General features: G+C 42.8%; 1 protein-coding gene across 2 annotated transcripts; it reads left to right on the plus strand.

Annotated features, from left to right (window-relative positions):
* The first annotated feature begins 5004 nt into the window (after nucleotides 1–5004).
* Nucleotides 5005–51841, plus strand: LOC147014740 (mRNA-decapping enzyme 1B-like). Of its 2 annotated transcripts, XM_085852918.1 has the most exons (10): nucleotides 5005–5162; nucleotides 5631–5671; nucleotides 11462–11595; nucleotides 11905–11971; nucleotides 17167–17293; nucleotides 17459–17590; nucleotides 19725–20327; nucleotides 24887–24949; nucleotides 34643–34882; nucleotides 36927–51300. In XM_085852918.1, exons 1-10 carry the CDS (start codon nucleotides 5034–5036, stop codon nucleotides 37005–37007), a joined length of 1617 nt encoding a protein of 538 aa, XP_085709044.1. In that variant the 5' UTR covers nucleotides 5005–5033; the 3' UTR covers nucleotides 37008–51300. The 2 variants fall into 2 exon arrangements, with proteins under 2 accessions (XP_085709044.1, XP_085709045.1); XM_085852919.1 differs by lacking the exon at nucleotides 34643–34882 and having other exon boundaries at nucleotides 36927–51841.
* The last annotated feature ends 9908 nt before the right edge of the window (nucleotides 51842–61749 follow it).

A 61749-nucleotide genomic window follows, 5' to 3' on the forward strand; every position in this document is an offset into this window, starting at 1 on the left:
AATGGAGATTATATCGAACTCCGTGCTTACGCGGATTTATTCTGCGATGATTAATTGCACATGTATACGTTACTGCTTATGTACTCCTAGCTGAACCTGTATTCCCCGGTGTGCCCGTAGAAGCGGCTCCAATCAAATGGAATAAAGCCTAAACTCTGAAGGTTCTTCTCTCGCTCTCACTTCAATTTATTCCATTTGGTTTTCTCGGCTCTCTCAACCAACGATGGACAAGATCTACAAACCAGAGAGGTTCGACGCAGACCCAAACGCGACTGACGCAGAAATGAAATGGTCGCATTGGTGCTGTTCCTTCTCACACTATCTGACCATCATCGAGGAGGGAACTGACAAATTTGCCGCTCTCGTGAATCATGTCTCGCTCAGCGTGTACAGGCTCTTCTCGGAGTGCGACACTTACGAAGCAGCGATCGACGTGCTGCAGGCGCTCTACGTGAAGCCCAAGAACGAGGTATACATACGACATCTTCTCAACACACGCAAGCAAGCAGCCGGGGAGACAATCGATCAGTTCCTGCAAGCTCTGAATCAGCTGGGAAAAGACGGCAGCTTCCGGGCCGTAAGCGCCGAGGAACACCGAAAGGAAGCGACACGGGAGGCATTCATCCAAGGACTCAGATCAGCCCACATACGGCAACGCTTACTAGAGAAAGCGCCACCCACTCTTGACAAGGTAGTCGATCAGGCACGAGCGATGGATACGGCTCAGCAGCAATCTGAGTCATTTGGGACACCGATGCTGCTAATGAACGCTGCTACGATGGGAACCCAAGGAACCCCACTGGCACAGACACAGCCAGACATAGGGGATGGAGAAACACCCGAGGAGCCGGATACCCAGGCCACGTCAAACTCCTCAGCAACTGCTCCGGTTGGTAAATGCTTCTTTTGTGGGTACAAAAGGCACCCTCGTCAAAAATGCCCCGCCAGAGATGCCACATGCATGAATTGCGACAAGAAAGGGCATTATGCCAGGGTATGTAAATCCACTCTAAGGAGAAATAAACCCACTTCTGCGGCTCTCTAATCGCAAAATAAATTAACTGCAGCCTTCCCGGGGAATCTATCCAAGGCTATCATCAACGTACGAATTAATGGGCATATGGCTGAGGCACTGATTGATACAGGTAGCTCTGAAAGTTTCGTCAACAGCTCGCTAGTGAAGGGCAGGAAATGGATAATCCACCCGACTGACAATACGGTATGCATGGCCGCCACCTCACTACAATCCCGCGTACGAGGGTACTGCAATGTTGAATTGGACGTAAAAGGGTACACGCATCGGGATGTAAGGGTACTGGTGCTTCGTGATTTGTGCACAGACGTAATTCTGGGTCATAATGTCCTCAAGCAGCACACGAGCGTCAAAATACCCTTTGGAGGAAGCAAGCCTCGTCTAATTTTAAATGCGTTGACCACCGCGGAGGTGACGTCCCCCCAGCTGTTCGCTAACCTGTCGCCGGTCTGCAAACCGATAGCGATCAAATCGCGGCGATATACCACTGCTGACATGAATTTCATCACTTCGGAAACCAAGCGATTACTGGAAGAAGGAATTATAGAACCGAGCGATTCGCCATGGCGCGCACAGGTGTTAGTAACCAGCAGTCAGAACCATAAGAAACGAATGGTTGTCGATTATTCCCAAACGGTCAATCGCTTTACCCAACTCGATGCCTACCCCCTGCCGCGCATAGATGAGATGGTCGAACGCGTGGCCAATTATAAGGTATTCAGCACCATCGACTTGCGAAGCGCCTATCACCAAATTCCCATCCGAGAGGAAGACAAACCTTACACCGCATTCCAGGCAGGGAGGCGCCTCTACCAGTTCAGAATGATACCATTCGGTGTCACGAATGAAGTGGCTTGCTTCCAACGAGTTATGGACGACATCATTTCAGATGAAAACCTCAAAGACACTTTTGTTTACGTGGACAATGTCACAGTGTGCGGTAGGGATCAGGGGGAACATGAAATGAATCTGGACAGATTCTTGGGCATTGCTAGAAAATATAATCTGACTCTCAACTATGAGAAATGCGTATTCTTGGCAAGGTCAATTGACCTTCTCGGCTACACAATAGCCGACGGCACAATTAAGCCTGATCCTGAACGATTGCGCCCGCTCCGTGAGCTACCACCACCTCAGGACCTGCAGACGATGCGCCGGGTGATCGGCATGTTTGCTTACTATGCGAGATGGATTTCGCAATACTCCGAGAAAATACATCCCCTAGTGCATTGCAAAAACTTTCCACCAGATGCCGCTGTTGTGACAGCTTTCCACAACCTCAAAGATGATATCAGTAATGCCGTGGTTTTATCGATCGATAGCTCGGTGCCCTTCGTGGTGGAAACCGACGCTTCAAATCACGCCATAGCGACGGGAGACCCGTCGCGTTCTTCTCGAGAACTCTCTCTGGAAGTGAGCAGAGACACTCAGCGATAGAGAAGGAAGCGTACGCCATCGTCGAAGCGCTGCGGAAATGGAGACATTATTTACTGGGAAACCACTTCACGCTCGTTACGGACCAACGATCCGTGGCATTCATGTTTGATGGGAAAAATAACGGGAAAATTAAGAATGAAAAAATTATGAGATGGCGGATAGACCTAGCTTGCTACAGTTACGACATTGTTTACCGGCCCGGGAAGGAAAACCCTGCTGCAGATACCTTCTCTCGGGTCTACAGTTCGGCAACAATCAGTCAGGCTTTGCAAGACCTACACGTGTCTCTCTGCCACCCAGGGGTAACCAGAATGGCACATTTCGTGCACAGACAAAATCTTCCCTATTCTGTTGAAGATATTAAACAAATGAATGCTTCATGCCCTGTTTGTGCTGAACTAAAACCCCGATTCTATGGCGTGGCATCTGGCAGACTGATCAAGGCCACTTCCCCCTTCGAGAGACTAAACATCGACTTCAAAGGGCCCCTGCCGACCGAGACAGACAACAGATACATATTCACCGTTGTTGATGAATATTCAAGGTTCCCTTTCGCATTTCCGTGCTCGGATATGACCTCGGGCACTGTTGTGAGATGTCTCTCTGACCTCTTCGCTATGTTTGGGAAACCTTCGTACATACATTCAGACAGAGGGCCGTGTTTCATGTCGGCCGGGCTAAAACAATTCCTACTAGAGCTCGGCATAGCAACTAGTCGAACGACGGGTTACAACCCACAGGGAAACGGGCATGTGGAAAGGTATAATGGAGTTATTTGGAAAGCCATAACTCTGGCGTTGAAATCAAGAGGACTGGGCCCCGAGCGGTGGGAGGTTACCCTTCCCGACGCTCTGAATTCCATACGCTCTTTGCTCTGCACGTCCACCAATGCAACTCCTCACGAACGAATGTTTACTCACCAGCGACGTTATGTTGACGGTCAAACGGTGCCCAACTGGCTAACCCATCCCAGAACAGTGTTCATGAAATGCCCGGTACGACAAAGCAAGTATGAACCCCTGGTGGAGGGGGTCGAACTCATTGACACTAATCCAGAGTATGCTCATGTCAGGCTCCCGGATGGCAGGGAGACCACTGTGTCGGTTCGCCATTTGGCTCCCTCAGGTATTCCTCCCACAGGTACACCACCATCTGGCACACCTCCCTCTGACATCCCCTCCCCAGGTGTTCCCCCCCCCAGGAACTCCACCGGGCAACGGGGCTGCCGCGTTCCACCCGAGAGCGATCGAGGAGTCATCCCCGGCACAAGTCGAGGCTCACCAAGAGGATCGGGAGTCTCCCTCAAGTGAAACTGCCATTTACTCCCGGAGAGGTCGACGAATAAGGCCCCCTCGACGACTCAATCTGTAAAGGGGATTATCGGCATTCTCGCTGCTCATGCTCCCATATGCTCATTATATCATATATCGATGCTCATTTCCATGCTCCTACAACTCAAAATAATCACTGCTTGGCATGTATGCTTCTGTAGATCTATTAGTCCGCGTTGCTTGAAATGTATACTCCTATAGTGCTAAAACAATCATGGTGTGTAAGATGGGCCCCTAGTTACATTTTAAAGGTGAGGAGAATGTGGTGAATTAACGTGAATCGAGGGACATGACGCGGGATCACATGTTGTGCGTCTCGCGTATAAGGGGAGGTCTCTCTGCGGCACGAGTGGTTGTCCCCGGGGCATTGCCATTTACATCGGCTGTTCACTTGATGCTCGTTAACTGAAGGTGCTCATTGACTGGTGAGAATGGAGATTATATCGAACTCCGTGCTTACGCGGATTTAGTCTGCGATGATTAACTGCACATGTATACGTTACTGCTTATGTACTCCTAGCTGAACCTGTATTCCCCGGTGTGCCCACAGAAGCGGCTCCAATCAAATGGAATAAAGCCTAAACTCTGAAGGTTCATCTCTCGCTCTCATTTCAACAGCACTCCCTCTCGTGGGGCTTTTGCACAAACTCGGTTAAAAGAGCAATCCTGGACTCGGTGGAGAAAAATCCTCATCCGCTTTGCTCTTTCCCTGTTCCTCGACCCAATCTATTATATCTATCCTAGGCAAGTGGAATTTCCCCATAATCAATACTCTTCCCTGATCAGTTATCACATGCCCTTGTGAATTCTTCACGTATATCCTTCTTTCCTGCTCTTTGTTAACATCAGGACAGGAAGGATGCTTATAAAATTTGTATTGCAATTCTTAGAATTTACTTAAAAGGTAATAATTGCACTATCGTTTTGTTGAAATTAATGTAATAGACTATTTATATTTGTTTTAGAAGCGGCGCTTGTATTTTCTTTTCTTTTCATTGAGTGGTGTTTGTCGATGTTTTGTCCAGCTACGTCGGCCGTCCACCTTTTCACGTCGCGTTGGTTGTATGATTATTATTTTTTGAAAAATCACTTTGAAATGATTTCAATTATACAGAGGAATTAATATTCCAGGCGCATAATCACATCTTAGTGAAAAATGAAAAAAAAAAACGACAAAAATAAAATACCCTTTGCTAAAATTACGTCACAACGCGTCGGCAACCTGCGTGAAGATGGCAGTCGAGCAAGTGTTGCACATCAGCTTGGCCGCGCTTCAGCAACTCGATCCATACATCAAAAAGATAATGGACGTGGCCAGCCAGGTGGCTCTGTATAACTTCAACACGAACACGAACCAGTGGGTGAGTTTGTCTGCCTTGTACGTGCACACCTTTCAAAAGGAGCCTGCGGCCCGCCAACGCCATGAACCCAATAGATTTCATGTTTTTGTTCCTGCTGATGATTTTTCTGTGGAGATTTGTGCTCATCAGGGGGTTCTCCGTTAAAAAAAATGCCGATCCGTGCGTTTTGTGAATCTCGTGCCCCCTCCGTGCCCCCCTCTCCGTGCGTTTTGTGAATCTCGTGCCCCCTCCGTGCCCCCCTCTCCGTGCCCCCCTCTCCGTGCCCCCCTCTCCGTGCCCCCCTCTCCGTGCCCCCCTCTCCGTGCCCCCTCCGACTCGTGGACATGATCCTCCCGGAGGAGGTTACCTGGATGGATGGATCCCCCCACATGCTCTCGAGTCGATCGATGAATTTGTGCTTTGATGTAAATGTAAGTTCGTTTACCTTTCTCTCGTCTCATCCTTGGATTTACTGTTGTCTTGACTCAGGAAAAAACCGAAGTTGAAGGAACCCTCTTTGTTTACGCCAGGTAAGCCCGAAGTACGGAGAGTATTTATTATTTAATTATGCATTGGTGAAAGTTTATTTATTTTTTTGTCATCCTTTTTTTTTTATTCACTTGTGGCTAGTGTGCGCATTAACAATCATGCTGCTTGATGTGTCGGCCACCCGAGGTGGACAGACTGACAGGTTATTTTTCATCCCTGTGTGTCTGTCTGTCTGTGGGCAGGATATGTCGGAAAAATTATGGACTGATTTGGACTAAGTTTTGCAGACAGGTTGAGTGTGTGAGAAGGAATAAATGATTCGATTTTGGTGAAGATTCGAATGTGGATCTGAAAATGAGAATTAAAAAGAATTAAAAATAATAGTGATTCTTCACTCTCCGAGAGATGGGGATAAAAACGATAATACCGCATTGCATGATATTTCCAAAATTTGTGGACAAGTTTTGCCAAAACTTGATGGAAGAGTTGGTTACGTGGCGATGACAAGCTGATTCGATTTCAGTTCAGGTTTGAATCCAGATCCGGCCTATCACATTGTATGGTTACATAATCTGTAAAAAAAATTTGTTGGTTTTTCTCCTCCTCCCTCCTCTCCCTCCCCACCCCCCTCCCCCCCCACACTCGTGCCCCCCCATCTGAGATATTGAATATGAGCTTGCATTAAATGGTAGGTGAATTTCAAGTTTTTGGCAAATAGTGGAGGATCTGAAGAAGGTAAGGGGGATGAAGCAGTGGCCGTGCAGATGCTGTTAAAAGCACCGCATCAAGTTGGGGGATAGACCAAACTCTTCCCATTAACTCGGTTCTGCAGAAACGTTTCTTGATTAAGGGTCATGCTGTATTGTTTGCTGCTGCCTTCCCAGTCGTTAGTCGGGCAGGAATTTGTAATTTATTCAGTGTCCGCGATGATTTTCCTACTCTTCGCAAAAGACACCTTGGGATCTTTAATGGTGCATACGTTAATACCTCACCCTGCAGGCGAAATGCCAGAATGTCGGTTGGTCAGGTTAATATCTGGGTTGGGATGCCAACCCATGCTCGACGTCCCAAAAGCGAGGGTTCACACCTCTTCGCAATCCTGCCAATCCAGATGCGCATATACATGTCATAATTAAAAAAAATTCTCCGTCACATAATCCATGATGATGTACCAAGCTAAAATTGTGTCCGCATGTAAAGTTGTGTGATATTTTGCACAACCAATTCAAGTTACTGAATTCTCTTAACTACAGGCCTATTCAATTCCTTTCAATTTTAAGCAAGGTCATGGAATATATCATTGCAGTTGACATTAAATCCTTCCTTTTCTCCAACAGTCAGATTATCAGTTCAGTTTTGGACCCGGTCATTCTACCCGAGGCGTGCTGCTTCTGTTCTCCCAACAATAGGTGGAAGCGCTCCATCTCAGACATGATCAGGGTCGTCTCTCTGGACACGTATCGAGAATTTGATAGTCTGACCCCTTGCCTTGATCTCCAAACTCTGCTTACGGCATCCAAGGCCTCTCGTGGATCGCTGACTTCCTCAACTCCTGTATTCAGTGTGTGGTTCTGCACGGGATCCCCTCATCTCATCTCCTCTCCCTTTCAAGGCTGGAGTACCCCAGGGCAGTGTCTTGGCCCTAGTCTTGTTCCTCATCTTCATCAATAATCTTTCTGATTCCCTGGAAATGCCTGCTCATGTCTTTACTGATTATTCCACCCTCTGCCCTATCATGACTCATCCTTCAGACAGGCAGACAGCAGCCTCTTCTCTCTGCAGACCTTGATAGAATCAGGCACTGGACCAACACTTGGAATATGTATTTTAATCTGGGCAAATCCCAAACACTCACCCTGTCTCTCTGAAAGGACCCTCTGGCAAACCCTCCCATCTATTTCTTAAACAAACTACTTTGAGATAAAGTCACTCAAATGTTTGGGCCTCACTCAAACCATGTTTCTTAGCAGACCATATTTCCAAGAAGGGGGTTGTTGACGGACCTCCAAAATCAGTTGCTGACTGGGCATCCCTGATCGTACAAGGTCTTTCTCAATCTGAACTTTTGACGACCTCCAAGACCTTCATTTGCAACTTAATGGAGTACCGTGTTTTCGGTGTTTACGTTGTTGTGGCATACAAGTCGAAATGGCAAATTTTCCCATTTTTTTCTTTCCTCGATTCATAGACAACTCTATTTTTAGTACAAGACGAAGTGAAATCAACTATGGTAGTTAGCAAAACTGACAGTTCGTCAGAACAATGGAGGTATTAATTCCTCCCTGACACTCTCATAACTAATTGTTTTCAAGATGGTGCAAGTTATGGTACTGTGGAAGAAATTATTATTTCCTTCTGTAAATTTGAGTCATTTATTGAAACAAAACTTGTGCAAACAAACACGAACATATCGATATGGAGAATTCAGAGAAGTTTCAAGAAGCAACGTAGTCTTCCTCTGTTTCTGCAGTACATGGAAACGTTGAATTATTGTATAGTATTCAGTGAGACTATATCTTTTCATCCTTCAGACATCCTGGCACCACAGCTGACGTTTTGGGGTTCAGGGGGAAAAATCACTCACAGCTTTGTGGCAGCAGCCATCTGTAGGTCAGCTTAATTTTGAAGGGCTATTTATGACCAGAAGATTAATAGGAGTTCTGGTCATTATTTTCATGCACATTCCATTTAAGCTAGACTCTTGTTTCTAGCCAGACTTTCAGGCACCAAAATATAATTATTTATAGAAAAGAATCCCTTAATAATGAAATAATAGGTGATTCTATTATACTGAATAAAGATTAAAGATTATTTGGACTGCCAGTCTGTTTTGGGGAATAAGGGGCATTTTTACGAGGCAGATTGATTATCTTCCAATACAGAAAAGAGATGTAAGCTCTTAATGAAATGATATCTGCCATGATCTTTCCTGGGAAAGCCCCATCTCAAATATTCTGCAACCGGTCCAGACGGCATCAGCACACGTGTCCTAAATGCCGCCCTGCATTAAAAAGGTCTCCACTCAAAAATAGATCCCTGTAACTACAGACCAATCGGCCTTTTTTTTTTTTTGTATACCTTGGTCGAGGCTCGTATGAGAGCTAACACACAACTCACAGCAAGGAGGCATGAGACAAGAGGGGCGGGAGTGGAAGGGACAAAACAGTGGGGAACAGACACATTAGGTGAACTGTGGAAGGGAGAGGGATGGGGATGGGACGGGGAACATGGCGAAGAGAAGATGGACATTTCAGGGACTTTCAGGAAGGAAAGCAGGAGAAATGAAGGAAGTGGGCTTGGGTGGATTATCGGGGGTAGAAAAGATCGAGGATTTGGATGGGGGAAGATAAGAGGTGGTGGTGAACAGCTGTTTTGAAAGCCTGGAGGGAAGAATGGGAAAGAATAGAGTGAGGAAGTTTATTCCAAAGGCGGGAAAAAAGAGGAATGAAAGAGTGAAGATGAGCAGTGATTCGTGATTTTGGTAGTTTTACCAGAAGGGGGTTGTTGACGGACCTTGAGCGCCCTGTGGAAATGTGGTGGGGACAAATAGCAGATAGAGCAGGGGGGCAAGGCTGGAGAGGAGTCGGTAGAAGACAGAAAGACCACCGACCAACCTGCGGTGATTGAGTGAGAGGCCCAAAGACTCAGCTTCATTGCGGGAGATGCCGATGATCTTAAATGCCCTGGTTTCGACAGCGTGAAGCCGAGAAAGGTGGGAGGCAGGAGCACCAGCCCAGAGGGGAGAGCAGTATTCCATCAGGCTACGGACAAAAGCTTTGTAAGTGGTCCGGAGCTCAAGAGGGCCGAGGAAGGACTTAGCACGACGGAGGATTCCCAGTCGGCGACTGGCTTTTGAGGCGAGGTTGGAAATGTGACTTTCCCAGGAAAGGTCATGGCAGATAGTGAGACCTAGAAGCTTGAAAGAAAAGACTTCTTCCAGAGGATTGTTGAGAAAGTGGATGGGGGGGTTTTGTAAACGGTCCTTTCGAAGAGACATAGTGAGAGTGTGAGATTTGTCTGGATTGAAAGACATGTTCCACGTGTTGGACCAGTTTGTGATTTTATCCAGATCTGCAGTGAGTGAAGAAGCTGCTGCTTGCCGATTATCTGCTGCTGCTGCTGCTTGCCTTCTTCCAATTATCAGCAAGGTGATGGAATCCATCATCGCTTCAGACATTAAATCTTTCCTCTTCTCCAATGGCTTGATTTCCGATCATCAATTTGGTTTCTGACCAGGTCACACTACCCTGGATATGCTGCTTCTGCTCTCCCATCAATGGATGGAGGTACTCGATGCCAGACATGAAATCAGAGCCATATCCCTAGATATATTGCGAGCTTTCGATACGATTTGGCATCCCACACTGCTCACCAAAAACTCTTCTTATGGTATCCTCGGCCATCTCCACTCATAGCTCACAGACTTCCTCTCCTGTCACAGTGAATGTGTGGCTCTTAATGGAATTTTCTCATTGTCTCTTCCTGTGCAGGCTGTAGTTCCTCAAGGCAGTGTTCTTGGCCTTGTGCTTTTTCTGGTTTTCATCAATGATCTCTCCTATTCCCTGGAAAATCCTCTTTATCTCTTTGCTGATGACTCCACCATCTGCCATACCACCTGTCATCCCTCCAATCGGCAGGCAGCAGCCTCTTCGCTCTCTGCAGAACTCGATAATTTCACAAGTTGGTCAAATACTTAAAATATGTCTTTCAATCCTGACAAATCTCACACTCTCACTATGTCTTTTCGAAAGGACCGTTTAGAACCCCCCCTCCCCCCCATCCACTTTCTCAACAATCCTCTGGAAGAAGTCCTCTCATTCAAGCTTCTGGATCTCACTATCTGCCATGATATTTCCTGGGAAAGCCCCATCTCAAAGCTGGCCTCCAAAGCTTGTTGCCGACTGGGCATCCTACGTCGTGCAAAGTCCTTCCTTGGCACTCCTGAGCTTCTAACCACTTAAAAAGCTTTCATTGACAGCCTGGAGGAGTACTGCTCTCCCCTCTGAGCTGGTGCTCCTGCCTCATACCGAGCTCGACTTCACGCTGTGGAAACCAATGCATTTAGGATCATTGGTATCTCCTGCGATGAAGCTGAGTCTTTGGGTCTCTCACTCTCACTGGAGGCAGGTCGGTGGTCTTTTTGTCTTCTGCTATCTCCTCTCCTTCCTTGCTTGCCCCCCTGCTCTGTTTGTGATCTGCCCCCCCTATATTTCCTCAGGGTGCTCAATGTCTGTCAAAAAACACCTTCCAGTAAAACTGCCAAAATCAAGACTCACTGCTCAACTTCACTCTTTCATTCCTCTTTTTTTTTCCCTGCCTCTGGAACAAACTCCCACACTCTTTTCAATCCCACTCCTCCCTCCACGTCTTCAAAACAGCTGTTCACCACTATCTCATATATTCCCTCGTCCAAAATATTGATCTTTACTACCCCCCTCCCTCCCCCTCCGTTAATCCACCTCAAAACTCACCTTCAAATTCCCTGTTTTCCTTCCTGAAAGTCCCTGTAGTAACATATTCTTTCCCCCGTGTACACCACCCCATCCCTCTCCCTTCTACAGATCTCCTCATGTGTCTATTCCCCACTGTTTTGTGCATCCCTCTGCCATCCCTCTTGTCTCCTGCTTTGTTTTACATTTCTGTGTATTGGCTCTGACATGAACCTCGACTTGGTATTAAAAATAAAAATTGTAAGCCCTTTCAGGAAGCGTGATCAATCATATTTATTTTGTGTTGAGTTGATGTCTAAATAATTTATCCATGTTCCGGCAAAGTAGCTGCATTCCAAAATCCTAACTTTGGGAGTTATTTGTATTTTCTCTTATTTGTAGGACTGTTGCTCCATTCCATGGCTTCACAATTATGAATCGCCTCAGTATGAATAACCTGATGCAGCCGATCACCAAGGAGTTGGACTTCAAACTGCAGGAACCTTTTCTGCTGTACCGTATTGCAGACCATGATGGTGTGTTTCACACTGACACCTTCTGCACTCTTCTCATGGTGAAAATGTATTGTGATTCACATTGTGAAACTTCTTGCAAAGAAGCAAGTGCAATAATCTCTGTTCAGGTTTTACGATTATGCATTATGTAACCGAACGTTTCAAACATTCTTTATGCTTGTGAACAAGAAAGTGTTGCATTTATGTTGGCTACAAGTGGTGGTTTTGATGGTACTGTTTGTTTTTGGGGTTTTTTTTGGTCTAAATATGAATTGCTGAATTTGTGATTTTTTTTTTTTTCTTTTGATTTGTATACCTCCATCCTTCCAGTTTCCATCCACAGCATCTGGTTCTACGATAAGAAGGAGTTTTTGCGAGTTTCTGGCCTCATGGCAGAGTAAGTGGATAAATTAATACTACCAGCATAATTTTTTTGGGGGGGTTTCAAGAGAGACTGGTTTTTTTACAATGGAATGCTCGTCTTCATGTCGGCTATTGGCGGTCGGTATTCATCAACAGATCAATTAAAATGATGGATTTTATTTGAAAGCAGAGAAGTTTTTGTTTACTGCCATAAGAGTTATGTACAGCTGACTTATCAAGCGTCAGCCCTTCATCAGAGTGATTGATGGATGTAAAGCTTCTTTGATTGTGACGAAGGGTAAATGCTCAATGTTGGTCACACCTCGCCTCCCACAGCGATATTTGCACTCCTCTTGGCTTCCAACGGATTAACTCAATTATTTTCTTTATATTGCTGGGTTACTCCACAAGTAGCGTTGTTGATGTATAATTTTTTTAATATTTTTTTCCTTTTGAAAATTTTTTTAACCTCTTCATTGCAGTAATTTTGTAAGAATGCGAACAAATAATTATCGGTGGTTTTTGTATCTTTTTCAATTGGTTGCTATTGTAAACTAAATTTGATTATATTACTTTGAGACTTGCACAATTACTTTCTTGATGTGCAGTCATCCACAAAAACTAAAACTGAAATTTCAAGATTGAATCGACTTGTCCGACATTTGTTGTTTGGCGGTTCTATTACTTGACATTTATAGTATTTCAATAATACATCTGAGAGTAATTTATAGCTGTTCACAACTGCCTCGTCTCATTGGGTAATCCAATGCCATTTCCCTCATTTTGTGAAACTCTTCACCCCACCCCATTCCTCCCAACTTTCTCTTGAAGAGCAAATTATTCATGTAGCCAATTATCAACTTTACAAGCATTGCTAAGGTCAAACTTCAGAAAAGTTAATATAATGAAAGGACAGTAAATAAAAATTGATTTTTTTTTTATTATTATTATTATTTTTTTAATAGAACCAACATTACCATAATGTTATCCAATCAGCTTTTTGTCAATTCTGTTGTCTCTAATAAAGTTTCAAGGTTCCAAATGCTGATAGAATCTCAAAATTGGCCAAAATGAGCCAGTTGGGAATTAAGATGTCCTCAGAAGTTTCATAATCACAATCTTAATTATTTGAGCTACATAAGCAGTACGCATGTTTTTACTTCGTGTACGCAAGGCGGAGGTTTTTTTTGGGGGGGAGGGGTGGGGGGAGTGATTAAGGCAGTGGTTTGGCCACAACATTGCAAAATTAATGGATGAGTAATTTGTGTAATAAATTCAGGTTTTTGTCAATAATTGGTCTGAGTTGTCAAGGATGAATGGTGTGAATGTATCGTGAGGCGCTATTCCTGGTGGTCGTGGCTATTACAAGTCATAATGTAATAAAATGCTTCTCTGCATGAAAACCAGACATTCGAAATGATCATGATCATTCGAGGTGTTTAAATCATTGCTGCTTATTGTTATTCATCCAGTCAAATTAAAACGAGAAAAGTTTTTTTTTATTGAAAAAAACTGGAATTGCAAGTCGGTAAAGCTGACGTTTAAGTAAAGAAGAAGCTTTAACATTGCCACTTGACCTTGGCTTTTAGTCAGTTGAGTTTGTCTGTCGACCAGTCCCGCCATCACGTAACGATTGCAGATGGCATGGAAGAGATGTTGAAGCTTTGTCCCACGTATGTGATGGATGAAATCACAAACCGCCATTTTTGTTGAGAGATCATAATTCAACTCTCCTAAATGGATTCCTTTACACCTCGAGCCAACCACTTTTTAACCTCCGCCATCGAAGATCGGAGGTTACTGTTTTCACCCCTTTCTGTTTGTTTGTTTGTTTGTTTGTGAACAGTATTACAGAAAAATTCCTCGACGGATTTCGACGAAACTTGGTGGAGGGGGGGGGGGGGTTAGGTATGGTCCAAGGATCATGCCATTAGATTTTGGACTTTGTCCCCCCCCCCCCCCAAAAAATTTTTTTTTGCATTTCTTCATGTTTTAAGTGATTTCCACCCCCCCAAAAAGAAAATGTTAGAGAATTTTTTTTTTTGCATTTCTACATGGTTTAAGTGATTTCCAACCCCCCCCCCAAAAAAAATTTAGAGAAAAAAAAATTTTGCAACTTTTTTTTCAACAAAATTTCAATTTCTTTTTTTTGCATTTCTACATGTTTGAAGTGATTTCCACCCTCCCCCCCGAAAAAAAAATGTTGGAGAAAAGAACTATAACTGTCAGCACTGTTGACATCATATTTAATGAATAAGATATAAGGTTCACTTGAGTGACCCAGCAGTATTGGAGGCGGAGGTTTTGCACTCTCCCGAGTGCTCCCCTCAAGTTTCTGTCTGAGATGATTACTTGAGTGTTATTAAAGCTGTGACCATGCAGGTTCAAGTGTGTTATGTATACACAACAGAGTTCAAAGCCTCTTTATAAGCAGGACGATGATGTTGGTTCACAGGGGCAGAAAGGGTTTGCCGAGAAACTCGACTTAGTGTATGGCATCAGATGTGGCAACCCATCATGCCCTTAGACCTACATAAGAGAAACTCGTGAAAGTTAGGACTGTTTTTTGAACATATGTTAGGACATCATGGGTGTTGAAGATTGTGGTCAAGTGTAGTTTGGGAGAAGAAAGAAAATACCACTTTTGGAGGGGGTTCAAAACCACCCCCTTTATACACCCCCCCGAGACCCTGATTTTTTTTTTTCTTTATTTTTACCTTTTTTATGGTATGAACAAATGTTGGTACATTACGCGCAATTTAGGTTGTGGTAAAGTTGCATTGACATCGTGTGCGTATTTCAGAGATGAAAGCAAATGCATATTTTGGGGGCAATCTCCCCCTCCCCCCCCGGAGACCATGACACGTGTGTATATATATATATATATATATATATATATATATATATATATATATATATATATATATATATATATTTAACCTCCGCCATCAAAGATCAGAGGTTACTGTTTTCACCCCTTTCTGTTTCGTTTTTGCAAGATATGGTAGTCAGCTTGTATGGTTTTTTTTATTATTATTATTTTTTTTTTTTGTCTGTAATCACGTATAAAAAATTCTGCAGAGCACAGTTATCATTGGAAATTTTTGTAACTTCGCATATCAGAGGCCTATAGAGGTTCCCTTTCAGTGCACAAAATTTTGAAGGTCAAAGGTCAAGGTGACTGTCGCAAATCAGGGGAGTCGACGAAACCCTTATTTTTTGAGTAATTTTGATCGGACCGTCTTCAAACTTCATGGGAATATAGTTCATGGTCTGGCGCTCAGCTGATTAATTTTTGGTGGCGATTGGCCTTGACCTTCATGGTTAGCGCCTCAGGTCAAACATATTTGACCCCAGGGTCAAATTTTCAAGTTTTAGGAACCGTATCGTGTAGTACCTCAAATTGAACACCTCGATGAGTGCTTTCTAGATGTGTCAAGCTTGAGACATTATGACGTCATTTGGTGATGTTATGAAGCAAACGCATATTTTTCATGGTTACTCTGTTGAACGATTCTCATCGGAATCTCTCGGAGGCAGATATTCCTCAAGGAGTCGCTCCTGGTGGATAGCAGCTCTGTTCACCTCAGTGTGACCTTAAAGAAGTCACACGTGGTCACCTTTTGGCAAGACGGTTTATTTGTTTGTTTGTTTGTGAACAGTATTACGGAAAAACTCCTCGACGGATTTCGACGAAACTTGGTGGGGGTGGGGGGGGTTAGGTATGGTCCAAGGATCATGCCATTAGATTTTGGACTTGGTCCCCCCCCCAAAAAAAATTTAGAGAAATTTTATTTTTTGCATTTCTACATGTTTTAAGTGATTTCCAACCCCCCCCCCCCCCGCCCAAAAAAAAATTGTTAGAGAATTTTTTTTTTTTTTTGCATTTCTACATGTTTTCAGTGATTTCCAACCCCCCTCTCCCCAAAAAAAATGTTGGAGAAAAGAACTATAACTCTGTCAGCACTGTTGACATATTTAATGAATAAGATATAATGTTCACTTGAGTGACCCAGCAGTATTGGCGGCGGAGGTTTTGCACTCTCCCGAGTGCTCCCTCTCTAGCTCTAGTTATATATATGTATATTTTAATTTCATGAACAAATGTGAGTACATCAGATGATTAAGGTTGTTTCAGAGAAGAAAGCAAATACCTATTTTGAGAGGTCAAACCTGGACCCACAGTCAACCTCCTTCGACCCTGATTTATTTATTTATTAACTTCCGCCATCGAAGATCAGAGGTTACTGTTTTCACCCCTTTCTGTTTGTTTTTGAACAGTATTACGGAAAAACTCCGTGACGGATTTCAACAAAACTTGGTGGGGGGATTAGGTATGGTCCAAGGATCATGCCATTAGATTTTGGACTTGGGTAAAGTCAATATGGCTGCTATGGTGGCCATTTTGAAAAAATATTTTAATTTTTTTTTTTTGCATTTCTACATGGTTTAAGTGATTTCCAACCCCCCCCCCCCAAAAAAAAAAATTTATAGAAAAAAAATTTTTTGCAACTTTTTTATTTTCCATTTCTACATGTTATGTGATTTCCAACAAAAAACATGCCAAAATTATAATTGCGGTTGATTTTGGAACTTCAGGTGGATATACCCACGTAAAATCAATTTCTGTCTCAAGGAATCCAGTTATGACGAATGAATTGAGAATGTAAAAGGGAAAGTTGCAAACTATAACTCTGAGCACTGTTGACGTCAAATTGAATGAATAGGATATCAGGTTCACTTGAGTGACCTCGCAGTATTGGCGGCGGAGGTTTTGCACTCTACCGAGTGCTCCCCCTCGAGTTTATTTACGTATTTATTTACATGCTGTGACAAACTTTGCAACATCACAGGTGATGAAGGTTGTGGTTAAGTTTCATCACAATCTTTGTATAGTTTTGGAGAAGAATTTCCAAGTTTACACACAGACTGACTCATTGACTGACAGATACTGCACGATGCTAATACCTCACCTGAATATATATATATATATATATATATATATATATATATATATATATATATATATATATATATATATATATATATATATATTCCAAATTAGCTGAAAATGAATTTGTTTTGTTTTAGTTGATACAAAAGCACCATCATGACTTCAGAATACTGTGGTGTTAAAGTTGAGGAGGTTGTGAAATCTAGGAAATTGGATTCTATTTGTCTGGAATGAATATTTTTCACTACCCCTAATGGAGATGGAATGTCTTGTAGGCTGACACGCAATCAGCTCCTGCATACTGAAGCTTTGTCTTCAAATGGAGATTTCCGTGATCCAGGTGGAGGGAAGCAGGTGAACATTATGGATATGTTGGTGCGGGCACGGGAAGCATTCCACCAGGCAAGCTCAATGGTTCATTGTGTTGCTTTTATTTGTTTGGTTGATATTTCCAAGAAGGCAAAGTTAATGCATGGAAAATGTCATTGCCAGTTTTCATTGGTTAATTGGGAAGTTGAATGAAGGCAACTTGTCATTTCAATTTTTTTTTTTATTTTGCGTGTGCAGACAAAGCCAGAACATGTTCCAACCATCAATGGTAATGGCACAATCAATGCCAAGGGATTACTGAGTGGGACCGTGGCCTCAGAAACCCCGCATTCAATGTTGCATGTCACCACAGCCTGTCCTATTACCATGGTAAGACTTTGGATAGTTAGACAGGTAAAGAGATAGATATATCGATAATTTTGCTCCAAATGTCACTCGATTGTCCAATATGATGGTGCAGTGGTCGCATACTTACCTTTGAACTTAAGCTTGGTGGTTGGCTTAATGGTTAAGGTGGCTAACGTAAGATCTTGGGGTCTTGAGTTTGAGCCCCTGTCGTACCGTTAAATAACACCAGGTGGCTTGACTCAGCCTGTCATCCTTCCGATGTCTGCAAAATGAGTACCAGCATACTGAAAACAGAGGGCACTGCATCAGTGTTACCCATTAAATAACACCACGTGGGTTGACAGCCTGTCATCCTTTCAATGTCTGCAATGTGAGTACCAAAACGGGGCACTGCATCAGCGCTCAGCGACAGTGCAACCAGCCACCCTAGGCTGTATACAAAATTATTCTTATTCCTTTGAGCTGTCGAGCTTGGGTTTGATTCTTGTCCAAGTTATGAACTGTTAGATTTGTGCTTTGCTGGCAGGACATTGCATCATTGAGTCCACTGTCCTTTGGATGGACATTAATAGTTGGGTGTGCCCTCTGTTAGCATTAGTTAGTGGATGTTGAGATCCCACATTGGTGAAGAGGAGCTGAGTTATCACCAACACCCTGACAACATTCCTGTCCTGCTGCCAGGAGGCACCGCATCAGCGGCATAGTCGTGCTCCAAGCAATGGTGCAAACCAGGAGCCATGTGCTGTGCAAGAATGAATGAATTTATTAATTTTTCAATCTTATTGTTTGTTGATTTTTTTTTTTTTTCACTCTCAACACGTCACAAATTAGACAAGAAGCGAATACTTTGATATCGTGCGGCTGGGGGCAGTAAAAGTCGAGGTTAAGAATGATGAAACAATTTTGCAGTTATAAAATGTAAATGTAGACACTGAATTAGCATGCATGATGGGAAGAGTTGTGATGTTGGACAAATTTCTATTTATAGCTCTCAGATCAAAGGGACATACGCTGCCATAAGTGTGACAGAAGACACAGGACAGAATAGCCAATTTTATTACAGCGCGATGTCGCCGCGCTGTAAAAATACTAACATCAGTCACTCAACTACTTGACTTTCAAAAATCCATGGTCCAATGCATTAAATCACTGGCTGAAGAAATCACCTTGTGTTCCTTTATCATGATTAATGAAGTGTTCTGATGTTCAACTACTCCGTGACGAATACTCTAATGTTCTTTGTCGTCAATAAAGTTTTAAATTGGGCTGAAACTATTTTACACAGACTGTCGACATCACGAGCCAATCAATTTGTTATTGCTGCTCAGAATAAGATATTGTCATGTCAATGGGTCTGACTTGTCACCCATCATAACAGGAGCTTTTTCTACTCCTGAAGATTGCCGAGCTTACCAAATTCACACTTTGTTCAGTTTACTGTTCTTTACCATTTACAAAACCCCAAGGATTGCTGCAATCCGAGGCTGAACTTGGCAGTGCGCCGCATGGGAGGCAAAAGTCAGGAAAACATCTCGTAATAAAAAGGTTTACTATAATGAAATATGATATGGGGATAAACAAGACAACATAACCTGGACAGATCTGACACACGAGGACAACAAATTGGGTAGGTGGGGCATGAAAAACTGAACTCATGTACAATCAGTAATAAATAAAGCTGAACCCCCTAATGGATCCATTTACCATACTCGACAACAAACCAACCCTACACTGTGTTAAAGTTAACACGCACTACCTCCTAAATGCAGTTTTTACAATACGACTTTTCCCTGTTACAAGAGTAATCTATCAAACATGGACATAAGGCCAATGCAGTACTTAATCCAGCTCTGGACCTTGCCCCCCTCCCTCCATGTAACAATTTCTAATCATTGTTCACTTGCGAACAACCTCTGAAACATACACTTTCATCGCGACTCTTTATATTGTGATGTTGACATGATATATCGCAATTGCATATTGCTTTTCTTTAAGTGTTGAAATGCATTGCATGTTTCTGCTTATGCACCTTGAAGATAACAAAGATCAACAGAATATTCAACATGCATTAATAAGAACATTTTAGGAGGATATATTTTGTGTGCAGGCAGCATGCTTGTTTTTGTAATAATTTTAACATGTCGTCATTATTCAGGAGGAGCCTTATGGACGCCGACTCAGCGTCTCTGCCCTGTTTGGCTTGTGTGAGAGAGCACCAAGTCCTCCAAAAAAAGGAGTTGAAGGTGGCAATAAACCTGCGGTTGCCCGTACTCTGACTTATGAACGAGCTCGCGATTCCAACAACTTGGCAGGAAAAGCACAGACGCAGACACCTCTTGGAGCCAACTATGGAATTATGAGAACTATTGAACGGGAAGGAATGCCTGAGGGTAACCTGCTTCACGCACTCAAGGTGGCAAGCGGACCTTTGCCGGCACCGGCTTCTTTGGCTCAGCCTGGTGGGCCCTCAATTTCTTTCTTCCAGCCCTCAGCCTTATTGCCAGCTGGTGGGAGGGAGAGCCAACCCAGTAGTCAGGCAAATTTTGTGGCCTCGGAAGCAGCTTCTCCCACCGACAACTCATCTCTTTATCGTTTGCTCCAGAAACTGCATATTGTTGGTTCTCCACTTTCTTCTGTTGGTTCATTGCATTCTCCTGCTTCGTCACCTGCTTCAGGCCCGCTATGTCATTCCAGCTCGCTTCCTCCTCCGGGTGCCTTTGAAGTGCGGCAAGATCCCTTGAGCTTGCTTCTACCGCAGGTGAGCTGAAAACTTCTGAGATTTTGTATGGACTGCCTCTGTGCATATATTTATATATATATATATATATATATATATATATATATATATATATATATATATATATATATATATATATATATATATATATATATTTTCATATATGTATTGTTACGGCTGTGGAAATTCGCAGAGCACCATATAGGTCCTTAGATCAGTTATGTTGATAAGTCTGTGTTCAGATAGATTTCCCCACCAATGTCTAAGGGAATTATTCGTGTAACCGGGCTGTGAATCTTCAGTAAGCCGTTTTTCTTTTGCTATCGTTATTTTGGACCAACCGTTTACAACAACCACCTCCACCACCAACATCGCTCTCATCAACCGTTCACAACTACCTCCACCACCAACATCGCTCTCATCAACTGCTCCACATCAACCACGATCACCACAACCACCTTCTCGTCAACCGCCAACATCCCCACAGACAACGAACAGCCTCCTGCAGAACAACCACCTTAACCACAAAATGCCAGCCATGCCACCATTACAACAACCACCGTAACCACCTCAGCACACGGTTGCGAGAAGCCTGGCATTCATCGGGGGAAAGCAGACGACGGCTCCACCCCCCAACGAATAACATCTGTGCCGGCCAACGCAACAGGAGAATAACCCAACATCAAGAGCTATGAAGAAAATAAAAGAATGAGAAAGCCCCGATTCGGCGGGGAAAACGCCCTTCTTCTGGAAGTTTCCGGCGTGTGCTGGAAGAGGGGGGGGCGAAAGGGAGGGGCGAGGCGCCGTGGAGATAAAAGGGCGCGCTGAACGCAAGTCAGAGAGTCGGTCGCTGGAGGTTGTGAGGTGTGTGGAGGAGAGAAAAGAGTGTCATGTCGGAGTTGTGGGCAGTGTGTGGAGCCGCGGTAGGGACTGGAGAGAGCGGAGTGCAGCGGAGCCGAGGCGCGCGGCCTGCCGTACCGTCCCTTACCGTGGGACACTGAAGAGGGGACGTCGAGGGTCGCCCTCGCAAATCACCATGAGGGTGAAGGTGGCCAGCTCGGTCTCTCGGAGCCTTTGCGGTCTACACGGCTCCGTGCCTATAAAGACCCCAAGAGGTCCAATATACCCCTCATCTGTCCTGGGGTTTTTCCTTTGTTTCTTTTGCATGAACGTTGTGGCGCCATGTCTTTAAGTAGAACTGTCGATAAGTGACTGTACATATTAAATAGACGGTGGTAGCTCTGTCTTGCTCGCGTCTTGTCCCTACCCCCATTCATTGCATGATTGAATACGTGCATTGTTTGCATGCATGGCTGCATAACCGCATCTTTGATCGTATACGTGCATGTTTTGTTGTGGAATAAATGTGCTTGTTTAAATGTCACCCGTTCATTGCGTCCTTTTCCTTAATTGAGCTGCCGTTCTGCGTTCGGAATATAGTTGGTTTTTAAATAGCCGATAAAGTGATCGGGTCCAACGGGGCTGCGCGATAATACCCCGCTCGGTTATCCCAAAACGAAGCGAGCTGCTTAAGCGGCTCGTTTCCAAGCGGCCCCGTTGAGGTACAGTCTCTCGGTAGTCTGCCCGCGCGATTAATTAGGTATATCGGCGATTGACCCTGTAGCGTGGGTAGAGTGTTGACTCGGCTGTGTGTGCTTAAAACACACCCGTGGCTGGTTTTCGGCGTTCATCCGGAAAGCCGCGACTGGATTGTCCGTTCGGTGGGCGAAGCGGCCGCTATTGGTAAAACGTGGTCGTTCGCACGCCGGCGGGCGGAGATCCACAACAATATATTCCTTGAAAAGTAAGTGTGAATTTTCCTTTCCATCTATTGAGAGCCATGCAACATGTGAAATTTAACACTCTGAGAATGATGATGTCACAGACTGCCATGATGATGAATAACTCTCAAAGAGGGGCAAAAAGGAAGAGTTTTTTTTTTTTTCAGATAGTTGGGCAGGTTATAAATGTGTACAATAAGCTAAATTTGACTTTGGATATTTACCATGGAGATTCTTTTTCAACTTGTCATTAGTTTCACCAGCATTCGCAGCATCGAGAACCAAAGATCTTTTAACAAATCAAATTGTTAATTTTGTTTTGCCTGTGATTTACTTTTTCTTTAAATTATATCCATACATCAGAGTAATGTTAAAGTAAATAAATTTCGGCGTTCATCCGGAAAGCCGCGACTGGATTGTCCGTTCGGTGGGCGAAGCGGCCGCTATTGGTAAAACGTGGTCGTTCGCACGCCGGCGGGCGGAGATCCACAACAATATATTCCTTGAAAATTAAGTGTGAATTTTCCTTTCCATCTATTGAGAGCCATGCAACATGTGAAATTTAACACTCTGAGAATGATGATGTCACAGACTGCCATGATGATGAATAACTCTCAAAGAGGGGCAAAAAGGAAGAGTTTTTTTTTTTTCAGATAGTTGGGCAGGTTATAAATGTGTACAATAAGCTAAATTTGACTTTGGATATTTACCATGGAGATTCTTTTTCAACTTGTCATTAGTTTCACCAGCATTCGCAGCATCGAGAACCAAAGATCTTTTAACAAATCAAATTGTTAATTTTGTTTTGCCTGTGATTTACTTTTTCTTTAAATTATATCCATACATCAGAGTAATGTTAAAGTAAATAAATTTCTGCTTATGTTGGAGTTCAAGCATCATGTTGAAGTATTTTGGCAATGAGAAATGGATTCATGATGAGATCATGTCAAAAGGATGTCAATGTGATGCAAAGTCTCAAATTAGTTTTCTGGAAGACAGCTGGACCTTTGTCTCAGCTGGACTTGGAATTGTGTCGCTTGAGAATCATCCAGAATTGAATATCTATTTTAAAATGGATACCTTTCTTGCATATTTTGGAATATTGCTGAAAATTCTATGCAGTGTTTGGCAGCAGCTTCAGTGACGTGTGGCATTATTCCATCATGAGAAAGTCGATCAAATTCATACCTGTTTGATGGAGGTGGAAAATGCTGTCTCGGGCGTCGTTCCAGAATCTAGTATATAAAGAAGAAAGTTTGTTTGTGTGCTTGTTTGTTCATTTATGCATTCAGATCCTGCATGAACCAGTGCAACAAAACTTTGCATGCCCTCCTGTTTCATCCAGAGGAAGGTTGAGGGCTATATTTGGGTAAAATTTTTTTTTTTTTTAATTTAAATCAGATATTTGGCCTTCAGGCTGAGATTGGGTCCTGTGCTTATACACTGCCTGCCCGCCCCCCCCCCCTTGGAGTGATCGAGTAATGTTTTGTGAAGACTACTTTCAGGTGATGTTGCGGGGGGGGGGGGGTTTGAACTGGTATTTAAAAAAAATAAAATTAATAAAAAGGAGGTAAAATGGTCCAAGCACATTTTGCAACGCCCAAGATTGATACAAAACTATAGCACCAACATTCCCAAATTTGTCATGCAGGAAATATTTAAATACAGATTTAATTAAATTTCCCAGGGCAACGCCGAGTACTTCAGCTGGTGTCCATACATTCTCGATTGGGTTCAGATCTAGTGATTGAGAAGGCCATGACATATTGATAACGTTCATGTCATGCTCATCAATCCACTGGGCAACCACACATGCTCTGGTAATGGGGGCATTGTCATCCTGGATAACAACTCTCCTGACAGGAAAGAAATGCTGCAACATTGGGTGAAGATGACTACTCAGTACCTGAAAGCAGTGATTGGCATTGACCTTGCCTTCTAAAGAAATGACTGCACCCAAACCATGCCAAGAAAATCTGCCCCACAACATTACAGAACCACCAGAACCCTTCACTGTTGGAACCAAGCACTCAGGCTTTTACCGTTCTTTCGGTTGGCACCACACATGCACTCATCCGTTTGTGGAGAACATGGTGAAAGATGATTCATCTGACCATATCACATTTCTCCAATGCTCACTAGTCCATTGCCTGTGCTCTTTGCACCACTGGACTCGCAAATGTTCATTGCCAAGTGTGATGAGCAGTTTGTACACTGCAACCTGACTATTGTATCCTGCTCTGTGGAGTTCTTGGCGGACCGTTTTTTATGAAACTGGCTGCTCGTGCCCCAGGTTGGAATTTTCAGTCGATCGATCTGCAGTTGCTTACCTGCTTTGCCTTGCACTTCAAATTAATGCACAGGTATCATGATCCTGGAGTGTGTGCTTCCATCCACCATTGCCCTTTGCTAATGTCTTTCCCTCAGAGTTCCATCCCGGCATCACCCAATACACCGTTGCTCGAGAAACCTTATCAAGTTGAGCTGTCTTTGTCACTGAAACTCCTGCCAAACATGCCCCAACAATCACCTCTCTTTCAAAGTCATCGAGGTCTCCTCTTGCAGCCATGCTAGTCATAATTACAGGCAACCAGCCCTGTGCAGCATTTTTATACATGACCCAAAGCATGCTGGGATGTTAGATGCTTAATTAACACATGGGTCACATCTGTGTGGAAGCCATTGCTTTCAATATAGTTGGTGTCCCTCTTATTTTTACCGAGTTGTTTCCAATTTTTTTCCACTACCTGTATATATGTATTTGTTTGTATGTATAACTCCTCTTCTTTGCTTTCACAGGATTCCAAATCTTTGCACAAAGAAGAAAAAAATGGGGCTGCAGAGGCTTCGTTGTCTATACCAGTGAGTGATTTTGATCCAAAATATAAACTAATTATCGAAACATGCACATTGATAATTTTCTTAATTATTTTCTGGATTTGTCCATGAGGTACAGAAAGAAATGCATCAGACCACCTCAGAAGGCATATATCAACCCAACTGTCTTTTTCACTTTTGAAAACCTACTCTTGCTTCATTTACTATTTGGTGAAACTTTGTGGGGATAGGAGGAGGGGAGTGAGTGTCCAAATCTTGTGAAATATTTAAGGGGGATACTTCGCTATCTTCAAACTGAGTACCAATTATCTTATTTTTATTTTAAGAAAAAAGATAATTGACAAACTGAATACTTATGTATTACACTTGCTTTTTAACCACCCTGTAGTGGGGTTACCTTTCTGGGACCCCATGACTATTTTATGCAAAACTAAGTTTGAAGGTGGATTTACGTACCTTGGGACATTACCTATATGATGAGCTCCAACCCACTTTGCCTTACGATGGGGAACAGCCGCTGGGAGGCGTTTTCTAAAATGGCCACCATGAAAATATTACATATTTCAGATTTCTACCTATTTCACGCAGTCACTCAGTGTGACAACTCTGCGGTCATTAATGGTTTTAAAATCACCTGTCATAACACCCATTCAGAAATACTGAATTAATTTATTGGTGTCTCAAAGGACATGATAAAGAAAATGGTTGTGATGGATATGCTACTTTTATCCCATTTTTGCACAGATCTTGCTGCATATTATGAATACGATATTCTTGAGTAATAATACAACCAGTATGAGTCACACGATGGAGCCTTAATCTGTCAGTAACTATAATATAATCGAAGTGTTCACTGTTCAGACGTCACTGTTCACTCGTCGGTTTCCGTCACGTCGCTATTGTCTGAATGAGCATCTGTTCCGCTGTTATCTCAATCGAAGCATATTCCTGTTATGTAATTCGTATTGCAGTGTGTCAGAGTTGGGGATTGGAGGTACACATGCACATTTGAGGTTTCCTTCCCTTTGGTGGACGTATGACTGCCCTCATCCACAGCAGGTCCCTCTCATTGGCTACCCATTAGTATGGGCGGTGCCTTCCTATCTTGTGGGATGGACCCATTAAATGCTTTCTGCCCCTCTCCTGGGCTTCACATCTCACTTTACCACCATGGCTTGCAGTCCATTGGCCAAACGGGTCATGATTCTGCCTTTTAAACGAGTGTAGAGCTTTCCCATGCCTTGGTGGCCCAAGTCCTCCACCTGGCCTCGTCCCAGCAAAACCTTACCTCATTCTGCTCTATTATTTATCATTACTGCCCCCTCTGTGTGCACATATTACGTACGACGTACCCCTGCCAGATCCCGAACACGAGTATTTCTAACCAATTTCAGCACTCGGTCCATTTTTACCACATTCCATTAATGGCCCATTTCCCCCCTTTCTTTCTGCATAACAATATTAACTGGAAGTGTGTGTGTGTGTGTGTGTGTGTGTGTGTGTGTGTGTGTGTGTGTGTGTGTGTGTGTGTGTGTGTGTGTGTGTGTGTGTGTGTGTGTGTGTCAGTCAGTGCACATGCGCTGTGGTGTCACTTCAGCCGAGTTTCGCTTGCCAGAGAAGAGGATATTGCATTCGGGTCTGCTTGTCTGTTTATCCGCACATATCCTTAGTATGCTTATTGATTACATAGCACTGGAACGTGAGTACGTCTACTAATTCCATACAAGTGAAATGCGAGTGCTCGCCTCTAAGCCATCGAGCTTGGGTTTGAATCCCGACCCAGCTATAAACTGTCATCCCGGTGTTTTATAGGCAGGGTGATTCATCAATGTGTGCTGTCCATCAAAGATGGATGTTAAATTGGGTTCCCATCTCCTGGCATTAGTTGTTGGACATGTAAGATCTCGCGGTGTCCTTCGCGAAGTGTAGGTGACTTATTGCCGGCACCATGAACAAATTCCGAATTCCTGCCGTAACTACTGCTGGGAGAGGGATGGCAAATCACCCAGCATGACCTTTGCCAATTAACTGCTTCGGCAGAGCCAACACTCAGCCACACAGAGTATGGTACATCGAATCTGAAATGTGAGTATGTGTATTAATTGCGAACCATTGGAACGTGAGTCGTTCGATTAATTGCGTGCAATTAAAATGCGAGTACGTCTCAATTATTTCCACCACTGAAGCTGGGCGGAGGTTATGTCTTCACTCCTATTTGTTAGCCCAGCCAGAGAAGAGGGTATTGTATGTGGGTCCGTTTGTTACTTGGCGAAATCTTCAATTTTGTCAAGTATGTTGGTCTGTTCCATTTGTTGGTTTGTTTGTTTGTCCAGTCATCTGCAGCCCAAACGGCTGGACCAGTCGTTCTTAAATTTTTACACCTGATAGGCAATCCACCTGAGACGTCCGCGTCTCAACCCCGTCTTAATCGGACTAAACGTCGCGACGTCACACAACGTGAAAACACATTTTTGGACATAACTCGGTGACCGGAAGTCGTAGCGACTTCCTGTTGACGCCAAAACAAACTTAAATGGAATATCTAAATGTTTTAAAATGCATGTTAAGGCCCGGTCACACCTTGACGTTTTAGCCAGCGATGGCAACGTATTAAAATGTATGTAAAACGCTGGCTGACGTTGAACTTTTGATGTTTTTTTTTAAGATTCGGATGTATTCATAACGAGTTGGTCGTATGCATAACATATTAGTAATGGACACAGAACGTTTCGTTGTGTTATAGATAGCTTATACCAACGAATGCTGAACCTGTTGTCGGCCTACACAACCGATGCCCAACGATAGTCTAACTTCGGCATAGCGCGTTGCACGCATCGCCGACGATGTCGTGACGTAGCCTATTAAAAGGCTGACGCACAACGATTCAAATCATAACTGCCGTAGAAATGGAAGTGTCAACATCGCGGTCACACCTTGGCGATCTTGCCAGCGTATGCCGACCTAAGAAAAATGTGTCTAAAACGTTGGGGCATGTCAAATACGGTATGAGTAAGTTTGGTATACGTGAGTACAACGCTAAAATACGCTATCATACGTCGTAGTAAGTAGAGTACGTCAAGAAATTTTGAACATGTTCAAAATTTTACGACGTACTTGGCGTATGACACACGTTCCGCATGCGATGGGGATAAGTTTTACACACGATATGTGGACGCTTGCACACGTCCAAAAACGCTACTTATAAGCTACTCATAAGTCGAAACACGTCGCGGTAATGTCTTTTTTACGCGAAACGTATTTCTAACTTATGTTTGACGTGCTTTGAACCAATTCTTTACGTAGTCCCAACGCACATCGACGTATGTAGACGTATTCCAATGACTTCTTCCGGTCGACAAAAAAAAAATAAATGAACGTGTTTCTAGGTTACAACTGCCATATAAAGACGTGTTCCCAGCGGTTTTGGGAATTGGTATATAAAAATGGTGTTCATAAAAGGGGAACCCAACAGTGTTTTTGAGTCGATGTCCATGTCAGCAGTATTAGTATTAGTATTAGTATTAGTAGTAGTTTGTTCATGTTGGCAGTAGTAGGTGAGTGTGAGGGGGAGGGTGTGGGTTATGATGGATCCTCCTTGCGTCCGCGTGTCCACGGGTAGGTTCATAGGCTGCCACTCAACGATTTAAATGGCTGCATCTCCACTATTGAAAGTAGACGCTTGCGCTCAACAATTGGATTTTTTTTACACGCAACGACTTTTAAACGGTACCACTCAGCCATTTTCATTGTTTACAATGAACGATTTAAATTGCTGTCACTCGCCTTTGTTTTTTGACGCTGGCCTCGGAAATTTTAATCGTTTCTATTGAACGTGTTAAATCGCTCAAACCCCACTATTGAAAGTAGACGCTTGCGCTCAACAATTGGATTTTTTTTACACTCAACGACTTTTAAACGGTACCACTCAACTATTTTCATTGTTTACAATGAACGATTTAAATTGCTGTCACTCGCCTTTGTTTTTTGACGCTGAGGTTTTGAAATTTGAAGCGTTTCTTCTGAACGTGTTAAAACGCTCAAACTTGACTATTTTAAATAGACGCTGCCGATGGACAATTGGAATCATAGCCAAGCTAGACATCGAAGTGTGAACATCCTCGTCATGCCGAAGAAAAGTTTGAAGAATGCTGCAAATAAGTGTCCTGGCCGTGGCCGTGGACGCTGACGCAAGGACGATCCATTATACCGACGTCTTTCAGCCTATGAGTAACTTAAAAGTAACGTCTGTCGATGTGTGGCAACGATCGCGTAACGTACCAACAACACGTTAATCATAGGTTAGAAATAAGTTTCGGGTACGCTAAACATTACCTCGGCGTGTCTCAACTTATGATTAACTTACAAGTAGCATGTGTTGACGTCTGTCAACGATCGCAGACCGTGCATACAACTTGTGGCCAGCGTAGCGGAACGTGTGAGTCATACGCTGGCATACGTCGTGAAATTTCAAGCATGAAAAAATTTGAGGACAACCGAAAAGTACAACGTTTAAAGCCAACGTACAACGACGTATGGCAGTGTTTTTCAGCGTGCTCTCAATGTTATCAAAACTTACCCATAACGTATTCAACGTGTGCCAGCGTTTTAGAAAAAAAATTCAAAAATCGGCATACGTTGGCTAAAACGTCAAGGTGTGACCGGGCCTTTAGTACAAATTCTGCACAGTTTTCGCAAGCGTATGACGTCAAAGTTTTTAGCTATTGGCATGATTAAAAAAAAATTATATTCGTTCGACAGGTCACAATTCTTAACTGATTTGGATGAAATTTTAACAGCTGATAGAAATCCACAGTGCAAAAAGATATGTGACTTTTGGTGATGTTCAAGATCAGGATCTGGATTCTGCATCACTTTATATTATTGTCCATGAAAACCAATGGGGAATTTTGTGAATTACACATGGCAATTTCTCAAACAGTTTTGCACTTATTATATTGAAACATACTGTCTATTTATGCATGTAATATTAACATGTGTACAAAGTTTGATCGAAATTGACACAAGGTCAAGGTCAGGGTCACCCAAAACATGAAAAACACACATGTAAAACAAAAATATGTATTTTATGACATATTTCAAACCTGATAACGGGATCGTAAAGCTTGTTGAAAAGCAATGTTCCGAGATATTTTCAAATATTTTCTGTGATCAGAATGAAGGCAACAAGCACCGATGATAAGTTGTTGAATGTCACATGGTGGCTTTAAATGAGTTGTGAAAATTTTCAATCTGCTGTCGTTACCATGACAACGCGCACCTGATAATTGTTATTTGTGACGACGCATCATTTTATTAATGTACAAACAAATAAACACCACACATTCCATGACATGACAGCTTGGACCACCACACGGAAAGGTCAACTAATTCGCCAAGTGTCGTGCTAAGCATGATTTTTCATTTGTTTGTTTGTCCACACAGATATTTCGTGTTTTTCTCTGCAACCGCTTGTCGGATTGAGATAAAATTTTCACCATTGATGTGATAACTCATGGAGAATGTTTTTAATGATAATTATGACATCATCGGTCACGTGGTGTGGCAGCCATCTTGGAAAAAAGGAAAAACCTTGGACCTCTATCTCTGAAACCACACCAAGGAAAAAAAATCTTCTCTGAACTGGTTGAACAGATTGAGGCGAAACTTTACGACCGCCTGCCCACGAGGAACAAAAGGTTCACACATGTGATATCATAGGTCACATGGTTTGGCAGCCATATTGGATTTACCCTAAAACCAATACATATACACCACTCAAAAGAAGTCCTGGCGAGGGTCTGCAATCTCTGATTGCTCTCTTTCTTGTTTGTATTGGAACGTATTAATTATGTAACGCGCCGGCACACACGCCAGCACAGAAACGCCACACAAAATACACCACACAAAATAAGTCCTGCCGAGGATCTGTGATCTCTGATTGCTCTTTGCAGTCTGGTATTGTATTTCCATTTTGTATTATCACTTGTAATATACCTGAGCCTGGTGTTGGCGCAGTGGTTAGGGCAGTGGCTTGGGACCCAAAAGGTCCTGGGTTCAAGCCCCGTTGGGACACTGAATTAATATATTTATGTATATATATATATATATATATATATATATATATATATATATATATATATATATATTTATGTATATATATATATATATATATATATATATATATATATATATATACATACCAAGTCGAAAACATCAGGGGGTTGACTCAGCCTGCCATCCTTCCGAGGTCGGCGAAATGAGTACCAGTTGTACTGGGCCCGGTGTATGCCCCAGTGAGAATAGGTGTACCATATCCCTGTGTGTCGTCAGAGGTGACCAGGGTTGCGTCAGGAAGGGCATCCGGCGTAAAAACCTATGCCAAATCATTATGCGGACAATAAAACGAATTTCCATACCGGATCGGTCGAGGCCCGGGTTACCAATGACCGCCACCGGTACCGGTGGTCAGCAAGGTACCAGTGGAAATTGTGCTACTGCTGGGCGAAGGAGGAGGAGGAGGAGAAGGAGACTGGGAAGGCGAGTCCGAAGGCAGTGGGAGAGGGGGAAGGGTAGAAGTGTGGAGGTGAGAGTTGGAACTCTGAATGTTGGGACGATGACTGGCAAAGGGCGAGAGTTGGCTGATATGATGGAGAGAAGAAAGGTGGTCATACTGTGTGTACAAGAGACCAAGTGGATGGGGAGTAAGGCTAGGAGCATTGGAGGTGGTTTCAAACTGTTCTACCATGGTGTGGATGGGAGGAGAAATGGTGTCGGGATAATCCTGAAGGAAGATTATGTCAAGAGGGTGTTGGAGGTGAGGAGAGTGTCTGACCGAGTGATGAGTGTGAAGTTGGAAATTGAAGGGGTGATGATGAATGTCATCAGTGCATATGCCCCACATATGGGGTGTGAGATGGAGTATAAAGAAGATTTCTGGAGTGAGTTAGATGAAGTGGTGGAGAGTGTATCCAAGGATGAAAGAGTGGTGATTGGAGCAGATTTCAATGGGCATGTTGGGGAAGGGAATAAAGAGGATGAGGAGGTGATGGGTAGGTACGGTCTCAACAAGAGAAATGTGGACGGGCAAATGGTGGTAGAGTTTGCAAAAAGAATGCAAATGGCAGTGGTAAACACGTATTTCAAGAAGAAGGAGGAACACAGGGTGACATACAAGAGTGGAGGAAAGTGCACACAGGTGGATTACATCTTAAGCAGGAGATGCAACCTGAAAGAGAGTAGTGACTGTAAGGTGGTGGCGGGGGAGAGTGTAGCTCGACAGCATCGATTGGTGGTCTGTAGGATGACTTTAGAGGTGAGGTTGAGGAAGAGAGTGAGGGCTGAACCAAGGACCAGATGGTGGAAGCTGAAGGAGGAAGACTGTTGCGTGAAATTCAGGGAGGAGGTGAGACGGGCATTGGATATTGGTAAAGATGGGTGGGATGATTGAGCAACAACAGCAGAAGGTGTGAGGGAGATAGCTTGGAAGGTACTTGGTGTGACATCTGGACAGAGGAAGGAAGATAAGGAGACTTGGTTGTGGAATGAGGAAGTACAGGAAAGTATAAGGAAGAAGGGGTTGGCGAAAAAGAAGTGGGATGGTCAGAGAGATGAAGAAAGTAGGCAGGAGTACAAGGAGTGGCGGCGAAAGGCAAAAAGAGAGGTGGAAAAGGCATATGACGAGCTGTATGAGAAGTTGGATACAAAAGAAGGGGAAAAGGATTTATACCGATTGGCAAGACAGATGGACCGAGCTGGGAAGGATGTGCTGCAGGTTAGGGTGATAAAGGACGTAAATGGGAATGTGCTGACGAGCGAGGAGAGTGTGTTGAGAAGGTGGATGGAGTACTTTGAGGAGCTGATGAATGAAGAAAATGAGAGAGAGAGAAGGTTGGAAGAGGTGGAGATAGTGAATCAGGAAGTGGAGTGGATCAGTAAGGATGAAGTGAGGACTGCTATGAAGAAGATGAAAAGTGGAAAGGCGGTTGGCCCAGATGGTATACCAGTGGAGGCATGGAAGTGCTTAGGAGAGATGGCAGTGGGGTTGTTAAGCAGATTGTTTAATCAAGTCTTGGAAAGTGAGAGGATGCCGGAGGAGTGGAGATTAAGTGCACTGGTTCCGATTTTCAAGAATAAGGGTGATGTGCAGAGCTGTGGAAATTACAGAGGGATAAAGTTGTTAAGCCACACCATGAAGTTGTGGGAAAGAGTAGTGGAAGCTCGGTTAAGAGGAGAGGTGACGATCTGTGAGCAGCAATATGGGTTTATGCCAGGAAAGAGCACCACTGATGCAATGTTTGCTTTGAGAATGTTGATGGAGAAGTATAGGGAAGGCCAGAAGGAGTTACATTGTGTGTTTGTGGATTTAGAGAAAGCTTATGATAGGGTGCCAAGAGAGGAGTTGTGGAATTGTATGAGGAAGTCGGGAGTGGTGGAGAAGTATGTGAGGATCGTGCAGGATATGTATGAGGACAGTGTGACAGCGGTGAGGTGTGCGGTAGGAATGACGGACCGGTTTAAGGTAAAAGTGGGATTGCACCAAGGATCGACTGAGCCCTTTCCTGTTTGCAATGGTGATGGACAGGTTGACGGACGAGATCAGATTGGAGTCCCCATGGACTATGATGTTCGCAGATGACATCATGATCTGTAGGGAGAGTAGGGAGCAGGCTGAATCGAGCCTTGAGAGGTGGAGGTACGCACTGGAGAGAAGGGGAATGATAGTCAGTCGGAGTAAGATGGAGTACATGTGCGTAAATGAGAGGGAGGGTGGTGGTATGGTGCGGTTGCAAGGAATTGAGGTGGGGAAGGTGGATTGGTTTAAATACTTGGGATCAACTGTCCAAAGTAACGGAGAGTGTGGGAGAGAAGTGAAAAAGAGAGTGCAGGATGGAGTGGGTAGAGAAGAGTTGCAGGTGTGATTTGTGACAGAAGGGTAGCTGCAAGAGTGAAGGGGAAAGTATATAAGACGGTAGTGAGACCAGCTATGTTGTATGGTTTGGAGGCGGTGGCACTAACAAAAAGACAGGAAGCGGAGCTGGAGGTGGCAGAGTTAAAGATGCTCCGATTGTCGTTGGGAGTGACGAGGATGGATAGGATAAGAAATGAGTATATTCGAGGGACAGTGCAGGTGGGATGGTTTGGAGACAAAGTGAGAGAGGCGAGATTGAGATGGTTTGGACATGTGCACAGGAGAGAAGCAGAGTATATCGGGAGAAGGATGTTGAAGATGGAGCCGCCATGCAGGAGGATAAGAGGAAGGCCAAAGAAGAGGTTCATGGATACGGTGAGGGCGGACATGCGGGTGGTTGGAGTGTCAATGGAAGATGTGGAGGATAGAGCGAAATGGAGACGGTTGATCCGCTGTGGCGACCCCGAACGGGAGCAAGCTGAAAGAGGAAGAAGAAGAAGACTTATAATATACCTGGTGTACATTTGGGTTGGATTGTATTTAAAGTCATCATTAGGTACCTTAAGACACAACTTGAAGACTGAATAGAGATGGCAAAGGTAAAATGAGCATGGAAGGTCATTTAAAATACATGTGAGATGGAAGAAGGCAGAGGATTTTTTTAATGCACCTGTCCAAGACAATTTCACCCCTCTCACCCTCCCCCCAATCTCTCGCTGTAATCCTTTCACCTTGATTAACTTCTACTAACCCAACCACCTTTCTGATGCTTTTTCTTGTTGCTCTTGCACCCATTCCTGCTTGTGCAGCTTATATCGCATGCTGGGCTGTCGACATCTGAGGTGCTCCTTGCCCCAGAGACTTTTCAGCAGCCGGCTACTCCACAACAGCGTGTTCCTGTGCTTTCTGGAACACGCATGCAAGGTTCTGCGTTGCACATCGGTGGGGACATACTCACAGCCCCTGGTGGTCCACGGTCTAGCCCATATGTACCCGACTCTGCGCTGACACGTGCACAGCTGCGAGATGCACTTCTGCATCTGTTGCAGGTGACCTTGAGCAACAGATACATCTCATTCCAAAGCAGAGTTTTTAGGAAGCATATCTGCATCGATACATTTCTTTGGTTTCCATTGTCGCTTTGCTTTAAACAGTTTAATTTATTTATCTTTAACGATCCTTTTTTATACGCCAGATATATAATATTAATATATATATATATATATATATATATATATATATATATATATATATATATATATATATATATATATATATATATATATATATATATATATATATATATATACACCGGTCGTCCGTCCGTCTGTCTGTCTGTCCATCCGTTCCTGTCCGCACTCTAACTCCCAAAGTTTTCAACTTTCACGTTTCATATTTGGTATATTGGTGCAGACTGTGGAGACGGTGTGTCGCGACATAAGTTCGTCATCTGAAGTGGTTGCCATGGCAACCAGGATGCTGTTTTCCATGTAGTAGCACAATTCTGTGTATACCTTCTTGTTCGGGCGTATATTGTGCTCACTTGCACTCTTGTTAAACATGGGACAGTTTGTTAGTTTTTATTTTATTTTCTTCTTCATACAAGTAGAAACTCATGGGAGATCTAAACGACAAGGTGGCAGATTAATAGATTTGGTATGGGAGTGTGCGTGCGCGCGCGCGCACACACACACACACACACACACACACACACACACACACACACACACACACACACACACACACACACACACACACACACACACACACACACACACACACACACACACACACACACACACACACACACACACACACACACACATCCATCTCCTCCATCTCTATATCGTCCTTTCTTTTTGCTGAACTGGGCTTGCTTCTCTCTCCCAAAGCCAGTGCTTGTGTACAGTCATCCCCCGTTTATTGTGGGGGGTACGTTCCAAACCCCCCCTCCCCCTGCGAGAAGTGAAAATCCACGATGAATGGATGCCTCCCAAAAAAATCGACTCGTCTGGTCTGGTCTACTTGGCAATGATCGGGTTTGAGGTGCCGGAGATCGACTTGTCTGGTCTGGTCGGTTTGGCTGTGCTCATCCAACCGCGGCAAACCTTTCTCCTTCCCGAAGCATATATCGAGCGTCAGGACCTTCCTCTGGCGCTTCGGTTCCTTGCCTGAAGCCTTAGAAAGTGCAGGGCGTTTGGGTGGCATCGTAGGGCTTGGAGAAAAAAAACGTAGAAAATATTCGAAGTTCACAAGCGAAACTTTGTCTCGTGCGTTGTGTAACTGGTCGAGCATCACACGTTATAATTTATTGCTTAAATAATTTATATTTTATATATTATTACCGCGGGAATCCGCAGAAAAAAATTGGTTAGGTTCCAAGGGAAAACCCGCGATGAACCGGGGGCACGATAGGTGAACCGCGATATAGCGGGGGATTACTGTATCCGCAAGGGAGAATTTCCAATCGATGGAATTACCAGGGGAAGGTGGAAGTGGAGGGTTCCATGCAATTGGGGAGCATTACCGAACATTTGTGGCATATGACAGATTGTACACCTGCTTCCAGGTGTCATTTTAAGTCCCCATCCAATTCAAATATGCACTTATTACACAAGATTCCATCGTTGATTTAACGTGCGAGATAAACCACACTTATCAATGCAGTATTATAATTAAGCCTGGTGTTGGCTTAGTGGTTAGGGTGGTGGCTTGGGATCCAAGGGTCCTGAGTTCAAGCCCCTTTTGGCCGCTGAATTAATACACCAGGAGGTTGACTCAGCCTGTCATCCTTCCGAGGTCGGCAAAATGAGTACCAGTGCACTGGGAAAGGGGACACTGCATCAGCGGCATAGCCGCATCCCAACCAATGATGCAACTTGCAGCCACAGGCTGCACTCGATAGAGAGTATTATAATTGCTGCGAAACATCAGGATATGAACACACATCGCGATGTATCACATCAGAGAGTGGACAAATCAACACTTATGTTGTGTTCAATTGGGAACGCCAGACTTGCCCAGCAAATGCTATGTTTATGCTGATTACACGATATTGGAAAGCCTTGTTTGCATGACCCTTTTGTCTTGCAGACTGACGAAGACTTTTTGAGCAAAATCTATGGTGCGTACTTGCAGGTGTTTGTGCGTTCTGCTGGAGGACTGCAGCTGTGATGGTGTCCACGATTGAGATTATTGTACTGTATTTGTTTTAGCTTTGAGAAAGTGGAAAGAACAAAGTTGGTATGTTTCTAAAACCCTTGAGGAAAGCAGGCCAGTGGATTTCAGGTTTTATCAAGTTTGATACAGTATGTGCAGTACTTTCTTACAACTCTGACCTCTAACCTTTTTCACAATCTTTGTAACTGCACATGCAAAATTGTCCATTGAAAAACAACTTCAAATGGATGTTTTGTGTATTTGAGTTACACGCACAAAGGTAAAATCCTAGCTTGCACTCTTTACCAACGTGTATACATCATGTACATTTACATTGAGTCTTTCATCAGCTCTTTGTTTTCCTTATGCAGCAGTCGAGTGAGGGAGACCCATAATGGCTGGCATTCCTTGCATTCACTTCCTGTGCAGTGAGTGAGTTGACATTGAGAATTTGTTCCGTCTCTGTACAAGCAAGAATGTCATGTTTTTTTTAGTTTTTTTTTTTTTTAAGTTACGTTTCTATGAGAGGCACTACATTGCCTGCAATGTCTTAACATCTGTTTGCAAGCTCTACCAAATTTTCACAGATGACATCGCATTTAAAATTGAAAGATGACCCATGCTGGCTTGGATGACCGTTTTGCAGCTGTGCTGCTCATCTTTATCAGCTGTCTGCATGTCTCACTTTTCCCATCTCCACGCAAAACTGGCTTTGTCTGCTGCACTGACTAATCGGCTTGCTGCGTGTTTGTATAGATATCAATACTTGATCTCTACCTCATGATTGTCCTGAAGGTCACTCTGAGATGTTGTATCTTTTATGTTAAATAAGAAAGTTTGTATAATTTTTTTTTATCATCTCGTCTGTGCAGTGTATGAAATTTTACAACATGAAATTTTAGAATGCCAATTGAAGCACTCAGTCATTGCAGTATAACTGTATAAAGTAGCAGGTAATAATCAAGCTCGTTTGTTGAGTTAAAGCTGGCTGGTTTAATTTCACTTTATCATTTCAAGGCACTGCAGATAGATGTTGCAACACAACCTTTAGGAAATGCACGTCGGGTGGCCTACAAAATCATGATATTTACAATTGCGATTGAAAGTTTGGTCTACGAAGCAACGATGAATCAACGAGAACAGCACTCTGAAGAGCGCAAACCTCCGCCAGTCTGAACAGTTTGTTTTGTATCCCACTCATATACTGGGATCTGCATCCGGACCTTAACCAAAATCGAATCGGCTTGTTTTTGTCACTGACCCAATTCATCCACCCAGTTTTGTCGCAATCCTTTCAATCCTGACACATCACACACTCTCTGAAAGGGACCATCTGCCAAACTCTCCCATCTCCTTTTTTAACAATCCTTTTGTGGAAGTTCAGTCATTCAAACTCCTGGGTCTCGCACTCAGCCATGATCTTTCTTGAGGAAAGCACATTTCAAAGTTGACCTCAAAAGCCAGCTGCCGACTGGGCATCCTCTGTCGTACAAAGTCCTTCTTTGGCACACCTGAACTCCAATCCACCTACAAGGATTAATTCTCAGCTTGATGGAGTACTGCTGTCCCCTTTGGGCTGGCTCCCTTGCCTCACACCTTGCTCAGCTTGACGCCAGGAAACGAAGGCCTTTAAGATTATTGGAATCTACCATGATGAATCTGAGTCAATGGGGCGATCACTTTACCATCGCAGACAGGTCGGTGGCCTCTCTGTCTTCTACCGACTCCTTTCTGGTCTTGCATACTCTGCTCTTTCCGTGCTTTGTCCCCGCCCCCTCCCCACACCAGGTTTCTGCAGGGCTTACATGGTCCACCATCGATCCCATTCTGATTAAACTACCGAAATCCCAGATCACCATTAATCTCCACTCATTTGTTCCTCTTTTTTCCTGCCTGTGGAACCAATTTCCACATCCTCTTCAATCTCATTCTTCACACCATTTCTTCAAGACAGCTGTTCACCACCATGTCATGCCATTCCCAATCCAACACCATGATCTTTTCTACCCTCGTTAACCCTGACCCCAATCCCTCCTTCCAAATTTCCAGTTTTCCCTCCTGAGTTCTCTTCTGTGTCCATCTTGTCCACCCCATGCATCCTCTCCTATCCCACATTCCTCCCCACACCCATCATTTGTCTGCCTCCCTCTGTATTGGCCTTTGGCTCTGCTGTTGGTGTTTCCCTCCCCCTCCCCCCCATTTCTCTCTGTTGTTGCATCCTGATCTGTTCAGTGTACTACTATTAACTCTTCCACAAGCTTTGACTGTGTCAAAAAAACAACAAAAAAAGCTATTCATAACTTTTTGAAATATCATGTGAAGTATTTTCTGCTTGAAAGGTGCAAAAACTGATCCTTTAATTCAGACCTCTCAGTTTACGTACAATCAGCAAGGTCATGGAATCCATCATCGCAGATGATATGAAGTTCTTCCTTTTCTCCAACAACCTCATCTTAGATCACCAATTTGGAATTTGGATTCAGATCAGATCACTTTACCTTTGAATTGCTGCTTTTACTCACCCAACAATGGATGGAGGCCCTCGATGTCAAAGGTGAAATCATGGCCGTCTCTCCAGACGTCTCGAGCTTTCAATAGTCTGGCATCCTGCGTTGCTCTCCAAGCCATCTGTCGATGGAATCCAAGGCCAACCCCACACATGGCTTACTGACTTCCTCTACTCATAGCCAACGTGTGGCTCTCAACGGAATCCTTTCACCTCCTCTCCCTGTCAAGGCTGGAGTGCCCCAAGGCCATATTCCGGGCCCAGTCCTTTTCCTAATCTTCATAAATTCGCTCTCTGGAAAATCCCCTCTATTTTCTGATGACCCTTTAGACAGACAGGCTGCAGCCTCTTCCTTCTCTTCAGACCTTGACAAAATCACAAGCTGGTCAAACACTTGGAATATGTCTTTCAATCCTGACAAATCTCACACTCTCACTATCTCTCTCCAAACGGACTGTCTGGCAAATCCTCCCATCTACTTTTCTTAACAATCCTCTAGGGGAAGTACAGTGATTATAACACCTGCATCTCACTATCGGCCATGATCTTTCTTGGGCAAACCTCATTTCAAAGTTTTCTTCCAAATCCAATCATTGACTGGGCATCCTCCATCATCCAAAATATTTCCTTGGCACACCTGAATTCTCATCTGCAGCTTGATGGAGTACTGCTCTCCCCTTTATGCCTAGTGTTGGCTTAATGGTTCGGGTGGCAGGCTTTGGATCCTCGGGTCCTGAGTTCAAATCCCAATGGCTGCTGAATTAACACCAATGGGGTTGACAGTCTGTCATCCTTCTGAGGTTGGCGAAATGAGTACCAGTGTAGCAGCTAAAAGGTTGCACACGAAGGGAAGGGGTATTGACAGATTTATTAAATCTGGTATTGGTGTGGCGCAGGCATGATGGGCCGAAATGGCCTCCTCCTGCACATAATTTCCTTGTAAATTACTTGCTCCCCCCTCTGGGTTGGCTTCCTGCCCCATACCTTGCTCAGCTTGATGCTTTGGAAACCAAGGCCTTAAAGATCATTGGAATCTCCCATGCTGAAGCTGAGTCTGTGGGCGTATCACTTTCCCATCTCAAACAGGTGGGTGGTCTCTGTCTTATGTTGCCTCCATTTTCATCTTGCACCTTCTGCTCTTTCCTTGCTTTATCTCCTCCCGCCACCCCCCAGGTTTCTGCAGTGCTCACACGGTAAATTACCTAAATCGCAGGATCACTGCACACCTTCACTCATTCGTACCTTTTTATTTTTCCCCCACTTCTTGAATCAACTTGCACATCCTCTTCAATATCATCCTTTCCTCTTCAAGACAGCCGTTTACCACCATTTCAGATCGTCTCCAATCCAAAACCAAAATATTTTCTCGCCATGTTAACGCCCTCCCCCGTCTTGCCCCCCCTTTCCTCCACCCAACCCCATGCTCCCCTCCCTCCAGGTTTCCAGTTTTTTTCCCCCCTCCTGGGAGTTTCCTTCTGTATCCATCTTGTCCACCCCGTGCATCTTTTCCTGTGCTCCCATTGTCCAAGTCTCCCCCATTAACTCCGCTGTTGGTGCTTTTTGAATAACATGCTCCTTGTGCAAGACCGCCAGTTTGCCAATGCTCTTCATCCAAAGGAATGATATAATTATCCGTTGTTCCGTGACACATCTCTTAATTAAATTTGCATAAATCTCCGCTTCCACCCTCTGCTCCTTGAGTGTTGTGGCCTTTCCATCCTTCCTTCCTTCCTTCCATATAAGTGCTGCTTCATCAGGATGAAGATTACCGCTCTGCAGTTGTGCGCAGGCATGGAATGGTGCCAATACAACCATTATGCCAGTACACTGGTACTCATTTTGCCGACCTCGGAAGGATGACAGGCTGAGTCAACCCACCTGGTGTTAATTCAGTGGCCAACATGATTCAAACTCAGGACTCCAAGATTCCAAGCCAGCCACCCTAACCACTAATCCAACACCAGGCTTCTGTAGAGTTGAACTCAAATGTCCCAAAATAATATTGCGTGGATTTAATCAGGGCCACAAGCAGGATGTTTAGGTTTTGGGTTTTGCCTTGAATTAAACTTAAGAGCAATGATTCAATCCTCCAAAATTTAAGTGAGAAAGTGAAGGACAACTCCCCACTGTAAAAGGAATTGAACCATCAATCATGACTGCACAAATGTGCTTTAAGGGTGTCTTGGTGCATTGCAAGATTCCTGGCCATATTGATTGTCCCTTTGATGATCATGGGAGTGTTTGACAATGCAACTATCCGTTCACCATGTCCAAAAAAGCATTCGATGGGTTTTTCTTCAAGATTATCTTGGTACACGATGCGATGTCTCATGAAAATAATTTCTGATACCAACCTGCAAGTAAAATAAAATTATTTGTGGGCCACCCTATAATCTTTTGTTTTTGTTTCTCAAATGCTCTTCCTCCATTTTAGAGGTTTAAATAGAGTTCAGTTTTTAAAACATTTGGCAATATGTTAGACGAGTTCAGTCATTTGACTAGATGGAGAGAATTTGCACTATTTGTGTGCTTTTCAGATTGCTCACTTGAGCTTTAAAAAAAGAACCTCACGAGATGTTTGTATTTTATGTGATAGTTATAATCAGTGTTAATATTTTGCTTTTGACCTATTATAGTATTTGAAATTTTCAGACTTGTTTTTCAGTATTCAGAAGGAAAACCAGGTGTGGGAATATGAGAACGCAGGCAGTCTGGCGGAGGACTCGAGGGAAGTGATGGTGGGATGAGCTATTCTCGGTGCAAGGCAATGTAAAACAGAGAACCTACCAATACATATATCTTAATTTGACAAGAAACAGACCTTGGGACTCTGCCTTCTACCGAAATGATATTCAAGATGGATAGCAGCTGCCCCTGTTTAGCATGAAGTCCCACACTGCATGAAGACCCCAAATACTGCCCCACAGCCATATTCCATTCTGTAGAAGGCCTTTAAAATTTGAATGAGCTCTGAACAGTTCAGAATGGACTTTACTCTGCAGAGGATAGTGAGGTGTTTGCCTGCCTGAAGAGGCCATTTGGCAATGTGCTTTACCCAAGATTGGTTGACATGTCAGGCCAAGGAACTCCAGGGACTGAAAATCTTCCTGGGCTTGGCTCAAGAATTTGACTGAGGGATTTGAAAGGCGTTTTTTTTTTTAGAGGGGCAATGAGGCACTGGCATTTTCCTGCATTTGAAGTTAAGTTATTGGAAGCTGACCAACAGTCTCTTCTTTTTTTCCTTTTTTTTTCAATTCTGTAGAAATGGATGCTGCAACAGCCTGCCTTTCAAAAGTGTGGTGTAAATTCTGCACTGGATCTGGATGGGGTTAGTTGCAAAATTGTGTGGAGAATGATCCAAGGAAGTGGATGTAGACCAATAATAAGCTCAGTCCTAAAACGCAGACTTGTGGGAAACATCCTCAAATATCTCAAAACAGAATGCAATGAAGAGCAGCCCATTGTTTCTGATCATAGAGAAAATTTGATAACCATTCAAAGAGGAGATCCTGAATACCATTCGCAAGCATCTTGGTAGTAAGGAAGCACAAGACATGTCCAGAGATGGCCCTGGTCTTTAATTTGAGATTTAATGCATGCAGTGACATTCCCATGATAGAATAATTTGGAGGAAGCTGAACTGATGATCTGGCAAGTTCAACTTCACTGAAGTCCTGTGGCGACGGATGCTGCTGGAAGTCTTCAGTCACGACTCTACCACTCAAGTGTTGTAGTCATTCTACCACTGATCGGGAGCAACAGTGATGTTTGTGTCCTGCTTGAGTGACAAAAGGCAGCCCTTTTCGGGGACAGCACTGCTCTCCAATTTGAGAAGGGGACAAAAAAGATTCGCTGAACAAAGTTTGCTCCACCTGACTTGTCCACAAACCGTGGTTGACATCATTGTAGGAAAACGACACTATTTTGCTACCTCCAACTTTATACGTTGCAAGATAATGAATAACTTCAATATTGAACATCGCACGGCAATTATAGAGCATGAGCTATCATGTTATAATATCGACATTGCATATCTCGGTAAAACCCGACTCCCTGGAGCCCCTCATTTTGAGGAGAAAGGTGCCTGCTATACATTTTACAGGACTGGCAAAAGAGAAGATGAGAATTGCCAAACCAGTGTTGGCTTTGCACTAACGATTAGGTTTGTTAGTTTCTGGGAATGCTTCCAACTCATATTAATGACTGACTCATGAAACTGTGGTTTAAGTGTTCGGATGTTCAACATATTGGTTGTCAGCATTTATGCTCCCACGATGTCATATTCTGATGAGCTTGAAGACGAGTCTTTTTTGAATATCATGGAGTTGCCATCCAAACGACACCACACAATGACAAACTTATTCTACTTGGAGATTTCAACACTCGTGTTGGATGTGATTATAAACAGTCTGGAATAAGGTCGTTGGTCACCATGGTACAGGTAAAGACAACTCAAATGTAACATTTCTTCTCAACTTTTTCAGAAAATGAACTTGTGATTGCAAATACACCTTTCCAACAAGCGGATAAATACAAGAACACCTTCAGGCACCCTTGTTTCAAACATTGGCATTTGATTGACTTTATAACCATTAGGCAATGGGACTAGAATTCCGTGAAACGTACTTGTCAGGAGGGCAACCGAATGCAGTTCTGACCACAAGTTGGTCTGAAGTAAGATGACGTTCTACTTTAAGCCGCACATTTATAAGAAGACAAATGAAGCCTGTTCAGGAGCTGAATGTTGAAAGGCTTAAATCTCCCTGTCTACAGACAAAGCTCTGAAAACATTTTCATTCCATCTTTGACTCCAACATTGAACCCCTTAATATTGTGATGTAGAGACGAAGCACTGTTTTACGATTTGATCTCCAGTGGAGCATTGTTTTGCAAATGCTACACACCTTGTTGGTTGTCAACTCCTCCAACAGTATGAAGCTTCTAAGGATCCAGATGTTGCATCTGAGCTTTTGGAATCTCTGGACATGGCCAGATGACAACGATGGCAGGAGATCGTTGAGGCGCATGATTTCACTCAAGTCGAAAGGCATGGAACCTACTAAGCCATCTTTGAGTTTCCTCACCATCCTGCTCAACATCAACCTTCCAAAGTATGGGCTAATGCTGTTGCTCCGACGCTGCTCCTCGTCTCGAAAGTTGTCTGAACGAAGGAGGCTCGTCGTAAAGTCTGAAAGAAATTCTGTACGTCCATTTCATTATCTCCTACATACCTGCTTTCTTCCCCCCGATAAAAGTGCTGACATTGACACTGGCCTTTCCTTCATCAAAGCAGGAATTTATGGCATAGCTCCTGAATTATTAGCTGGAGGTCAATGGATGTCTGGGTCAGGCCTGGGGAGTCATGGATTCACTGGATCATGGGGTGTGGGGCTGTCGGTATCTATGCAGGAGAACAAAGTCTGAGTTTTCAGGTCCTTGGTGCTTCCAGTCTTGCTCTACGGATGTGAGACTTTGACTCTGACAAAGGATCTGAGATGAAGACTTAACTCCTTCGGTACCAAGTCTCTTTGGAGAATCCTTGGCTCTCGCCGGTCGGACTTTGTGTCCAACGAGCGGTTGCTGAGAGAGACTCAAAATGAGATTTGTTACTTGCATAGTCCATAAGCGTCAGCTGCGGCTGTGTGGCAATGTGGCTCGATTTCCTGACGCTGATCCTGCTCACCAGATTCTCTCAGCGAGGGAGCCTCATGAGTGGAAAAGGCCAACAGGACAACTGCTTGCCTTGTGGTTGCAGCAGGTTGATCAGCATCTCAAGGAGATGGGGATGGGCCAGCCATCTGCCTGGGCGATGGCCAGATGGAGGACCCTGGCGGTACTGTTTGAATGCGGACGCAGTGATGCGCTGTTCCGGTGCATGCTCCCATACCTAACCTAACTTAATCTTGAAATATTGAAGAACTTGGGAATTCGTGGACGTGATTGGTTGGCTTATCTTTTTATTAACATCCATGCAACTGGAGTCATACCATCAACTTGGAGAGTGGCTTAAGTCATTGCCATCCTTGAGCCAGCGCAGCCTGCTGTTGACTCATCTATCTATCGGCCCATATCTCTGCTATGTATGATATACAAGTTGTTTGAGTGTGTCCTTCTGGCCAGGCTCTCTCCACTGGTGGAGCCCAACCTTCCCAAGGAACAAGTGTGTTGATCAAGTACTTTAACTTCCCACCCATATTGAGGCTGGTGACCAATGTGTGCTCAAGACGGGTGTTGCACTAATTGACCTTTCATTAACATACGATACGGTATGGCGAAATTGTCTGCTGAAAGCTGCCAGACTTTTCCAGTACCAAGCCATAATGCGTGTCCTTTTATTCTATGCTTAGCAAGCAAAGATGTAGGGGTTCACTTGGAGAGCAAACAAGCTCCATGAGGACTCTGAATGATCGTCTTCCCCAAGGGTCTGTCTTGACTCCAATCCTCTTCAACATATATGTGAGCAACATACCTTGTAACACCTCCCAAAAAGTTTGCTTATGCAGATGATCTTGCCCTTGCTACCCCAAGCAATCAACCTTGAAGATCTCAGCAGTTCCCTGTCCCAAGACTTAAAGGTAATGGAGCATACTTCATTTACTGGTGCCTCCACCAAAACCCAACTAAGACTCCAGTTACTGCTTTCTATCTCAAAACCGAATGGCTCAAAGCAAACTCCAGGTTTTCTTTTGTGGCAAACCCGTCAAGAATGAACCGTTTCCCAAGTACCTTGGAATCACCCTTGATCGCAGCCTCACTTTCCGTGAATGCCTAAAACGGGTCACAGAAAAAAAATCAACATCAGAGTAAATGTCATCTGGAAAATAGCAGCTGGGGATCAAGTTCATGAACTCTTCACGCTGCTCGCCTTGCTCTTGTGTACTCTGCAGTGGAATACTGTTCTCCTGTTTGGGCAGAGAGCAGCCACCCAAAACATTTGGACACTGTCCTGAAAACACTGATGTGGATATAATCAGTGGTATACTGAAATCGACACCCATGTCGTGGCTCCCAGTCCTGTCTGACATCCCACCCCCTGATGTGTGCCAAAGGCAAAGATGCTGAGTGATTTTGACTGCATCAAAGCTCACCAAGATCTTCCAATTAATGAAGACTTGCAGAATATACCAAATATGCGATTCAAGTTGGGTAAACCTTTCTGGGGCTCTGGCAATGTTTTGGGTGATGTGGGGTTGAACACAAATGACAAGTGATGCAATCTTTGGACAGACAACAACATTGCTTACAAAGAACCGGTGAGTGATCTGACAGAAGAACTTCCAGGTTTTGACCTTCCCTGGAAACAGTGGTCCACACGCAACAGGATCTGTACTCTCCATGCAAGAACATCACACCACCTCCACAAATGGAATTTCAAAGACAGCCTCGCATGTGACATTGTGAATCAGTGTCACCTACAGAAATTTGTTGAAGGATTTAGGGCAATCCACATGACAGACTGTGCCCAACTTTTATTTAGATCTGTGAGCTGTAATTTGTCAAGCGCAATATGAGATTAAATAGTGGAGCTTCTGAAGTTCCTTGGTTTTGTTGAACCCAATCACAAGGACTGGTTTGATGACAATGATGGAGGATAAATTTCTACTTGAGATAATGCATACAGCTCACCTTGCATGGATCACTGAAAATATTAACAATACAAACATGCCCCTTACCAACAGCACAAGCAAAAATGGCAAGCCAAGCTCTGCTTGATGAATGAAAAATAGTGGGCTGAAAGAGCAGCAGACATTCAAGAAGCTGCTGATACATAAAATAGAAAGTGGTTTTATGATTGTCTAAAAGTGGTCTATTCACCTCAGAGCAGGGATATTGTTCTACTTTGTAGTGCCGAAGGAAAAGCTCTCCTCATTGATCTCAACTTACTTCTACAAAGATGGGCAGAACACTTTAGGGACATCTAAAACTATCCTTCTACCATTTCAGATGATGCAATAAATGCACTCCTCCAACCACCAATTATTCATGATGTCTCTGGTGCTCCCACCATCAGAGAAACAAACACAACAAGAATGGCACTCAGTCAAGTGCATACTTCCACCGGACTGAGCAGTTAACATTTTGTATCCCACTGATCGGCCTGATCTGGATCTGAATATATACCAAAATCTAATGGGCTTGTTCTTGTCATCTACCCAATTAACCCACCAAGTTTTATCATAACTCGTCCACAATCTTTTGAGATATTCTGCTACATATTGTTTTTGACCTTGTCTCTCAACACTGAAGAATCGCTTGGAATATAAAAAAATTCAGATTCACAAAATTAAAAAAAAAAATTGGATCTTTCGCAAATCAAATTGATTCTTCCTTGTCACATTGTGCATCCAACGTGTCCACCAAGTTTTGTCTAAATCCGTCCATAACTTTTTGAGATATCCTGTTCATAGACAAACAGACAGATCCGGGAGAAAACATAACCTCCATCCACCTTAGGTGGTGGAGGTAACTATCAGAAAAATGTCAAGTGGCAAGGCTGCTTGTTCGGATGGCATTCTCCTTGAAATTTTCCAACCTGATGGCATTAACCTTGTTCAACAATTTACGGGCTTTCCAAATGGATTTGTAAACTAGAAGTTGTGCCCGTGGAGTTCAATGATGCAAAAGTCATCCACACCTCCAAACGAAAGGGAGACTGTTCATGTTGTGACAATCACCACGGAATCTTATTGCTTGCAATTGCTGGAAAGATCTTTGCCTGGATAAAACTTGACCAGCTTACTAACTGCATTTCTCACCCTACACCAGAAAGTCAGTGTCAATTTTGTAGTGAGCATGGTACAGGTGATATGATTGTCGATGTCTGTCAACTCAAAGATAAATGAGGTGAACAGCATCGCGATCTCATCGTCTTTATGATCTCACCAAGGCCTTCAACTGTTCGTAGAGAATTTTGGAAACTCCTGCATAAGAGTTGGCTGCCCCAGTTAGTTAATATTATCCGATATTTCCATGAAGGAATGGTTGGTAGTGCTGACAATGGTTCCATGTCCGACCCTTTTCCTGTTGCAAATCGCTCCAAGGAAGGATGCGTTTTAGCACCCTTACATTTTGGTATCATGTTTTTGGGAAATACTACTACATGTTTTACAGAATGCCAAATAGTAATGCAGATTCAGTTTCGCACAGATGATATCTTCTATCGCCATCGACTAAGAGCTAAAACAAAAGAGGAGGAAATACTAATACGTGACCTCCTTTATGCTGACCACTGTCTTTGCTCACACACTAGAAAGGTATATAAACAATCACTACCTGCTTTTCACGTGCACATTCACGGTATTGGCTGACCACCAGTCTGATTAAGTTAGAAATTGTGCTTCAACCTAAACCGGGCAGTGCCTACATAGCACCTCTCATCACCATTGGTGGTATACCACTCGAGGCTGTGAACAAATTGTGACTTGGGAGATATACTTCGTCAAAATTCTCTTTTCGATGATGAGGTGACTTCTCGGTTAGAAAAGTGAGCACTTCTTTTGGAAGACTAACTCGTAATCTTTGGAATGTGCACGGTGTTTGGTTGAGCACTAAGATGAACGTTTATCGTACATTGGTGCTCTCAACACTTCTCTATGGTTGCAAATCTTGGACACCCTACCACCTTCACACAAGGCAGTTGGAGGAATTCCATCTGTTTTGTCTGAGAAAGATTGCTGGAATCGCATGGCGTGATAAGACCGCTAAAACCAAAGTCCTTGTATGATTACTGCAACAGAGTTTGATGTAATGCAAGCATGACTCTGCTGGTCAGTTTATCTTGTGCACATGAATGACAGCAGAATACCTGAATAGAAGTACTTTTATTTAAAAAAAAGCCAAATAAAGGAGACACAGCGTTCATATAGAGGGTAAAGGAAGTGGTACAAAGACGTTCTCAAAGCCACCTTTCGAGCTTGCAACATTTCTACCACCACCTGGGAGCAAGATGTTATAAAAAGAACATTTTGGCGAAACATTTGTAAAAGATTGTCAAAACTCATTTGAAAAGTGAAGAATCATAATTGAGAAGTGAAAACGATCAAAAAGAAAAATCAGGCTTTCTCCCACAAGGAGACTGCTTCACTTGAAAAATATGTGGTCACCAATGTTCCTCCCACATTGGACTTCCAAGCTAAGAGATACAAACATACCAACGAGAGGCGAGATCCGTCATCGTTGATGGCACACCCCAACAGAGAATTTGAGAAGAGATGATGCCTGAAGCGATCAGACGTCAAGGAGACAAACACCTTCTCTGAAGGCTCTAAATGAGATGAAAATAGAAGAGCCAAGAGGAAGAGCAGGACATTCGAGGAGGGAAGCTTAACATTATGAAATATAACGAATGAGAGCTATTTGGAGAGATGAGTTGGTAAAGAGCCAGATTGAGTCAGGACAGCTGTTTTGAAAATGGCATTGGCTACAACACAATTTACTGAGGTTTGAGTATCTACTCCCAGTCAACTACCGTAGTTATTCGTGGCAATTAAAGCCTGCATGGATACATTAAGAGAAACTTGAGGTGGAAGGATAGCAGAGAATCTATATTTGGAGAACGAGTGTTATATGGAGTTATCAAAGTTGGGGTTGATTGGGGGGGAGGGTGAGGGGGGGAGAGGGGTGGCAGAGCCAACACAGATAATGTCAGGAGATTTTGAGTTGAAATATGGTTTCAACCATCTAATGCTTGACCGAATGATGAGGGACAGAGGTTGGGGGGGGGTGTGAATTATAGCCTTGTGGAGGATAGAGGGGAAGGAATGACCAAGGGAAGACAGACAAGGGGCTGGGGAAGAATTTGAGGGAGGGTGAGAGTTTAAGTAACATACAGTTGTTGGTAAATTGTACAAGTTTAAGCTTCCTATTGTTTTGAATACGTTATTTAGCAAGCAATATGTTATCCTGTAATTTTGTTTTTATTGCACCAATAAGCCATGCATTTGAGAATGAAAACTTCCTCCTCTCTTAATTCTCAAGTCAGATGAAACTGCGAGATGGGAATATCATCCCAAAAATCCCATGCAAAATATATTGTGGATCGTTTTATTTTCTAAATCTCAGTTATTTTCTCATGCAGTTTGTGCATTGATGGATTTTGACCACAAGCGATGTCAAATGCATGTGTCGACTTTGTAGTCGTGGTTATCATAATTTTTTGAGCTGTTACAAGTTTTGAGTTTAGTTTGTTAAAGTTTCAGGCCATCATCAGGTACAGAGTGCAGCATTTGATATTTTAAGGAAATTGGAAAATTTATCAGTTTGGGGATATTTTCTTTTAACAACGTTATGTCGGTGGTGTTTTCATTTGTGCTCAAGAGTATCGGAATGCAATTGCAGGTGATTCTATTCACAGGATGACATATATATATATATATATATATATATATATATATATATATATATATATATATATATATATATATATATATATATATATATATATATATATATATATATATATATATACACACACACACACACACACACACACACACACACACACACACACACACACACACACACACACACACACACACACACACACACACACACACACACACACACACACACGTCATGACACGTGCCGACGTGACTTAAGATGTATTGAACTGAGTTGAACGGTAATATGTTCGTGTAAAACGCCACGGTTTTTATTGTTGGTTAATTTGGATTATTGGGTTTTAATATTACTTATGGCTGAAGGCTTTGGCAGTGCATCGACGTGCCAGTGCAATTTTGATTATAATGTGAAATGTATAGCATTGTACTTTTACTGCACTGCATTAAACCACCTGGTTTGTACATGTTTTTCCATCTTGGTTTTTTTAAAATTTATCCAACCTTGTTTACATGCTGTTCGGTGGAGCTCGTTTTTCTGATTTAGTGTCAAAACAAGGGTGTCGATGAAATGTAAAACCCTTTTTCTGGGAAAAACTATCCAAATGAGTGTTCTTATTCCCATTGGAAACCCTGGCTAAGTGTTTGAATTCATTGGAACCCCTTCTTCATTTGTATACAGCACAAGGCTGTGGGGTAGCAACATTGGCTGAGGGCATGGCTGTGCCGCTGATGCAATGCCCTTTGCTGGTTAGGGCAGGAATTTGGAATTTGTTCATGGTGCCATCGGTTGTAGTGGGGCAGATAACAGCAATTTTTGAGAGGAATGATGTTGATCAAATTTGTTGGAATGGAATGATGGAATGGAACATCAAAGGAATGATGTTGATCAAATGATCAAATTTGGCACATTTGTTCTCCAGGGGATTCTAATCAAATCTGCCTGATTGGCCATTTGAAAATCCAAATTTTGAAAAAAAAAAAAAAAATACTTCAACAAAGTCAAGATCACGAATCAATGTTGGATGCTGGCTGAGATTGGTGAATGTTTCAGAAACATCATCAAAGACGTTCCAAGTCTGCCATGCAGTTTTCTTCCCTCTACCACGGAAGGCAGACACGACGTCACATCCAGTGTACGCATGGAATTATGGGATCCCGCTAGCTTTCTCAGGCCCTATTGCAGAAACTACCTCATGGACTGGAATCCATCGTGCCTTGGCTCCTTGGCCAAAGGTAATCCACATGTTCTCAAGACCTAGTTCCTGTAAGGATGGCAGTACAGATATTGCTATGACTAGTACGTCCGTGTCATTAGCCTTAATGATAATGGACTTGCTACCATCCGTCGTTGCATCCCTGGCATGTACAAATATTCGAGTGTCAGCTTCTTCATGACAACATGGAGACACAGCATCCAGTGACTTCCTTGTGTTGCTAATGGCATCTTCTCCTTTTGTGACAATGACTGTGCTTGTCGTCTGTGCTTCACACATCTTTTCCGCAAGGAAGTGAAACAGCTGTCTTGTTGCTGTCATCTCGAAGAAAGCTTCTCCAGTTACTTGGGGTCTTACTGGTTCCTGTCACTATTCTACTGATTCCTTGCCCCCTTTTTGACCTTGCCTCGGACTTCAGACTTGACTTCTTGTACACATCAAACACTACGTCCACCCTCTCGTACCTGGCACCATAGGATTCCACCTTTGGGATGATGTCTTCTTTAGCATTGTCATCAAATATCTTTGAAGTGTGTGGAGGTAGGGCATTGATAAGTGCTGAGCCATCAATGGTGACTGCATCTCCCCTTGGTTCTCTGTCTGAGATGTTCACTTGCGCTTCAAGAATTTCAGCCAGCTGTGGCTTCAAATTCTTTGGAAGTTTTTTTTTTTTTTTTTTTTTCAAAATTTGGATTTTCAAATAGCCAATCAGGCAGATTTGATCAGAAAGCCCTGTAGAACAGAAATAACAAATTTTATGCTTGTATCATAATTTGCATGATTTTTCTACTATCTACTGCACTAATATTGATCATGCTGAAACAAATATTTTTCATATTGAGATACGTATTCTTTGTCCACAAATTATGTACTCATTTCTCTTTATTTGCTTTAAAATGCTTTTAAAGAATGCGGAAGTATGAAATCTGTTGTAAAGTATTGGCTAAAATCACTCTGTAAGGAATGGTTTGCATGCACTGAGATAGAATTGAGATAAAGATTGAAATGGGCTATCAGGTCTATTACAATGACAACCAGAGCTCAATGCTTTTGCAAATCAGGGTCACTCATGGTAATGAGTATTTTTTGTTTGCTCAGAGCTCACCATGACAGGCCACGAGCGAGTAGACTGTTCAAATATATTATGGTCTTGTTAATTTCATATAACTAACATCTATCTATGAATTCCCAATTCAGTGAAGTATTCTTCGGGAGAATTTGATCAATGCAAACAACCTCAGCGGTATAGTTCGCTGGAGCTATCTTTTTTTTTTTTTTTTTTTTTTTTTTCTTGAAATGATTTTTTTTTTTTCTTGAAATGATTTTTTTTTCATCAACTGCTGTCACAACGGGAACCCAACGGGTTCACGGGTCGTCTAGTATGTTACGAAAACCCTCATCTTGTAAATATGTATGTATGTATATATATATATATATATATATATATATATATATATATATATATATATATATATATATATATATATATATATATATATGTATGGATGTTCCCGAAATACTGCCGAAATGAAACACGATAGCGCAAAAAATTTAGGGTCACCTTACTCATCTCTTCTCTTATAAGGCCACCTTATAAACAGTTTCATTTAACTGCCCTGCTGTGTGCAGTATAGTTTCATTCAAATCAGGCAACTAAAAAAATTATTAAAAAATCAATTCCCAATTCAGTGAAGGACTCTTCGGGAGTATTTGATCAATGCAAACAACCTCAGCGGTATAGTTCGCTGGAGCTATCCCTTTTTTCGTTTTTTTTTTTTAATGATTTTTTTCATCAACCGCTGTCACAACGAGAACCCTACGGATTCACGGTTCATCTCGTATATTACTAAATCTTTAATTTTGTATGTATATATATAGATATCTTCTTCTTCTTTCGGCTGCTCCCATTAGGGGTCGCCACAGCGGATCATCCGTATGATCCGCATAGTGATTTGGCACATGTTTTACGCCGGATGCCCTTCCTGACGCAACCCTGGTCGCCTCTTACGACACAGGGATATGGTACACCAATTTTAACTGGGGTATACACCGGCCCAGTATACTGGTACTCATTTCGCCGACCTCGGAAGGATGACAGGCTGAGTCAACCCCCTGGTGTATTAATTAAGTGGCCCAATGGGGCTTGAACTCAGGACCTTTTGGATCCCAAGCCGCGACCCAAACCACTGCGCCAACACCAGGCTTTATGTGTATATGTATGTATGTATATGTATATATATATATATATATATATATATATATATATATTTATATATATATATTTATATATATATATTTATATATATATATTTATATATATATATTTATATATATATATTTATATATATATATTTATATATATATATTTATATATATATATTTATATATATATATATATACATGTTCACGAAATGCAGCCAAAACGGTACACGATAGCGCAAAAATTTTAGGGTCGCCTGACTCACCATTCGCCTCTGGTGTGCAGTATCAAGTTTCGTTCAAATCGGGCAACGAAAAAAATTATTAAACAATCAAGTACTCTTCGGGAGTATTTTATCAATGCAAACAACCTCAATGGTATAGTTTGCTGGAGCTCTTTTTTTTATTCTATAAATTTTTTTTTTCATCAACTGCTGTCACAATGGGAACCCAACCGGTTCACGGGTCGTCTATCTTGTAAAAGTCCACTAATACACCGTTTGCCTTTCTCATTGCTGAGAAAGTCCTCTCCTGATATTCAAAGCAAACACTTCAAACCAGATGACTTTCAAACCATATGGCAATAATCATAACGAATATATAATCCCCATACTGGCCCAAGCACATTTGGGCCTGGTGGAAGATCTTGTTCTGAGTCCATGCTAAGTTAAAATGAAATATGTACCCCTCTGTCATGTTTGCTGCTCTGATACTTTAAAATATATTTGATTTGGATCATTGCATACTGATGGTCTCTCTCTATCAAGTGCAGCCTGTGGCTGCTGGTTTCATCATTGGTTGGGACGTGGCTATGCCGCTGATGCAGTGTCCCCTTCACCACTACACTGGTACTCATTTTGCCGACCTCGGAAGGATGATAGGCTGAGTCAACCTCCTGGTGTATATTAATTCAGTGGCCAACAGGGCTTGAACTCAGGACCCAAGGATCCCAAACCATCACCCTAACCACTAAGCCAACACCAGGCTAATGCTGATGGTTATTTTGTATTAGTTAACTGTCACAATATAATGTGGATAGGAGTTCAGGTGAGCCAAAGAAGGACTTTTCTTTATTTTATTTCATTTATTTTTGCAAGTTAAGCTGCTTCGCCTGGTGCCAGTGAGTCAAGCACCAAAGTTATTGCAGAGTCTCATTAACTCTGCTTTCACATTCAATTTCAAAGTTGGACAAACACAAAGCTCATTATCTCTGCCTTCCCATTGTTATCTTATTTAGATTATAAAGCAGGAGTCTCATTGGACTGCTGAGATTACGAACTTCTTATTGTGTTGCAAAACAATACTTTATCTGTGTAAACAGATACTCCACCGACGTCCTGTGCTGAATCATTGCCCTGAAGCAAGACAAATTCTTTCACTGAGCTATCTTGTTTTATTATGCACATAATTGGGTTTTTTTGTTTGTTTGAAGGACCTCGTGTGTAAACAAATCTTTCCTGTAGTCTTGTATTGATGAACCAGTACCCTTTGATGCTCTGACCCCTCCTTATCTTCCAACCATATAAAAAAAACCATCTATGTATTCTGGCTCAGGCAGAGATCTGTTTGTACTCTTGAGACAAGCTTTTCTCTCCGCATATATGTGTTTTTTTTTTTAAATAATAAACGATCTGTTTAATGATAAAGGGTTTTCTCTCTTGTGTAAATTTCCACCACAATGTGAGGCAGGGGAGCCAGCCCAGAGGGGAGAGCAGTACTCCTTCAAGCTCTGGATAGGAGTTCAGGTGACCCAAAGAAGGACTTTTGTACGATGGAGGATGCCCAGCCGGCATTTGGTTTTGAAGGTCAACTTTGAAATGTGGTTTGCTCAAAAGAGGTCATGGCTGATGGCAAGACCCAGGAATTTGAGTGACTCAACCTCTTTAAGATGGTTGTTGAGAAAGTAGATAGGAGGGTTTGCAGAATGGTTCTTTCGGAGCGAGACAGAGTGTGAGAGTGAGAGTGATTTCTCAGTATTGAAAGACATTTATTTACGTCAGATTTTCAATCATGATTTTGAGGGTTGTTATGCTACATGTGTATGAATTAATGGTTGCTCGGGAAAATATTTCCATAGTAACAGATTTTCAAAATCTATAATTACACTGAATTCACATACATTGATGTGGCTTGACCATGTGATCGAAGAAAAGGTCCTGTATATAAAAACGGTTTCTTTGTCACCGTTGCTAGGGAAAAGGAAGACCTGAACAAGCAAGTTTTACGTTTTATTTGTTTCGAGCTGTGAGTATGTGATGCTCAATTTTCACACTTGGGAACATTTCAGAAATGTTTTATAAACACGTATCTAACATATCTAGCACACTTGTAGTTACTTTCCAGATGGAGACGAAGAATTTCAAAAATTAGACAAGAAAATCGACTTTGGCCCATGACCTTTTATTTGTTTGATGGCATCTGATCAAATAAACTTACTATTAAGCAGCTTTTTGAAGAAGATTCAAACTGCATCAGCAACATGCCAGGTACTGTCGTGGCTAAAAATACTGGCATCCTTGTACGTTTTTCAAATATTACATTTCTTCCAGAAGATTGTTGAAATGAAAAAAAATATTTTGATATCCACAAATGCATTTCTTTGGTTTGCAGTGGAACAAAACAAAAAAGTTGAAAAAATTACAATGTAAATCTTTGCTTATTCCATGTAGAAATCATAAAATGGCCCAGACAATATTATACGCACCTTTTAGAAGTTGTTTGAAATAATTAGATTTCAAGCAGGTGATTCTCCTTTACTTTGGAATTGAACTCACCTGTGGTGAATGCCTGCAATATAAAAATCACTCATTCAACCAGTTTGAATGGAGAAAAGAAGTCATTCTGCTGTTTTGTGTCACTGTGTGGACTGCAATGAGCATGGAGAAAAGAAAGAAAACCAGAGGATTGTCTGAGGAGGTCAGACACAAGATTGTAGCCAAGCATGAACAATCTCAAGGCCACAAGTCCATCTCCAGAGATCTTGATGTTCCTGTGTCCACCGTACGCAATATTATCAAGAAGTTTGAGGCCCATGGCACTGCAGCCAACCTCCCTGGACGTGGCCGTAAGAGAAAACTGATTGAATATTGCAGCGAAGGATTGATTGAATGATGGAGAAAGCACTTTGATCAAACTGCCAAACAGATTCAAACTCACCTTAAGACAAGGTACGACAGCTTCAACTCACACCATCCGTCGCCAACTCGATGAAAGCGAGTTCAATGGTAGGAGACCCAGGAGGACCCCACTGCTAAGAGTGAGACACAAGAAAGCCTGACTTGAGTTTGCCAAAACACCTGAACAAGCTAAAATCCTTCTGGGAGAATTTCTTGCGGACAGATGAGACCAAGTTAGAGCTTTTTGGTGAAGCACATCATCTCTGTGTTTGCAGAAAACAAAATGAAGCCTTCAAAGAAAAGAACACCTTCCTTACAGTCAAACATGGAGGAGGTTGAGTGATGATTTGGGGTTGCTGTGCTGCCTCTGGCACTGGGTGCCTTGAATGTGTGCATGAAATCAGGAGATTACCAAGGCATTTTGGAGCGCAATGTTCAACCCAGTGTCAGAAAGCTGGGTCTCCATGCTGGGAGAAAGAAAGCTGGGAAGGTCATGGGTCTTTGCAGCAAGACAATGACCCAAACATACTTTAAAAAGCACCCAGGAATGGTTCAAGATAAAACAATAGACTGTTATGAAGTGGCCAACAATAAGTCCAGATCGAAATCCCAATGAACACCTGTGGGGAGATCTGAAAACAGCAGTTGGGAGAAGGCACCCTTCAAATCTGGGAGAACTGAAGCAGTTTGCACAAGAAGAGTGGGACAAACTGTCAGTCGAGAGGTGTAGTATTCTCATTCATGGCTATAGGAAGTGCTTGACTCCAGTTATTTTGTCCATAGGCTGTACTACCAAATACTAAATCGAGGGTGTCAATAATTTTGTCAATGCCATTTCTTTTTATTTTCTGATTTAAAAGGATATGTTGAGTTCTGAATCAAAAACAAAGGTTCTGTAATATTAACAGTGAAATTAAGAATTATGGAGACCAAATACTTTTGTCAATTTCAACTTATTTTTCGAAAAAATTGTAAGTTATTTGAAAAAAGTGCAAGGGTGCCAATATTTTTGGCCGTGACTGTATACTGGGATCCTCTCACTGCAGAAGGAGGTTGATGGAAGTGAAAGTAAAAGCATTGACTCAAAAAAGCAATTGTACTTCAGTTGTAGGATCTTCAAATGCAGCAAGTAGCCAGTGATGAATCTTGCTTGTGATGCATATTTTCCTCCACCACCGAAGGTGGAAGGGTTTTCAGCTTTTCACCCATGTCTGTCTCTGTCTGTTTATCGCTTACAGGTCACAATTCTAAACCGATCGTCATGAAACTTCACCAAGTTGTAGAGGTAGTCTCAACTGAGAAGCCTATTTCTTTTGAGGTCAAAGGTCATCTTGAGGTCAAATTTCTCAAATCGTAATTTTTCATCTGATTGACTTGAAATTTGAACAAGATTTGCATATTGCGTCACTGGATTGGGAAATCAACTATTTTTGAGGTCAACAGTCAACTCAAGGTCAAACTTCTCAAATCATCAATTTTTATCTGAAAAATCGTCAATTTACATCCGATTGCCTTGGGAATGAAACAGCGATTGCAGGATACATTTGGTGTGCAGGTTGGGTGTGTCACAAGGATGAACTGATTCGATTTTGGTGAAGATCCGGATCTGGATCCGACTAATTTTAAAAAGTGATTCTTCACCATTGAGAGATCGAGCCAAATTAATTTTTAAAAGCACGATATCTCAAAGTTGTGGACGGATTCGGATTAAACTTGGTGGACAGGTTGTGTGTGACCACGACAAATTGATTCGATTTTGGTGAAGATCCGAATCCGGATCTGGATATGATAATTATTTAATTTTAATAGTGATTCTTCATTGAGAGATACGACCGAAAACGATTATATAGCATGATATTTACCTCTGCCACCGAAGGTGAAGGAGGTGATGTTTTCACCCCTCTCTGTCTGTTGGGTCGCCGAAATAGGTGACCCTTATTGTCAGTAATTCTGTCTGTTTGTTCTTTTGTCATCAGCATATTTGGTAGTAAACGTGGGCCGATTTTGACCAAGCTCTGGTGGTAGGTACATCTTATGACCTAGTGCTTTGGAAATTGTGATGGTTGCGAGGGACCCTTTGGTTCCCCAGCAACAGCCGAAAAACCTTCAAAATCGGTACCGTTCACGCGAAATCAATTCCAAAAGCCATTATCCCACGTAGGCTGATGCAATTTGGCATGCATCATCTACAGGTGATGCTCTACCAAATATATTCCGGTTTCTGTGATATATGGAATAGTTTACCCTCAGCGCCCCCTACAAATGGGGTATGCCCGAAAATTGGCGAAAATTGAAGGCCCCCAAGCGACCAGGTGAGTGCATCGATCCGAATGAAATTTTGCAGGTTCATAGCACGCAATGAGTACGACAACTTTGTCTCCTCAGGGCATATTGACCAAAATTGCTTAGGTCAGGGGTCAAAGGGAAAAAAATCGATAATATGCGAGAGCTGGAGGTGCCTTCGCGCCAAATGCTACTCCTCCTCGAGTTATGGTCATGAAAATTCACACTAATCATCTGGAATGCATTGTGCACAAACGATCAAGCCGGATTTTAGATTTATATCTTTGTTCACCCACACCACCCCCTTGAACTTTGGGGATATCCGATATCAAACCGCATTTTCGGTACTTTTTATTCAAATTGATACTGTGTCGTTATCAGTAGATGGAACTGGATGAGATTTGGTATGCATAATCTTAAGGTGATTCTCTATCTGCTATATGACATCCATTTTTTTTTGTATCTTATAGTTTCCAAATGGTAACCCTCTCAACTTGGGTGTCCGAGGGCCATTGGGCATTCCCGCTGAAAATTCAAAGTACACTAGCTCCAAGACGGTTGAACAGAATCGAATGAATCTTTACATACTTATAGACCGTAATGAGTACTACAACTTTGCTCATTTGCATAATGACCTATCTCGAGTAGGTCAAAGGTCAATAAGTGCATTTTTCGGGTGAAATTACCATTCAAGGCACCCTCACTCCTACACGGATTAACCGATACGAATGAAAGTTCATAGGTACTCAATGAGTACTACAACTTTGCTTTAGGACATATTGACCTATCTCGGCTAGGTCAGGGGTCAAAGGTCAATGAGTGCATTTTTGGGGCTAAATGACCATTCAAATCCCCGTTGCTCCTACACGGATTAACCGATACGAATGAAAGTTCAGAGGTACAGAGTACTCAATGGGCAATACAACTTTGCTTCAGGACATATTGACCTATCTCGGCTAAGTCAGGGGTCAAAGGTCAATGAGTGCATTGTTCGGGCAAAATGACCATTCAAAGCCCCCTTACTCATGCATGGGTTAACCAATTCGATTGCAATTTCGTAAGTACTTAGTACTCGATTAACTCAGATCAGGGGTCAAAGGTCATCGGATGCTCGGCGACCCAGGCCGCCTCCCGGCTTGTATGTGTGTTTGTCTGTCTGTGTACAGGATATCTCAAAAAGATGTGGACTTATCCAGATGAAATTTTGTGGACAGGTTTGGTGTGTGACAAGGACAAAGTGATTAGATTTTAGTGAAGATCCGGATCCGTATCCGACTGCTAGAATTTTAAAAGTGATTCTTCATCATTGAGAGGTCTGGCCAAAAATGCTATATAGCACGACATCTCAAAAAGTTGGACGGATTCGGACGAAACTTGGTGGACAGGTTGGGTGTGTGGCAAGGACGAATTGATTCGATTTTGGTGAAGATCCAGATCCGGATAGGAGAATTTGTTAATTTTAAAAGTGATTCTTCACCATTGAGAGATCTGGCCAAAAATGCTATATAGCAAGACATCTCAAAAAGTTGGACAGATTCGGACGAAACTTGGTGGACAGGTTGGGTGTGTGGCAAGGACGAATTGATTCGATTTTGGTGAAGATCGGGATCCAGATCCGGATAGGAGAATTTATTAATTTTAAAAGTGATTCTTCACCATGGAGATATCTGACCAAAAATACTATATAGCACGACATCTCAAAAGTTGAAGACTGATTCGGACGAAACTTGCTGGACAGGTTGGGTGTGTGGCAAGGACGAATTGATTCGATTTTGGTGAAGATCTGGATCCAGATCCGGATAGGAGAATTTGTTAATTTTAAAAGTGATTCTTCACCATGGAGATATCTGGGCAAAAATGCTATATAGCACGACATCTCAAAAGTTGAAGACGGATTCGGACGAAACTTGGTGGACAGGTTGGGTGTGTGGAAAGGACCAATTGATTCGATTTTGGTGAAGATCCAGATCCGGATAGGAGAATTTGTTAATTTTAAAAGTGATTCTTCACCATTGAGAGATCTGGCCAAAAATGCTATACAGCACGACATCTCAAAAAGTTGAAGACGGATTCGGGTGATACTTGGTGGACAGGTTGGG

The sequence above is a fragment of the Eptatretus burgeri genome, chromosome 13 (assembly GCF_056783735.1).
Source record: "Eptatretus burgeri isolate ZD-2024b chromosome 13, Ebu_testis_v1, whole genome shotgun sequence".
Classification (NCBI taxonomy): Eukaryota; Metazoa; Chordata; class Myxini; order Myxiniformes; family Myxinidae; genus Eptatretus; species Eptatretus burgeri.

Bases quoted from the DNA above. Each gene is read 5' to 3' on its own strand.
- LOC147014740 (XM_085852918.1), top strand. From the start codon at position 5,034: ATGGCAGTCGAGCAAGTGTTGCACATCAGCTTGGCCGCGCTTCAGCAA. The intron at 11,972-17,166 runs GTAAGTGGATAA...AATGTCTTGTAG, and splicing joins GTTTCTGGCCTCATGGCAGA to GCTGACACGCAATCAGCTCC. The intron at 17,591-19,724 runs GTAAGACTTTGG...GTCATTATTCAG, and splicing joins CAGCCTGTCCTATTACCATG to GAGGAGCCTTATGGACGCCG.